The following is a 60948-nucleotide window of genomic DNA, read 5'->3' as shown; positions in this document are numbered from 1 at the left end:
ACAGAAAGGACAAAGACTAGTGCACAAAATTAAAGTGGATGCTGAACCAGAGACTAATTGGAAAAATAAACACTACACATTTACCGTTCTCAGCCAGATAAGTCACATTTGCATCATTTGATAAGTGCAACAGCCTATTTCCTTCCAGTTTCCTTAAACGTTAAAAACGCCTCTTGAAGAAACCTCCTCGAGGCCTGGCCCCACAATTATGCAACTGATTTGAAGGTACCTCTTCACATCCATGAGGTTACCCACTTAATTTCTAATGCCTCAAAAACTTTAGGGTGCATCTTTCATGGATCAAAGGCAACACCCTCCTCAAAAAAAAAAAAAAATTAATTCTGATTAACTTTTATGACAAGGATGAGAAAACACCTCTGGACAGGCCTTAGGTTTCAATGCCAAATTATTTCCAATTTTCCATAGTCCACAAAATGCACCCTCTCCCCTTGCCCAGTACTGTTGTTACGTGAGTGGCAGAGGCCCCCGCCGTCCGTGCTCTACGTGGGGAACGGGGGTCCGGTACCGCACCCCGCTGCTTTCCGCTGTCCTTGTTATCAGCAATTCCCGCCGGCAGCCGCGCCCCGCGCCGAGGTGACCCAAGGCCGCCCAAGCCGCGGTCCGCGTCTGCCCCAGAGCGGAGTTCCTGCACCCTAAAACCCCGCACCCTAAAAACCGCTCCCTGCCGCACAGACCCGAGTCCAAGCCCGCGGCGGGGGCGCGGAGCCTCCGGCCCGCACTCCGGGCCCGGGCCGGGCCGCGGGCCTCGCAGTGCGGGGAGGGGGGCTCGCCCGGCATGGAGGGGTCGGGCGGGGACGGGGTCCCGGGATACCGCTACGCTCTGCGGGCGCACACCGAGCCCCGGGCGGCGCGGCGCGGCCGAGCAGCGGCGGAGGCGGCGGCAGGAGGAGCCGCGGGACCGAGCGCCGCCGCGCCGCCCCCGCCACGCCGCCCCGACCGCCGCCTCGCCCGCCCCGCACAGGCCCCCGGCCCGCTCGGCCGCACCGGCCCCCGCGGGCGGGCGGGCGAGCGGCCCGAGGCAGCGGTGGCGGCGCGCTCCCTTCCGCCTGCTCCTGGGCTCTCTCGGGCAGTGACGTGACGTGCTGACGGCGGGCCCGGCCCGGGGAGCTTGGCCGCTTCCACTCAGCTCCGAGCTCGGCCCCTCCCTCCCCTCCCGCCCGCCCGCCCGCCCCGCCGCAGCCGCCGCCGCCGCCGCCGCGCTCGGCCCAGTCGCGCTGAGAGAGGCCGCGTCGAGCGAGCGCCGCCGCCCGCCACCCGCACGGTAAGAGCCGCGGGCCGGGCCCTGCCGCCCGCTCGGCCCGGGCCTCCCCCTGCCCGCACAGGCCGCGGCGCAGGCCGCGAGGAGGCCGCAGCTAGGCCGCGACAGGGCTCCGCCACAGGAGCGGGCCGCGGGCTCTTTGCCGGCGGGTCCCGCACGCCCGGCGCGGCCCGGGGCGGCGGGGAAGGTGGCGTGAGGAACGCGGAGCGGAGGTGGGTGGCTGCGGGCCCGGGGGGAGGCGAGTGGGGCCGGTGAGGGGCCGCGGGCCCGGCCGGGGGGGGCTCGGAGGTGTCTGGAGGAGGAGACAAAATGGCGGCGCGCGGGGGGGGCGGAGGGCGCCGGCGCCATCTTGAATTAATCGCTCGCACAGCCGGGGCCCCGCGCGGGCCGGGCCGGGCTGGGCCGGGCGGGGCGGGGGAGCCTCGGGGCTCCGGCAGGGACCGCCCGCAGCCTCCACACCCTCCCCGCCTCCCGCTGCCACACTACGAGGCGCAGCGGAGCGAGGCGCGTTCCGGCCCGCGGTGGCTCCCTGCGCGACCGCGCCGGGACTGCCGGCCGGGTCCTCTCCTGCCCCGCCATCTCCTTCCTCTCCTCCGGCCGGGGATTCGGGCGGCGCGGGCTCGGCAGCGCCGGGAGCTCTCCCGCAGCCGCCTTCGCCCACTCGCCCTGTAAGCAGCCCCCTAATCCACTTGGGGCCCCCTTGGTGCTGGTTCAAAGGTGCGCCTGGGGTCGGTCATTTTCCCAATTTAGATTTCTTTAAGAATTAGCTTATTTCCTTTGGAATTACTGTCGTCTGGCGCACAACATCCCAGTGGAATCTGGAGAAAACCCTTTTCTTTAACCGGTTTCTGCAAATACCCCGCCAGTGAACTACAACAAAGAGGGGAACGACTTGAGGGTTTGGTTTTTTTTGTAGAATTGGAATGAAAGCGGCAGCACTGATTCTCCTGCCAAAAGTGACAGAGATGCGTCAAGAAATTAGCAGCTGAATGATCACGTTGTTACATTTGTAACATCGTTTTTATTCTTCTGTTTCTGCACCTAGTAATAACGGGGGGTATTTTCAAGGCCGGAATTAAATCCTACAGGAGTGTAATTTTTTTTTTTTTTTTTTCCCTTTCGTGTGCGTGCGACTGAAAGCAGCGTGTGTGTATATGTGCCTTGCGTTCCCCACAAGTGGGTCACGTCAGGCGAGTTGTGACACTGCAGCAGTGGCGTGGACTGAGCCCAGAGCTGCCTCAGGAGCACCGCGAAGCCTCGGTGGCTCGGGGCTCTGACCCAATTGGGACACGCCAGGCGTGCCGCAATTTTTAATGGGATGTAGCAAGGCACGACGGGAACATGGTTGTGGCTGTACACTAAGTCATCCCAGCGTGGGTAGGGGCCAGACTTGCACATGGGGAATTTTGCTGTTTTACGCCTTGATTTGTAAGAGTTTCAATGCCTTAATACTTGGTTTATGGCCTTATTGCAAATTCCGAGTAGGCAAATGACTATGCCTATATATTTCTTTTTCACAGGGATGGATTTTCTGAGGTTTCCCCTTTTCTTTTCCTTTTGCCCCATTTTCCTTTTTTTTAATTTTTTTTTAATTTATTTTTTGGTGAGAGCAGAGAAACAGTTTCTGTGGAATATTAAACCTCTTTTAAGGAACTCTATTTTTAAAGTATTTCTTTTTATTTCATCTTGATTGCCTTGCTAGGTCTGTTGAGTCAAGGACCTGTAATGTGGCAGGACTAGTGTACTGTCTGCATTGTTTCTCTTGACTGATTGTTCGCATGATCATTTTCATTTTGGAAGATTATTGCTAATATAGTAATTCTATTTCTTCTGTTAATATGTAATTTTCCATCTGTCCTTCCACTTGAAAATGTTACCTTGAGTTCCATAAAGCCAAAACCAGCCAAGTCTCTTGAGTAAATAGGTAAAAATCAGTTTATAAAAACTAACTGTATGGACAGAATTAAGTGTATTGCAAAGTTGTATTAGTTCTTGATCCATGTGAAGCTGGCGTGGACCCAAGCCAAGTAAAAGGTTGTAGATGTTTAGTTCTATTCAGAGGTTATAAAACCTGATTTTGGGTGCCTCAGGTTTTTTTGTCACAGTGGTAGGAGTGTTACTAGAATTCCTGAGATTTGAACAAAGAGCCACATAGTTGAGAAGGACTAAGTGTAGGGACATGGCTGGGCACCTGCTTTTCTTTCAGACTTTGGGTTCCCAAGCTGGAACTGAATAATTGATCCTGTTTGCTTTAATGCCAGGTCCTGTGGTAAGAGTCATCTAGAATGTTTTGGAAGGATGAGAGGAGTTTCTGTCCTTCTTGAAATCTTGCAGGATAGTGAACAGCTGGAATTGCTTCCTAGCCTTTATGGTACCACAGAGCTTGGGGTGCTTGCCAAGGAATTGAAGATGTTCTCTGTGGTGCTTGCAAGAAGCAGCTCTGGTATTTCTTGTGTCATGGAGCAGCCGCTACAGGTAGAGAACCCTGTGGTGTTCCTTCCTTTGTGTGGCTGTGTCTTGTACCCCTGTGCTCACCCTCTGCTCAGAAGAGCAAGCAGGAAGAAACAGTGTTTTCTCATCTCCTTGTTAGAATGCTCAAACCCTGAAGTGATTTTTGGGAATATTTTTGTATTTTTTTACCTCAGCCATAGACAAATTACTTTATGCCTTTTTAGACTGTAGATTCTGATTTGGACACTTATTATTTCAGATAGTTCCATTAATTCCTGTTTAAAGTGCGTGCATCCTCTTTTGGCCTTTTTCTTGCTGCAGATTTCTGTGGATGTGGGGCCTGTGCCCTTGTGGAGCACTTTCAAACTCCTGCACAGGGGTACGAATTGGTGTGCACTGATGTGTTGCCTGGGTCTGTATGCTAAAGCACATTATAAGAAATGTTATTTAGTAAGAGATTCACTGACTGAAAGCACTGAGATTTCTTTATACCCTGGAACAAGCACCAAAGCAAATGTTGGATGCCTTTTTAAGACACAGACTTGAAAGCCCATGTGTGCAGGAAGTGTCTTTGGTTTGTTGGAGCCTGCACCTTTGTTTTGAGCACATTTTGACAGTGTAGGTGAGAAGATCTGACCAGAGGCCAGTTACATAGTGTGCAGGTGGAAGGTGTGCTGGGCTATCACTGCTGTGAAACTGCACCTTCTAAACACCACAGGGACATTTTGGGTTTAGCATCTGTTCCCTGGAATCCAGATAACAGCAAGAATAGCAGGGAGGAGATGGTGTCAGCAGGCACTTACAGGAAGCTGGAAAGTAGCGATAGAGACCTCTGCATCCCATGGGTGAAGAGGATTGACAGGACAGTGAAAGAGTGCCTCACTTAGTGAAATGAGGAATTTAGGGAGTGGATAGGATAGAGAAAGTACAGGCATGAATCATAAGAAGTGGGAATTTGTGGTGGAGTGATGGTCAGGTGGGTGGTGAAAGCAGGAAGCAGGGAAAAGCGAATGCCAGTTCTTCCAGTAGCTGGTGGTGAACTGATACTTCAGGCTGGTCAGGTCACAGCAGATCGCAGGCTGATGTGTATGATAATACAGCCCTCAAAAGCACAGGCACAGAGGGCATCTGAACTTTTCCCAGAGAGCTGGACAGAGAGTTCCATCTTCTTATGGGTGTGTTGTCTGAGGAGAGAAGCACTTTTATTTCTGCCAACCTTTAGTACCCCTTTGCCTACCAAAAACCCCACTCCTAATTGCTGATACAATCTTTGCTACAAATTGATGAGTAGCTGAGGTTTGTGTGAATGATGGGAGTGTACTGTAGTTAGAAGCTGGAGGGATGAAATGAGCAGGTGAGGTAATGAACATAATATTGGTGTAGGCACACAAAAAATTGGAAAAGAAGCAACAGAAGACAAGAAACGAAACAGTGAAGACAACACAGAAAATATGACAAGATGAATAGGAAGGACATTGGTAGTGGACTGGTTGAATATATGGAAGGAAAGCATTTTGGGTATGAATAATTCTTGCTAGAATTACTGTATGGTATTTTGTTACTCTGTTCTTGTTTCTGTGGCATGGTAGAAGTTGATTGCCATCAGTCAAGCTATTTCTTGCTTCTGAGGCTGAGGAACACTTTTCTTCTATTCTTGGTTCTGAAAAAAAACATTGGATGAAGGGCTGTTTCTCTTAATAGTGGGCTCTTCCGGTGTAAGTGCTTGACAGAATAACTGGGAGGTGATTTATGTCCAGTTGGATACCACAATGACTTGTTAGCACAGCTGTCTTCAAAATACAGATGCCTTCCAGCTGAGCATCACACAAATACAGAACACCTTGGGCAATTATTAGTGTTCCACTATTTTTCTTCCAGTTCAATGTCTGGCCGTATTTCTTCTTCAATTTCTATAAAAGACAAGGCCTGAGTGACTGCACTGGCGGCTGGACAACACCCCAAGGGAGAGTTCCAGAGGTGAAGAGTTGAGAAATTTTGAGCTAAAAAGTGAGGCAGGTTTAGAAAATGCTTGTTCTAGATTATGGGTTTAGATCTGTGTTTTGGACTAGTTAATTTTTACTTTTGTATAGCAGTTTCCCTGATAAAGACGTAATGAATGTAAATGTTAGTTGATGTAATTTGGAAAGGTTATGATTCTTATGGAAACCTTGGGTAGAATCTTGATGTTTTGTCTGTCTTTTGTGAAAGTATCATGGAAATGAGGAACTGTCTTCCTGTGACTGTGAGAAATGTTTGGAGGAAGAAAAATAACATCTTCCACTTCTGCAGTAATACAAGCAGAAACATGAAGCAACATTTTGTTGCCTCTTGCTCATTCTGCATGTAGGAAAGTAGTTGGATTTAAGTGCAAGGGAGTAGTACAAGTTTATGTTAGACTGCATTTTACCTAACTAGGTTTGCCTGATCCTAACTGTAATGCACATACATAAGCAGCAGAATTCAGATTGCAGTTTCACATTTTTGCAAGTATTTTAACTTGGTGGTCTTGTTTGGTTCTTTCATTAAGAAGATTGAAATCCTTAGTCATTATGCATTGAAACGTTGACGTGCTGTTCAAAAATTTTTGTAGAACATGACATTTGGTGATTTTTGAGAACTAACTTGTGATACTTATGGTACTTTGTCTTAGGGCAAGAGTTTTGAAAATATTTACATCTCTAGGTTTGAAAACATTTGATGTTATGCTCTGGAAGCAGTTTACGTTGATGATTAGAGTTCCTGAAGTGACATAAGAATGAACTCTTCCTGACTGTCCAAGAATGAACATGAGGACATCAGAACTGGTGTGCATTTCAGACAACAAGCTCTCTATGTTTAACTTATCATATTGAGCCTTAATAATTTGACAGTTCTATATTCCTCCCCGTCAAATATGGACTTGTGTTCCTCGAGTAGGAATATGCCTAGGCTTTGTCTTAATTTTTTTTTTTTTTTTTTAATTATAAGGAAGTCTTATTTTCAAATTCCTCTATGAGCTGCTTCTATGTTTGTGAAGCCTTAGCATTTTGATAAATGGACCCAGAGTGTTGGACCTCACACTCTAGTTCAGACAGTGGATGTTTGGTCATCCAGAGTAGTATTGCTGGAATCCCAGACTGAGGAACCCTGATTGAAAACTGATTAATCTTATAGTCATGAGGTGCTGTGTGTTAACTTCCATGCACCCAAAATTTCAACTTTTCTGTGCATAGACAGAGGCAACTTTCTTCACCTAATACGAGTGAAATAACCTTTCTTCTTTATCTTCTACAGACACTGTGACTGATGAGAGTTAAAGGCCATGGATGAAGATGGGCTTGAATTGCAGCCACATGAGCCAAATGCATTTTTTGATCCAACAGGTCTGTAAGGAGATAATATGTAGATAAGTGTTCACATTAGTTGCAATTGACTATTGTTTATTCTGCCTTTGCTTAGAAGTGCTCTGCTGCATCAATGCTTTTGTCTAGAGTAGTTGCTTTTGAGTTTGGGTTGTTTTTATTACTCAGAGCAATATGAATGAGCTACTGTTCTTTCAGTCAAGTAGTAGTTGTTTGGGTATTGGGGGAGAGTCTAAAAATTGCAAATCTTTTCTGAGAGAGAAAATATTTTCATCTTAGTTACGTTAGCATCTACTGAGGGCTTGCTATATCTACCTATCTTAATAGTTCACATGCTGTTATGTCAGTTCTACTGAAGTGCAGCATAGTGTAAAAGTTGAATTGAAACAGAAGTAATTTCAATTATTAACCACCTCATGTGAGACAGTTTTACAATTTAAGTGCTATTTTAATTGTGTTTTTCAGGAGCTGATGCAACACATATGGATGGAGATCAGATTGTTGTGGAAGTACAGGAAACAGTATTTGTTTCAGATGTAGTCGACTCAGATATAACTGTCCATAATTTTGTTCCTGATGATCCAGACTCAGTAGTAATCCAGGATGTCATTGAGGATGTTGTTATCGAGGATGTTCAGTGCCCAGATATCATGGACGAGCCAGATGTGTCTGAAACAGTCATTATTCCTGAACAAGTGCTGGACACAGACGTAGCCGAAGAGGTTTCTTTGGCTCATTGCACTGTCCCGGATGATGTTTTAGCTTCTGATATAACAGCAGAGACAATGTCCATACCAGAACATGTACTGACAACTGAGTCAATGCATGTACCTGAAGTTGGACACGTAGAACATGTAGTTCACGATAACATTGAAGAAGCAGATATTGTCACTGATACTCTGGGAACAGATGTTGTTTCTGAGGAAGTCTTGGTGGCAGACTGTGCATCAGAGGCAGTGATCGATGCCAATGGAATCCCTGTGGAACATCAAGATGAGAAGGGCAACTGTGATGATTACCTTATGATTTCCTGTAAGTGTTTGGGTAAAGCCATCAAACTTCTTATGATACGGGCTTGAAATATCTGAGGGAGGGCTTAAGACAATACCCAAAGCAGAGTTTCTGTATTTTTTATTGAAATGCAGATCTCACAAATGTACTCACAAAGAGGGATTTTTAGGAGCTTGTACCAGCTAAAAGTTGTGGTGAAGCTAATGGAGAGAAATACAGGCAAATGCACGTCTGATTATAAGTTATTTCTGTAGCAATTTATGGTGTATGAACAAAAGAGTAAGAATTCCAGTAAACCAAATGCCATATACTTAATAAGAACTGAAAGAAAATTAATGTGACAATGTTTAAAAATGCTTTTATGTGCAGGTTACTAAAATGACTACCAACACATTAAAGAAACAAAAATATTTCATGGAAAAGAAAGAGTAAAAAACCATGGTTTCTGAAAATCCAATCCTTGTCTTGTTTTTTTGCTAAGCCCCCACCTCTTGCACTCCATTTATTGTTGGATATAGACAGCAATATGGTTTTCTTTGCTGTTAGGATGTGTTTTCTTCTCAAGATTAAGCGAAGGACGGAGGTATGCAGCTAACAAAGAGTAGCGATTGCTGCTCATAACTGGGAAGTGAATATTTTAATCTCCCTTAGGAACAGTGGCACAATCCATTTGAATCATATTTCAAAAGGCTTAAATAAAGGGTGGAGAAAAATAGAGCATGTCATCAATCCTTTTTCTACTGAGGATATCAATTTGTGTGAACTAGAGTTTACTCTAAGTATGTTACATATTATAATGATTACTCAGTGCAGCACCTAGGAACATCACAGTGTCATGCTGAACATTTATTTATTGTAGAAATAGAAAAGCCTTCTTAGGGTGTTTTGTTTAATTGCTATTTCAGGCACTTCAGTTTTGTGTGGTGTTAAATAATTCCATTGATGAGGTGTACTTCGTGCTGTGCTTCAGTTATCTTTTTTCTTTTTTTTTTTTTTCTTTTTTTCCCCCCCTTTTTTTCCCCCTTCTTTACTTTTGGACACATTTTTGAAATGTATAATAACTTGTTTTAATTTTATATTCTGTACTTACAAATTTTAATGTTGCTTCTCCTTACCTAGGATCACTGCATTTCTTAATTTATCATCTCTTGAGTTCCTTGAGTAACCTTGTTGCAGCCATGTTTTGAGTTTATATGAGGTACAGTTAATTCTCTATTATCTGGGAAAACAATGAAATGGGATAATGCAAAATATGGATCACACAAAATATTGTAAATTAAACTGCAGGATTGTACTGAGGTGAAATAGGTCAGGGGAGCTGTTCTGAAATTGTATTGATCCAAATTGATAAATGCACTCTTGTCTGTCTAGTTTGGTACAGATAAAACTTTCTGATTCTGGACCCAAGTTAGATTAGATGAAAGCAGCTCAAATGCTTCTGAACCTGCTGCATAGTTAGACAGCAAACTGGATAATCTGTCCATGGATAATTGAGGCGTGATTCTGGTGGTGATCCTTCACTCTTCCATATCCCTGACTGTAGCTCTTCAAGGCGCTGTTGCTCCTGTCTCTGCTAACCCCTCCTGTGCAGGTTTTCCTCCTGCAGCAGAACAGGGCCTCTGGGGCTGCTGCCATGGAGCACCTTGCAAACCATGCCTTTTTAAGTGCACAGAGAGGGGTGGGTGGCACTGTTCATCGCTGGCAGTGACTGAACAAAGACAGAATGTCTTGGTAGAGGCCATTTTGGATGATCTCTGTCTAGCTGGGAGGGCTTCTTAGATTCATCAGTCAGTTGTCAACAGGTGGTGACTGGCAGGAAGCACAGAAATTTCGTTTTTCACTTGTGCTGGGATAGTCTCCATTTTCAGTCACATATTTCTGCAGTTTCTTACTTTATTTATTATTAAATGTCTCTTGCAATGTACTTTGTTTAGGTTCAAACCCTTAGGTAATCCAGCATTTAAAATAATCGTTACGCTACAAAATATGTGTTCTATTTGTGTTTAATGTTCTACAGTTCATTTTAAAGGGAAGTCCCTACTACCACCTACTGTGTTTAAAGCCTGCATAACAAGTTCTTCTGGTTGTGAAGGCAGAGCCTGGTGCTTTTCCATGAAATAGAGATTGTCTTGCCAAACAGTCTTTGTTGTATGAAAAATATTATTTGAATTAATTTTTCATTATTTTTTTTGTTTGCATCAGCATTGTATGTGTTCATTGATCTGATGCCTGTCTCAGTTTTTCAGTTAAACTTAGTTTTCAAAAGGTAGTAACATTGAGCCAATCCAGTTTTGGGTTTTTCATCCCAACTTGTAAATTTGTGTTTGATTCTGGCAAACCTCCCTGAACTGCAGGGGCAGATGTTGGAATGTAATCTTGTCTGCCATTACCGTAGCCAAATGTTGCTGCTTCCCAGATCTGGGAGCTAGACTGTGTTCTTCAGAATGCCTTTGCCTGTCTTCTTTTAGATAGGCACTTGAAAAACAGGGGATGATGCTTCGTGTTCTTTCTGTTGTAGGTTTCTCCATCTGTTTTCTCCACTGAAAGCTATTGGCAAAATCTTTTTGCTTTTACCTATGGCTCTCTAAGCATTTCCATCTTTGTTCCTAATAAGCTGAGTATACATATATTTTCTTAAGATGATTTTCTTGGCTTTATCCTGAAAATATGTGATTTGAAATGACTAATCTGTGTGTACATTTTTTTTATTGTTGTGTTTCAGCCTTCTTTCTTGGTCTCAGGCTGATTTGTCTTTTCAAAGAGTACAGTTCCTGTGGGTTTCATTCTGTGACTTTGCTTCAATGAACTCAGTATTTTTAATATTTCTTTTCCCAGTTAGATTTAATTTAGCTTTGGCATTAATATGCTTTTTCTATATTCATTTTCAAGGTAATGTTTCTTGGCACAGCTTTATATCACTAGTTACTTTTTGATGTACTCAATTTCTTTTCTCGGATACTTTGTCTTTGCCCTCAAGATTCATTTTTGTTCCATGGTAGATTAGAGGCACTTACAGCAGAGCAGAATCACATATTAATTCAACTAAGAATGCACACCTACCAGTTAGTAGCTTGAAAAAGATGAAAGGAGGTTTGATTTTTTTTTTTCCTTTTTTTTTTTCCCTTTCCCTTTTGCATGTTCCATAAACAAGCCAGTTCATGAGTTAGGTCTGAAATGTACAAATTGTTCTGTGACCCACACTGGTACTAATTATTTGGTAGCTTGGAAAACCATTTCTCCTTAAGTGAAACAGTGGAGGTGAGATTAGCTGGTGTTTGTCAAAACAAAAAAAACTATCATGCTTTTACTAACCAAGGAAAGCAGTGCCCTGTGCCTGGCAATAAGATGGAAATTGAAGGAGTTTTTGCCTGATTTCATTCTGTTTGGCAAGGATAGACACGTTCTCTGATGTGAACTGATTCTATAAGATGAAAAGTTGTATCCTGATACACTCTTACTGCAGTAAAAATAGGCAAAAAAGTTTGACAAGAGGAGTCTGGAAGGAGTGGAGGGCAGCCTCACAAGGCTTAAACTTCAGCTTTAAGAATTTAAATATTTGCAAATATGGGAGCTGTGTTATATCCATCCATTCCTCAATCCCCTTGCTTTTCTCCAAGTTAGACATGTCTCTGTTTTTTTTAATCTGAATTAACACTTTTTATTAAGGAGTCTGAACCCAGGGTAACTCACACAGAGAGAAAGGTTTCACCTAAGCCTATGAAAGTCAATCTTTTTTCATCCTTGTTGGATGTTTAAGTTGAAGGCAATGGATCTGATGAACCAAGCCGTAGGGTTCATGCTTTTCCTTAGGGCCTTCCAGTAGACTTCGAGTCAAGAAAGCAAAATGCTTTCAATTACTTTTTTAGCATAAATACCTCCCTCTTTTTCCCTGGAGGTTGCTAAAGATGCAGGAAATCACAATTTTCTTTCTCAGAGGTAGAATTTACCGTCATGCCTCTGTCTGACCACTGGAGTGGCATCAACAGTTGTTGCAGCTCTGGCTGTTCAGGAGGTGGCCCTGAGAGGTGATGGAAATAAGAGTTACCTTGGGCTGAGTGATGTCTCAGAGCTTAGTCTGGTTTGTGTGCTAGGGGCAGAGGACAAGGACAAGTGTTAGATCCCAGTTGGGAGCTCAGGAATTGCACCTCTACTAGATTACTGCCCTGGAGAGACCTTTAGATGCTTAGGATATACTCATGTGTAAAGGCAAAGGATTAAAATGCAAATAGAGCAGATTTCTCTTCTCTTACAGGTTAGGAAACCTGCTTTGCCATTCAAGAAATAAGTATGGTAAAAATAGTTTCTTCTGTGGACTAGGTCTCCTGTTGAGTGAAGTAGATGTTTCTGTCACAACTGAACAAAGCCAGAGGAAAACAGAATGCTTTTAATCTAATTTAGAGAGAATAGTTAGTAATGGCCTTTTTCATTAAGATTTCCTAAATAGGACTGTTTCTTTTGTAAGCAGACAAGTATCCCATGATACACAAGAGAACCATTTGGGAACGGGAAGGCTGACAAAAGAGATGATTCTTGACTAATTGCTCCATTGACACATTTTTAAGATCTGTTTAACTGGTGAAGATAGACTTTTCCTTACGGTGTTTTGGTGTGTTTTTTTAGCAATAAGCAGTGAGTACTTGAAAAAGATGGAAGTTGTCTCTGCGCTTAAGTGAATTTTATTTTTTTACAGTCCTTTAATTTTCTTTATTTATCCCACATAGAGGTGAAATGGTAGGAAAGAATAAGTTTTAAAAGGTACGGAATCCATTAAAAATAAAGGCAGTTATATTTGCATTTTTAAATTACGAATAAACCACTGTAAGGGTTTATCTGCCTATCCCTCAAATATTGATATAAAAAACTAAAAGCAGCTTCTTGGGGAAGGTGTATGTATCATGGTTGAACAAGAGATGTTCTATTGAGGCAAATCAGGATCTTGGCCTGACATTTATCCTTCTGTGTGGGGAAACTGGCCTCAACAAGATTTTAAATGTGGAGTTTATTATCTGCATAGGAGCTTGTTTCTGTCCCAGAAATGCCATTGGACATGCTTTAATAGAAAGGTAGAAATACTGGAGATAATTGTTCTTTGTCTATTACTAGTTTATTACATGATTTTTAAAATTAAGTTTAGTATTTTCTAGGAAACTAATGCTGTCATTGTGATAGATCACATAGAATCTTTTGTTGTCTGTATATTTTATTTCTTTACTTTATTCTTTATTTCTTATTCCTTTTTTTACCTGTTGGTCTCTTTTTGTTGATTTCCTTTTAAGTGCTAACTAGACAGGTTTTAAATATGCTGCGGCTTTCATACTGTGTGACACCTTTCTCATCTGTTTGTGCTTTTAATAACAATTCTAGCATTATCTTTATGTGGAAGCAATTATTGCAACATTGGAGAAGCACATACTTACCTGTTTCTTGCAGCTCATCGTATGCGAAGAGCAGGCTGCTCTAATCAGTGAAGTTTGTGAAGAATTTTGGCAAACTAACCATAGACCACATTCTTGCAATTCATGTAAAATACTGTGTCTAGTAATTTTTCTTGTTTCTGGTGGTTTGTTTTTTTTTTAACTCTTGAGATTTAGTTTGTATCCACTTATTTACTGAATGAAAGCTAGTATAGGGGGAAAAAATCAGACGTTTAAAGTTTTTACTTTACTTTGTCCAGTTCATATCTGATAAAATGGAGGCACAAGGTATGACACCACTGGAGTAATGCTAGCCTGAACTTTATTTTTAAGTACTTTCTTTTGTTTGCTTGAGTTTGTTGGTTTTTTTTTCTTTTGTTAATGTCCAAGAGGAACAATATGAAAGAATATCAGCCATGGATGGTTATTTGTGGGACCCCTCAATGAGCTATGGATTCAAATGAAAAATTAATATCATCAGAGTTCCAACTTGAAACTGATCAGTCAAGTATTTCTGAATACTGTTTTCTCTGATTGTAAGACACATACATGGAGAATGCAGAAACTTTGGGCAAATGTTAAATAGAAAGAAAATTTCATAAAATGCTACCAGTGAATCAGTGTAAATAAATGCTTGTGTAGCCATAGGACAAATTACCTTGGAAATGGTACTTTCTGTAATAGATACCCATTCTCTTTCACCTTGTTTGTCTCTTCCTTTGATTTTTATCTTTTTTCCTATCTTTTTCTTTCCATCCTATTTTTCATTTTTTATCCATTTGTTACTATACTGCAAATACTACTGCTTTTCAAGCCCATGAAGGACTTCAGTTTTGAAAGTACTACCACCTGTTAAGAGTGAATGTTTTTCCTTTTGGCTGAGAATAGTTGGCTTCATACCTCCTACTCATCAATTTCCTTACAATTTAATGAATCTGTTGAAAAGTATTTGAACCAGTTGTTATATTTTTAAAACATTGCTGAATATAAAGGGAATTCAGGGATAAGCAAACTCTAAATTGTATAACTATTTTTTTATTATGTTGGATAAAGTAATACTTAGAATCTTGGAGAACTTATTTCAAAGCATGAATAGAGCATGTTTTTAAGACCTAGAAGTCGTCTGCTGTGTGAAAGTTATCAATGGATACTTCCATGTGTAAATGGAAGTAAGAAACTCTTGTTTGGTTAAAAGAAGTGGGCCGGTTTCACATCATGCACACAGGTTTGTTTTCTCTCTGATTGATTCAACCATGATTTTCCTTCCTTGTGGGTATGTTCCAGACATCAGTTGATCTTGGTGGCAGACTTCCCTTTTGGCTTCAGAGGTGTAAAGTCAGTCTACACTGATTTGAGAGCCTTCCAAGTACATGTGCCTGACACTGGAAACAGCCAAGTTAAGGGAGAACTGCTACATAAATGCAGTGTAGGAACAAAAGCAAGTTTTCTTTTTTGTCAGAGTTCCAATGACATTTGGTATGTCATGGTTATGACAAAGTCACAAAAGTCTGTTGGTAACTGAATATACACACTCTGGAGCTACATTGTTAATATGCTTCAAAAGAACAGCTTAAGCTTTTTACATCTAAATACTCTGGGGTTCAGCTACATGATGTTATGTTGTCCCGTGACACAAAGTAATTTTTTAAACATCCTACTGCTTGAAACAGTCTGTACAGTGGCCACTGATCATGATCATGGCATTCAAGTATTTAATGTTTTTTCTGCTGTTCTTTTGGTAAGGAGAGAGACAGACAAACTTGTTAGTGCTTTATGATTTAATGTTATTCATATTTTTGGTGAGTAATGATGCTTGATTGAGAAATGGTACTTAAATACAGTTGTGTTTGATACGTGAGACAGAGCATGTGATAGTTTATCTAATTCAAAGGCTAATTTATTGACTTAATAGCAGGAAAATAATAGTAATAACATGTTGAGCTTTTTTTTAAAGTATGTATTAAAATAAATTTAAGAATGCAGTTACTGAGTAGTAAAGCTATGATTTATTTACAAGGGTAGTTCAATGAGTGCTAGTAAAGTAAGCATACTTGGTGAAGTATTTGGTATGTGCTAGGCGTGGTAGTTAAAAATTTTTCAACATTTATAGGACAGTTCTTAGACTTCTTAGTATAAATTCCATGTCTTTCTGTCATGAACTGAAGTCATGTGTGACTCTTAGGGAGTGACAGTAAAGTCACAAATTACAAAAGTATTCTGTCACGTTAAGAATTCTTAAATAATCTCAACACTGAAGAAACATCCAGGGCTTCTGAGAATTGGAAGATTCTCCAAAGGTCTTGAGACACTGGATTTGATTTTTGTGAATGCATGCTTACGTTTTTTTTTCTTGAAAACCTGTTCTTAGTAAAGATGTGGGGGAGGTGCCTGTGTACAGTATGCCTCAAAAATCCAAGTGTGTTCCTCGTAAAACTGGCTGTCAGCCATGTGTATGTGGGATTCTGGGCAAGTTTCGGCAGTTCAGGCTGGAGCGTGGTGTGGGTGCCCTTCTGGAGGCGGTAGAGGAAAGTTTGGGAGTGCAGTTTGGGGCTGCAGCAGGAATGCAGTGCAGGGCCCTGTCAGGAAGGGCACCAGGGACAGGTTCCCAGCACTGCAGTGGCAGGGGAGCATTGGGGTGCTGTGCTCCATCCCCCAGCTGTGGACGGCAGGAGGAAAGTGGAAGAGCTTCTTCCTGGAGTTGCTATTCAGGTTTCCTCTCCTGGCAGCTGGAAAAGCATCACTACCAGCACTTTGCAGGGAACCAGGTCTGACAGCCAGCAGTAGTACCACTTGCATCAGACAGGGTTGAGCAACAGATAATGCTTTTGAAAAGAACAATTACTAACTTATTAGTTGTGAAGGAGAAAGCAATTAAAACTGAGAATAAGTGAAATTATGCCACAGAGTGAAGTACTGATGTGTACTTTCTTCCTACCATCATCTTGCTGCAGATCACAGTTTCCTTACTAGGGTTGCCTGGTGAGGTGCTCATACTTCTAGTTCTGTCACTGCAGCATTCTTGCACTTCCACCTTTTAACTAGAAGATAACAGCTTGAATTTATTTTTGTGTTGTCATTGTTTTCAAGGATATGAAAAAAAATATTAAAGGGTAGGTTCTTTATCAAACTTTTTTAATTTTAAACTGCTTCCAAATTTGAGTCATAAATTAATGAAGTCTTTCATATATGTCTGTCTGCATATGACTGGGTAATTGTAATAACTTGTTTTTGTAGTGGATGATGCTGGTAAGATAGAACACGAAGGTTCTGCTGAAATTACCATGGAAGCAGAGTCAGAAAGTGGCTCTTGTAAAGTGGATGGCATTTGTCCAGAAGTCATCAAGGTCTATATATTCAAAGCAGATCCTGGAGAAGACGATTTAGGTAAAATACACTTGTTTGAGACTGCTCCAACCTGTCACTTGAAATTTTGCATGAGACTGTGGTTTCTCTCGAGTGGTCTGTAAAGACCTGTGAGTCTGATACTAAAGAATTGACAAACTTGCAGTTTTTTGTGGTTTAGTGTAGATTTTGGTCAAGTATATTTAAAATATTTTGCTCTGGTCTTCCTAATTAGGGGGAACAGTAGACATTGTGGAGAGCGAGCCAGAGAATGATCACGCAGTTGGATTGCTCGATCAAAATAGCAGTATTCGTATTCCAAGGGAGAAAATGGTTTACATGACTGTAAATGATTCTCAGCATGAAGACGAAGACTTAAGTAAGTAGGTGGCTTTCCTTTGGGAACAGGGATTTTCACTTTCAGCAGTGCAGCATTCCTATTTTTTTTTTTTTTTTTAAACTTCTTTTTCTCTTAGATGTTGCAGAAATAGCTGATGAGGTTTATATGGAAGTGATTGTAGGAGAGGAGGATGCCGCAGCCGCCCATGAACAGCAAATCGATGACACCGAGATTAAAACTTTCATGCCCATAGCTTGGGCAGCAGCTTATGGTAAGCAATCTTCAGAATAATTATTCTTGGTAACACTGCAGCAAAGTGCCAGGGATTGGTTTTTGGAGGGTTGTCTAGACTATTTGTGCTTTTGTGTTTGTTTATAGAGTTTTAGTTTAACAATGGTTTCTTAGCATAATGAGCCTTAAAAAGAAAGGAAGAGGGAAGTTGTAAGGCAGGCTTCTTCTTGCTCCTATTTAACAGGCATTTTCTTTCATACTTTCATGATGTGAAAGGGAAAATACATGAGCTTCCAGCTAAAAAATTGAATCTCAAGTACATCTCAAGAGTTATAGGATACAGTGAGAACTGGCTTGGCAGTAGAACTGAATATTTTTATTGGGGAGAGGGCCAAAAAAAGAAGGCAAATGGGTATAGGTAAGATTCAGTGTAGCGGTGAAAAGCAGCACTGAGCTCTAGCTCAATTTAAATGCTTTCTAGAAAGATCATATAAATACGTGATTTCATTATAATAATTATTGATTAATCAGTAATTAATTGATTAATGAAGTTGTAGGGAGATTTTAAATACATAGCAGAACCTTGAGAGTATTTCCAGCATGCAGAACCATTTTTCTTGATCATTGGTATGTGAACACCAACTGGTGCACAACTGATTTCCCAAACTTTGGTAAGCTTAAGACCAGAATTTCTTATGAACAAAATGTTTCTTTGTTGCCCCTTTCTCCTTCTAAACAAATCAAAGGAAATAGTGGAGTAGAGGACAAAACTTAGATGTTTGCATGATATGAATTGTGGTGATGGTGCCTGCAGACAATTGTGCTGGGAATACAGTGGGGGCTGGAATCTTGGACATAAGCCAGGAAGGGCAAGTTTTCACCAAGCAGTGTGTGTTTAAAAGTTACTTAAGGGATGGCTGGTAGTGCACCCAAAGCCTTATCTTAGGCCTTATACTGGTAAGCCCAGTTCGAGTGAGAAGGAAATGACATATGCCAGTCTGGGCAGGCCTTGAAAATGAAGTCAAGTGAACTTGAAATGAGTTGAATACTAAACATTCAGTGATTTTGGAGGAGGGGGAGAAAATGGAGCAGAATGTATTAAAAACAGTGGAATTGAAAGGAGAATTTAAGAACATGGAAAACTGGAGTGGTTTAATTGTCAGCAGTAAGCAACCTAGCATACAGAGTGAGAGATGGTGGGGACAGGGAGAAATTAAGCATGAAGGCCTGAAAATGGCAGAGGAACACTTGAGGTAGCATATAGATGAAAATCTTCAGGCTCTGCATGTGTGCCTGGCTCTGAGTCTCCTTACATTAATCATGAATATTAATTCTCAGCACTCTATGAAAGGAACAGCTATTGAGCATCTTGCACTTTCTTCCACTTGAGTCTTCCTGTCTTGTGTGCTTTGTTTCCACTAGGAAATGTTGGCTTTTATTGATTCAAGTAAATACTTGACCACAAAATTATTACTAGAAGTTCACTTATGGCCTTAAAGCACCAATGTTAAATTGATTGCCAATAAATACCTTCTTGAATGTATTTGTAATTTTCATATTTGCTTTACATACAGTGATACCATTTGCATATTAAACACAAAGCTCTGTGGGGCAAAGACTCTTTCCTTCTTTCTGTTACACAACACTGAATATGCTCTTTGTTCCCAGTATAAAGAATTTGTAATATAGTAAGAATATGTAAAATAGTAAGTAGTGTACTTTGTTAGCCACCTTATGGGCTGTTCAGAAGGATTCTTTGATTGCAGCTCCAGTTCAGAAACTTGGTGTGTGACAAACTTGAGTCAGATGAATTCAGACATACAGAAGTGAATGAGAGCTCACACACAAATGTATTTCAGGATTGAGACAAAAATCAGGCACAGTAAATACTGTTATGTGGTATTATTTACTAATGTTAAACATTTTGGGTATACTTAGCAACCAAAGAGATTCAAAAAATGCTGCATTTGAAGGAGAATTCTCTGTGTAATGAAAAGCAATTCATTCCTGTACATTATGTACTCCTGTAAAATTAGGTTAACAAAGCTAATGCTCATAATACCAAAGATAATTCCTAAGTTAATGGTGAGACATTTTGCAGCTTATGCTGTACATGGTTACATTTTGATTAAATGTCCAGATAATTGTTTATCATTTCTGTTGCTACCATTGTAGAATTGGTGCTCAAATTACCTGCAGTGTTGGAAGGTAACTTTTTAACTTACCTTGGTAGGTAATAATAACGATGGCATCGAAAGTCGGAATGGGACTGCAAGTGCTCTTTTGCACATAGATGAGTCATCTGGACTTGGGAGACTGGCCAAGCAAAAACCAAAGAAGAAGAGGAGACCTGAGTCCAGACAATATCAGACAGGTGAGTATGTAGCGCCAGGCTCTCATTCATACAGGCACTTGCCCATAAACAGATGCATTTGGAGTGTCTTGTAAAAAGAGGGATTTGGGGAATTATTTGTTTGACAACACTCCTTCTTTATAAATAAGTGCATATTTTATTTTAAAAATTTTAAGTACATGGGTGATTTGGATTGTGGCAGATGTTTTAAAGGAAGCTATCTCTGACATAGGTAAAAGTATCATAGCAAAAGGTTAAAAAGTTATATACTTAACTTGCCACACCTGTTCTAATGTTTAACTTTCTAAAAGGTGATGTTAGATAAATGGTGTTCTGTAGTATTACCTTTAAAAAACCCTTTTTGTCTTTATTGGAAATATATAAAACAAAGCATTTCATTATATCAGCTCAGTAGCTACTGGAAAGTCTGAACATTCTGTATTAATGTTCAGTATTGTAATTTCTATACCCTTTCCTGTTTTAATCGTGAAATAAAATTGGCTTGATGTTTGTGCCTTTTTCCTTTCATCTGTAAGAACAGAAGTGTTCTATGGCATAATTTGGTTTCTGCTGTTACTGTGTTACGGTCAGAATATTTATTTGGTTTGATAAAGTTGAAAAAATACAACTTTTTTCTTCAGTAGCCTTGCCTTAAATAATACTAAAAGTTCCTTTCCAAATTGTGACTTAACTGTAGGAGTTCTGTTTTGTTTAGCTTGAGTTAGTAAACTGTGCAAATTGAAGTTGGCCTTTTCTATTTCCAGCTAGTCAGTTCTCATAAAACATTTTTGGACTAGACAGCTTTTTTAATGTGCCTAGGCAAATACAGGGTAAACAAATCAGGGTGATAGATGAGTGCAAATAATTTCCAAAGCTTTGAGGTTTCTGTTTGTGAAACATGTTCTTATTTATTCCTGCTTGGTAGCTCTTCAGGTTGTAGCTGTGACAGATGGCGTAAGAAGGAGGTGTTAGTTTGGGGGCATCTGAATTGTAGTCAGTGGTAGGTGATTAAATTGCCAGATTAAGCTTTATCTACAGATTTGTAGAGTCAAGAGAAGGTTGTGTGCTTTGCTTACTAGATGATACTCAGTTTAACGAGTTGGCTGAGTTGGTTCTTTGTATCAGCCATTGGCTTCTGCATGTATTTAATGTGTCAACTCAGAATTCTTCAAAATAAAATTATTTGAAGTGAAGAACATCTTTGGTTGTCTCCATCAAAAAACAGTGTTTCCTTTCTCTTAGTAATAAAAATGAGTGAAAGTAGTAATGCCCTCAGTTACTTCTGCCTAACTAACTAACAAGCTTGTTTATTGTATGGTAAAATGTGTGTATCCCATCTTTCTCAACAATCCATCTTCTTGTTAACATCTGACATTTATTGAACTCTAGTATTGTTGTATAATATTGGTAAAGGGTTTTTTGGTTGTTTTTCAGCAATAATCATTGGCCCCGATGGTCATCCGTTGACAGTCTACCCCTGCATGATTTGTGGAAAGAAATTTAAGTCCAGAGGTTTCTTGAAAAGGCACATGAAAAACCACCCGGAGCACCTTCTTACTAAGAAGAAATACAGATGCACAGACTGTGATTACACTACAAATAAAAAAATAAGTTTACATAACCACTTGGAGAGTCATAAGCTGACCAACAAAACAGAAAAGCTTATTGAATGCGATGAGTGTGGGAAAACCTTCTCTCATGCAGGAACTTTATTTACTCACAAGATGGTGCACAGGGACAAAGGAGTTAATAAAATGCACAAGTGCAAATTCTGCGATTATGAGACAGCAGAACAAGGGTTACTGAGTCACCACCTTTTGGCTGTCCACAGCAAGAACTTTCCTCACATTTGCGTGGAGTGTGGCAAAGGGTTTCGCCATCCGTCGGAGCTCAAGAAGCACATGCGGATCCACACTGGTGAGAAGCCCTACCAGTGCCAATATTGTGAATACCGATCTGCCGACTCTTCCAACTTGAAAACCCACGTAAAGACTAAACACAGTAAGGAAACGCCGTTGAAGTGTGATATTTGTTTCCAGACTTTTTCAGATACCAAAGAGCTACAGCAGCATACACTTATGCATCAAGAAAGTAAAACACATCAGTGTTTGCATTGTGACCATAAGAGCTCAAACTCGAGTGATCTGAAACGACACATTATTTCAGTCCACACAAAAGACTATCCTCATAAGTGTGATATGTGTGATAAAGGCTTTCACAGGCCTTCAGAACTGAAAAAACACGTGGCGGCTCACAAAGGTAAAAAATTGCACCAATGCAGACATTGTGACTTTAAAATTGCAGATCCGTTCATTCTGAGCCGCCACATACTCTCAGTTCACACAAAGGATCTTCCATTCAGGTGCAAGAGATGTAGAAAGGGCTTTAGGCAACAAAACGAGCTGAAAAAACACATGAAAACACACAGTGGCAGGAAAGTTTATCAGTGCGAGTACTGTGAGTATAGCACTACAGACGCCTCAGGCTTCAAACGGCACGTGATTTCCATTCACACAAAAGACTACCCTCACCGGTGTGAGTATTGCAAGAAAGGTTTCCGAAGGCCTTCAGAGAAGAACCAGCACATTATGCGACATCATAAAGATGTTGGGCTGCCTTAAAGTCTCTTTCACAGACTTATGGCTGGAATTATAAAGGAAATTTGCCTTTCAGGCAGTTAGCTTATTTTAAAGCCAATCACCTGCGATCACACACACACACAAAAAAAAAAAATACAAAAAAAATACTGTGCATTTGATTTGTTGCTGTATAAAAATAGGATTATTGCTTGTAGTTGACTTTTATACCTTTTGTTCAATAGCGTGTTCGGAATTCTATTCAGTTTGTTTAATAAATGAAGAAAAGATGGCAACAATAAAGTTGCATTTAATAAAGTAAACCCTGTCTCTTACTGAATTTTTCAACCGTAATAGTTTATTTAAGTATATTTATCTTACTGACCTCGTTGATACTCACAGTGTCCATGTTAATGCAGTTTTGTCGTGAATTTTAAAAATAAGAAATTTCTCTTGATAAAATTGTCAGAGGTGTGTATAAAATGGGGAATTGTCATGTTGTTGACCCTAAAGTCACTAGGGCCCACCTGATTGTCCTGTTTTAACTATACAGTCTTCGTGGCAGGTTAACTATTTTCTGGTTGAGGAGTTACAAGTCTCACTTTGTGTTTTCATTCTGGTTTCAGAGATAAAAATACTTTAAAAAATGGTTTGGAGCGGTTTTTATCTTTCCTGGGCAAATTTAAAAGTATGCGCAAATATTACATTTATTGTTCTGTGCTTCTTTGTCTTTGAAGGGTTTTGTGTGTTACAAGAGTTGGGTTTTTTCCGCTTTACTCCTGTCTTAAATGTTGGAAACGTAAAATACTCTTGTTCCATTTGCAGAATTAACAATAGATCACAACTGTCTGTATGTGCTGGTAAACGTACCTCAAACTTTATGCTTTTATGTATGTTGGTATTTCTTTGAAAGAGCAGTTTGTGGTTCAAGTCACATTTTTATTGTTAGTTGTTTTAGAATAAAATTTAAGACCAAGAGGTGCCTCAAATTTGGAAACCAGATATTTACAGTGAGAACTTACGGGAATGGAGCAGAGCAGATGAGTTCATAAGGAGTAGAGACGTTGTAACATAGATATCCTTAATAAGAGAAGTAACTTATGATAGATGCAATTCTGTTACTAAATGTTTTTCCTGAGCCATTAGTAGCAGTGTTCAGCTGCTGTTTATTAATTAGTACAGTATCCAGAATTAACCCAGTTCTTTTAATCTGTTTATAAGCAGCTGGGAGAATATTACAATTATTAGATGCAATTTTGCCACCTGAAGACTATTATAAAGTAGCTCCATATCATTTGCTAATTGCAGTGTAAATGTACCAAGCACAAAGTCACATACTTTAACAACAACCTTGGAGCAAAAAACCCAAACCACTTTAATTACAAGCCAGATTTTAGGACCTTTCCCTGCTTCCTTTGCTCAAATTCCCATCCCAGCCACTGTTTGATGGTGGATTGCAGAATTTAGTCCCTTCTGCCTGCCAGATTAGGATAGATTTATAACCAACAATTCACTAATGGAAAGGCTTCAGAGATTGGGCCAGTGTTAATTCCTGTTTCTAGGCAGGTGAACTTCCAATTGAAATCAAACAGGAATTTTAGTGTTGGTTTTAAGTCTGGGGTGATGGAAGGACAAAGGTTTCCTTTGTGGATGTGCATCTTCTAGGCCTTTTGTATTTTGTCTTGTTACCGAGCCCTGCCCCTGCTGCTTATCCCTCCTGTCTCACTGTAAGCTGGAATTCTTGTCTGTAGTGTGCAGTTCAGGAGAGTCCAATGCCATTGCCTGTGTTGTAGGATGGTTTTTTCTTTCTTTGCCTGCTTGCAGTGCCCCCAGACTTGCGGGGTGTGCTCTTGTGTAATATTGCTACTAGCGGGCCATGACCCTTTAGCGTGTAATTCCTGGCTGTGCTGCATTGTGCCTTCCTTGAAATCCCCGCTGAAGCCAGTGGATTTCCTACATGGCCGTAGTGTCTGTTGCCTGCTGATGCCAAACCAGATGCAGTAAAACCCAGCAGAGATTCCCACTTGCTTCTTGCAAAATACCTGCCTGTGACTACTTTTGTTTCCTCTCTTATGTTCAAGCATTTTCTAACTGGAAACCTGGAAAGTGTACAAAATCTGCATAAATTCCCATAGTAGTGCTGAGGATTTTAGCCATTTTGAACTTTATTTTTTTAAATAAGCTGAAAGACAAAGAACACAATTTTACGCATTTTCTTTCTCTTACGTAGCCTGGAATCATACACCTTTTTTTTTTCTTTTCTTTTTTTTTTTTTTTTTTTAAAGCACAATGTTGAAACTTTTTTTTTTTTAATAATTAAGGGTTTGGTCAAGTGGATTTTGTAAAATGTATTTGTCTGTATAAAGAGAAAAGGAAATTATAGTTATTGTTAATGTACTGACATTAGTTACAGGTTAGTTTTAATTCTTAAATAATTTGCTTAGCAAATGCTATGAGATGGATGTTTCAGTTTAATGTTTAAAAAGGTACAGATTTTTACAAGGACATAATATAAATTATTGTTCTGTAGAAAATACCCTGTTAAATATTGTATATGTCCTTCCCTCTGTACACTTTGTAAAAAAGACAAAAGAAAAAAACAAAATACATAGAACCATATAGGGATGTGTGACATTATTGTAATTGTGTACTTGATAATAACGTGAAAAATAAAATTCAAAATATTTTCCTTTTAATGAACGTTTAGTCTATTTGATGCCAGTTCTGAGATGAGTCTTGTTCTGAGGGACACAGTCATCTGCAGCTCTACTGCACTTTTAACTTCCCTTCTGCTCCCTGCTCTTTGGCTCATGGTGTGTAGTACTGGGGCGGGGGCGATTCGGTCCCTGCTGTGGCTGAAACAGTCCTTTACCTGGAAGTCTGCAAAAGTGAAAGGGATGGCAGGTCTTCAAAATCCATTTTCATGCCTGGTTTTATATTAAAGAATTCACATCTGATAAACTTTTGATGATGCCTTTGTGTTTTTCAGCAAGGTAACCGGTTACCTACAAAGTGCTACTTCACTGTCCCAAAATGCCCCACCAGACCTTGAAACAGATGAGGGACACTGCTGTTGTTGGGACTGGATGAATGTTTCCTGGTGCCTCTTTTGCTGTGTGTGCCTCAGCAGGAGCCCAGCTGCCCCCATTCCCGCTGGGGTGGGTGAGCACGATGCAGCTCTGCAGGGAGGATGTCTGAGCTGGGCCTCTGCCTGTCCTCCTGCCCTGCCCAGCTTCTCCACCTGCTGCTCCCAGTGCAAGGACAGCTGGGGGTGCAGAGGGCTTGTGTCTGTTTTCCCCACTGCTCTCCAAATGCTTCAGCCCAGTTAAATCCAGCTGGGCAGTGGGAGCTCCTTTGGCAATGCTGTCTGGCACAGGCCATCCTGCGTTGACACCTGCTGGTCCCACGAGTGGCAGAGGTGCTGCTGGGTGTTGCTCCCCTCTATCCGCACCTGCCTTCCAAGGGAGGAGGCCCAGGTACCTTCAGGACATTTATACCAGTTAGTTCACTCTCACTGGTACCTTTAGGAAATGCTGACTTATTCCTCATCTCAGTGATTCAGCCTCACTGGCATTGGGCACCTCCTCACAGTAAGAATATCCCACTGCAGAGCCAGCAATCTCCCTTTGATTTAGTTTGGTTTTTTGTTTTTTCCATCAACCTGATGTTCCTCAACCACTCATCAGAGAATTGCACATTGAGTACCAGAGACACTCAGGGTGCTGGAGAAGAAATGTGCCCAGTTCTGGCTGCATCATTCATCTGGAAGAAGGGCCAGGAGCAGTTACCAGCTCTGGGCTCCTGCACAGTAGCAAGTTCCCCCCTCCTCTAGGATGTCCCCTTCTTCCTCTTGGATTTCTGTAGCTGTGGAAGCCTGACTGCTCTGCTGAAGGATCCTGCCCAGGTACCTGCAGCCCACATGGGTGATTTCTCCCTCACTGGGACACAGTAGCCAAGGCACCCAGAGCCTGCATACCTGAGTGTTCTTTGACAGCCTTACTTGAAAGCCAAAGGATGTGTCACTAATTAGGAAAATAAGCAGCTAGATAGCTGCTCATTGCTGTTCCCTGGCTTGTTATAGTAGTAATTAAAATTAAATAGTATATCATTAATAGGAAATACAATTAATACCTAAACAATTAGAACAGGTAGAAAACTGACCAAGGAGGGGCTGGCTGGAGCCAATAAGGAAGTGAGTAGAGGAGCCAGGGACAAAAAGTGGTTGTTGATACACACAAACAAAAACCTTTTATTTGGTTTTTGAGATGTTTGAAGAGGGGACTGGTTGATTTGGTTTTCTGTAAGTGCTGATGCAGAAAAAGCAAGTGTTTTGATAGTTTATTCTTTTATAAAAGTAGCATAAGTATCAAATAAGGCTGGGGATGTTTTTTTTCCAGATCTGTGACAATCAAGGATGCTATAGGCCAAGAGCATTTAAAAACAACAAGCACAAGTGGTTCAGAGGCCATGTACCACACAGACTTTTGTAATATTTACTGAAAATCCACAAATCTGGAAAAAATACTGCTATTCCATTGAAGACAAAAATTTCAGAATCATCTCAGCACAAGCACAGAATAAAGAATTACAGCTGCTGGGACCAAGTAAAGAAGGGAACATAAAAAGAGTGAAACACAAGAAGCACATCTTATAGCTAGAGCACATAGGCCCTAGCTTTGAACAAGCTCCTCCAGTGCTGTGGTAGTACAGGGTCATGTGCTGGGCTGTCCCTGGTGTGACAGCTCAACTCTCCAGAGCTAAGTATCATGCACCAGCACTTCTCACCCCTGCTCTGCCTCTCACATTGTTTTCTGCTGTGATTTAACCAGTATTGGAGGTTCACTTTAGCCAGCTCCACCGTGGAGCCAAGGGTGGGGTGTACACAGCTTCAGACGGGTGACTCCCATTGTGGTGTTTGTTGTCCTTGCCTCCTGGCTGGGGGATGTCTGTCAGGCCCACTGCCCTGAGAGGCCACTGCTCCTGTGCTGGTCAGGGGCTTAGGAGCCTGAGTGAGTCTATTTTGAGGAGCCAAGTGCTTGAAATCAGGTTTTTGATGGAAAAACTTGTGCTCTGTAATCAAAGCCCAACACAAAGCACCAATCCTGACGAGAATGTTTCCAACAGGGACCACAGAAGTCCCACAGGGGCCACATTTTGAGATTTTTAAACTAAAGTCTAGCAGGTTGGCTAGAAGCTCAAAGAACAACCTATGAGCACAGTGTTAGGCAGGATCCAAAAGCCCTGCTTTGTCCTATTTAGATTTCTTGGTCTTAGTTCAGTTGCTCATATCCAGGCACAAAAGCCACCTGTGATTGATTGTTTTGGGACTCCCAAGACTTGGGTGCTACACAGGTCCTGAGGAGAATCTATGCATGATGGTATGCCCAGAAAAAAGTACAGATGAAAAGACACTTCATGACAGACCAAAGGACTTAACACAGACCTGATTTTTCTCTTGCACTGACATTAAGAAATTTTTTTTATTTTTTAAGTTTTTAATTTAAGTCTGATACTGTAAAGTTAGCTCTAAGAAAACTAGGACATATTTTGTTTGACACAGCCCAGTATAACAAAGAATGCCAGGATTATATCCATTTGAAAGCATGAATCATAATTAACAAGCATTCACAGGTATAGAAGCTGGGATATTAGAGCCAGTTAAATTACTGGCAGAGGCAGAGAATGCTAAGAATAAAGAAGTGCTTGAAACCAGGAAAATTAATATATACTTTATATATTTACTCTATTTTTAAATGTCATTATGGTATCATTAATACCATTTTGCCTATCATGGTCCTACTAAGAGAGCACTTCAATTTCCTCCCTTCTTAGGCTTTTAATGCAGCAGTTTTGCTGAAAAGTTTCTGGCACGGAGCAATGTGAATTCTCTGTGGGTAGTCAGAAAAACGCCAGTGTTTGTCCAGACTCACTGAGCTCCTTTGCAGCAGTACCCAAAGCTGCCACTGCACTAGACAGTTGACCAGTATCACAATATATTTAACATGGATGCAGGAGAAAATACCCCACAGCCCTATATTGCAATGCAAAAGATCTTCCTGTAGTACAACAAACACCTTGCAAAAATACCCCATCAAGCCAGGATAGTGATTCCATATCATGGCCACTGCAGAGCAAGAGGAGCCCCTGACCCTCCTCTTGTTAGAGCAGCTCGGGGCTCAGGGCTGCCACCACAAATTCAGATACTTCACATGTGCAGGCACAGAGCCTGGGAAGGATCAGAAGCTGACTGCTGCAGAAAGACAAGCAGCCTGTGCTGCAAGTGTCTGTGCCAGGAAGCCTGAAGAGAATCCCAGCAAGAGTGCAGGATTGGCTCCTGCATGAGGCTGGGGGATGATGGATCCATGCCACTGAGGTCAGGTAGCTTTACCTGCAAATGCACACTAAAACCTTCCCCACAACTTGGACATTAAGTGCCTGCTCTGGCAAGGCTGACAAGCAGGATCCCAGTTTGGACTCTTTCCCGGGAGTTCCAGCTTGTGCTGGGTCATGGGGCCTCCTGACAACTGCACACAGAGATGGAACCAGCCCCCTCTCCTCCTCTGGCTCTGGCTGGAAGGAGGAATGGTTTCTGGGCTGGCAAGAGTGGTGGAGCAGTAACTCCTTTTCTTAGTAGATATTCCTTTTCTTCATTGGGAGCTTTTGAAGTGAGCTGAAGACAATGAAATGAAACCCAAGTACCAGCCTGGCCACTTGCAGGAGGTCAGGTACAGAAAGGACTGGATAAAAAGAGATTTCCGTCTTGCATCAGGGAGACAAGGAGGCTGGGAAGGATGCGCCAGCAGCTAAGCACCAGCTGCCCTGCATTTCCTGATGAAACCATTAAAGCAAAGAGATGTATATGCAGGACCACCCCTGGCTTCTCAGGGAGGGGAAGGACTTGATTTACCATCTGCATTCAAATAAATACAAGTAGGACAAGTGATGTACCCTAGAGTACATATCAATCTGTGAAATACACCAGTGCTTGAAAGACAAAAAGATTTGGCAAGTGGTGTCTCTTCAGTATGGCACAGCTTTTACTTAAAACTAAATTAATCTGATCTGGACTTTGAAAGTGATTCCAGATTACAGAGCAGCCTCTTAGAGGTGAGCTCCAAGTGTCTAAAAATAACATTTGTTCCCCTTCTTTTTTATTTATTTCTAATTTTTGGAAGAGCTGTAATGCAAATGGCGGGCAACACGCAACTAGTCCTGATGGCTCTGCCTACAGTAATCAGGAGGCTGGATGCTAGAAGAGCACATCTGAAGGAGAGAATAAATTCTGAGGGCACCATGTCCATCCTTTAGTCACCCTGGTAGCTCTTGCATGTTTGGATGTCCTGGGTCCCTCGTGGGGTACAAGATCACCCCAGCAGTGATGGGGATACCATCTCAACCACTGAGCCCTGCTTCCCTGCAGGTGAGCTTTTCCTCCCCATTGCACGAGGGACCAAATTCTTTTATCCAAAGCCTTATCAGATCTGCCGGTGCTTAGCTTATTAATACTAAGAGGCTTGTGAGTCTTAAATCAGCGATCCTATTAGAGGGACCAATATTAGGAACCAACACGAGAAGTCCTGCTCCCTCTTGGCGCTGCCAGGTTAAAGGAGCAGAAATCAGAGGGTTTCCTTTCGGTTTTTGGTTGGTCTGGCCAAGAACAAGTTAAGATCTGCTGACCGGCCAAACGATGGCCGGTTCAGGGGTGCACCACAGAGGAGGCTCCATGAGCGTGCGGTGCTCCCGGCTGCAGAGAGCGGGTTCGAGCACCAACCCGACACCTGAAGAGCTTTGGGGAGAGGCGGTGAGGGATGTCTCCAAACGAGAGGAAGGCTGGGCAGCTTTCCCAGCGGACGTGCGCTTAGAAAGCTTGAGGTGCTCCGGACCTGCGGCGCTCCTCTTTGAGGCCAGCAAGAGTCAGAAGGGGCGAGAGGAGGGAAGGGCTCCGGTGGAGCTGGCAGTCCCGCCTGCTGCACCTCTCCCAGAGTCACCGTCCCAGCTGCTGCACGGCAAGAGCCGCGCTCCCTCCGCACCGGGGGCCCTGGGCTCTGCCGGCGCTGGCTGGCCGGGCCGCGGTCGGCAGGTGGCGGTGCCGCCTCGGGCCGGGCCCGCGGGCCGGGAGCGGCTCCGCCGATGGCCCTTCCCGGTCCTTCCCGATACTTCCCGGTCCTTCCCGATCCTTCCCGGCCCCGCCCGGTCCCTCCCGGCCCCGCCCGGCCCCTCCCGGCCCCGCCCGGCCCCTCTCGGGCATCTCGGAGGGGCCCCCAGAGGGAGCCCCGCGGGCAGAGGGAGCGCCGGCCCCTCCCGGCATCAGCCGCCTCAGCCCGGGACGAAGTTAAACAGGAGCATCTGCCCTGCCCCAGACTCCTTGCTCAGACTCAGCGTGGCTGAGTGGGACCGGTGTCCTGCCAACCCCCCGAACAGGACAAAACCCAAAAATGCCCACCCTGTGTGCCACGGCAGTGGGCGAGGAGAGCAGGACACCATCCCGCGGGAAAGCAAGCTCAAACCCGGGCAGCCGATCCCTCCGAGAGGGATGGTGCTTAAGGCAAAGCGAGGGCTCGATTTTACATTGTCTCCCTCACACAGGCAAATTCGTTCGCCACAGCTACTGTTGTTACAGAGAATACCAAAGGAATTAATGATTCATCGCTTAATTTCCTCTTCCCCTCCTCCCTCCACCTTGATTTCGCTTTAATAAACTGGTCTGGAGCCAACTGCAGCATCAGGTTAATAATGACTTTAAGCACCATTTATGCTGCTATCGTGACAATTTAAATTGTCACTTTCTATTAAAAGGTCTAACTCCAAATGGGTTTAGCTGAAAGCATTGGCACTGACAGTGCAATTAAATAACGAAACTCTTTTCTTGGGATGTCAGTGCAAACATATTTTAAATAGGGGGTCAGAAGCACTGAACTAATTTAAACTACAGTATAGCTTTCTTGTGAAGAATAATACCTGATGCAGGGAAATTTTTCCATGCTTTGTGACAGTTTTCACTGTGATTGTAAGAGACTTAAAGAAGTGATGTGCCAAAGGGGTCTTTGAAAACCTCTTGTCTTCACGATAAACTTGGGCAGTGCTGCATAAGCCAAAGCCATAATTTCTTAGCAGCTACACATGAAAAGATATTGATCCTAAAGGACTCTGATTTACAATCTTGATTTCTTCCAGACAGTTTGTAATCTTTACTGGTCATCCATCTGATCCTTAGTCTCTAGCTTTACTGCTTATCTTTCAGAAACATGCTATGTATGGTGCACCTTGCCTGTCTCACATTCTTTTTATCTGTGGCTCTGGAGTAATTTATAAACTGTATTGTTCTGTGGGAAAATACACTCCTGTGTATAGGATTTTTACAGCTCACCTGTAAAAATCGTATCCAGCTCCTCAAATGGCTGCAAAACAAAAGCTCTTTATTTGCAAGCTCTGTGTAGCAGCTGCAGTGCCAGTGCCAGGCTGCCCAGGCAACTCCTCCTTTGCTCCTGCTCTGCCTCCTCTCTGGGTCTGGTCCTTTCCTCCTGCTCAGGGCACAGCCTGGTCCTCCTTTACCAAACACCTCCTGATCTTCAACTCTACCCCATTAAGCTGTTTATTTTTTTGGTATGAAATAAAAAATCCTTTTGCTGCAAAAGGGAGACTGTGAGACTATTTCATGTGCAGAAGGTGTTTAACATCCTAATCAAATTACCTGCCATAATATTATAAATCACAGCATCACAAAAAGATGCCTGCCCAGCTTGTGTTGATTTTCCTTATTCCTACAGAAGAGGCAGCCTGAAAGCATAACACAGACAGAATAACACAACTGTAATCCTCAGTTCCGGGCCTTAAACAGGAAGTTAAAAAATACCTGAACAGCTTTAATGGTTTGTATTTTAATTTTAATGGCTTTAAAGGTTCTCCAGTACATGACAGTGTCCCTTATGTTATGACCACTGTGGTTTTTCTGAAGTGCATTGCATGTGCTGGGAATAAATGATAATAATAAAATGCTCATCACATTTAAGCTCCCCCATCCCATTCTCAGATGCTACAGTTATTGTTCTGAAGGACACAGAGACACATCTCGAGATAAGTATTCCTAGGATTGCTAAGGATACAATATTTATGTCTACACAACTGCATTTCTAGCTACAGAGAACTTCACTTTTTACCACTTCACTGAAAAGAAAAAATGCAGTGGCAGGTTGATTTATGGCTGGCCCTTACATAAAACAATATGCAAGAGAATAGGGTCAAAAGGAAATTTCTTTACAAAATTATGGATGTTATTCTGTTGTTTTGTTTGGTTCTATTTTTTAAGAAAAGGAGAGCAAGAAATCAAATATACTGGTATTCTGAGGAATGAAAGAAAGGAACGAAGAATTGTAGAAGTAAATCGAGAGTACATGCTATTAGAACTTTTTACTTAATAATTTTGTCATCATAAATGTCACATATTTGTTTAAATGAAAACTTTTCATGAAAACAACCCCGTCTTCCAGTTTCAGCAGAGCTTACGTTCTGTGCAATGCCTGAACCCTGCCTTTCTCTAACATTTGTCTTCTGGTTTTCTGTCTTCAACCTTGCTGGACACACCTGGAGCAACCTGCTCTCAGTGCCCCTGCCCTGAGCAGGGGAGCAGAACAGATTCTCGCTGAGGGTGCTGTCTGTCTTCAAAAGCCCTCAGCCAGTCTATAATCCCGTGAAATCCAGCATGAGAAGGAGGTGCTTCTTCAAGACAGCATCACTTGCTGTTCCCTGGGTGTCCTGCACATGGGTGAGAGGGCTGGGTAGAGAAAAGGCACTAGCACATGAAAGCAGTGAGTTTCCTGGGCAGACTTGGTTTTCATCTCCTGAAGTGGTTACTGACTCTGTTTTCTCAGGAGAACACTCAGCTCCACACAGTTTTATACAGGGCAATAGAATTCCAGTAGGATAGAAACAGCTTCCACAAAGGCCACCAGTGGCAGTGGGGACTGCAGGAAAAAGTGAGTGAAGGCAAGGGAGACACCCCTTCTTCCAGAGCTGCAGGGACCAGGAGTACATGTGTGTGTTTGGGAACCATGCTGAGGATATAACCATGCTGTGCTCTCTGTCTGTTTTTAAACATAAGACATTATACCTGACTTTTAAAGAGGAAACAGGTTTGTCAAGTGTTGCAAAAGTAACCAAGAATTATTAAAAATATGCTTTTGGTTTGAATACATTTTCTCCAGTGTTTTAGTCTATTGGACTAAACTGATAAAAGCCTACTTCAGACAACTGTAAGATTTAAATACATACACATATATGCATCTATACCCCTTTTACATTATTCTGTTAGCTTTTTGGTTGTTTGTGTTTACTTGTTATTTCTTTAAAGTATAGATTGCATTTTAAAAATCTTTTGGACAAAAACATCTTTTAAAATTGGACTTTTATTTTGAGTGAAAGCTGAGGTTTTTGCAGAAAATGAGACTTCAAGAAAAATCTGAATTATAAAAATAATTTAATACTTAAATACCAAGTATTTTGAGGCTTCTGGTTTTTCTACAGAGATAACAGTGTGACTTTTTGCAAGCATTTCACTGAATTAGCTTTACTGTGCTGAATATTTTCAGTCATAGTAAACTCCAAGGAATTGTTGACAAACGTTTATACAAATTACTTTCTGGACATGCAAATGTTTGCACTGCAGAAATTGGCCCCTAAGTACTACCTGTCAGTCAGACAAGGCAATAATTTTCTGTCGCGAGACTTGAACACCTCCCCCTACTCCCCACATACACAGCTCAACATTCACATGGAACTTATTCAAATTCTTACTTTCACTTACAAAGTCAGAATGAATTGGTGGGGAGTAAATATCAGAGAAACTGTAAACTGACTAGGTAGAATTCCAGGGAGAGAGAGAGGGGGGGGGGGGGGGGGGGAAAGAAACAAAGGGCATCAGAGAAATTTTTCTCTGAAAATTATTGTGCAGGAATGACAGTTCTGAACCAGGACAGGTACCGTATTATTCAGCTGTCAGCAAGGGCTGAAGGATGCTGGGGGAGATGTGATAGTTGCTATATGAAGGTGCTAGTCAACTTGTCAGATGCTAGAAAAGAGGAAATTGGTGGCAAGAGGAGATAATAGAAGAGGCAAGTAGAGATAAATCAGAGAGATGTTAGACTAAGGGGGAGATAACAGATGCTGCCATGGGAACTGCCAAGCAAGAGTAGAAAAGCTGGCTTGGGTCTCAGATAGACCACACACCCTGCAACTTACACATTAACATGAACAATGTATCTTGTGAAACAGAAATATATTCTAAGAAAATAACAAAGTGATGGGGGCAAGAGAGAAACAGGAGGATACATAAGGAATGCAAGAAGTTTCTGGAAATATTTAATGAATTTGTCAAGACAAGAGAAAGATGTGCTGAAAAGGTCTCTCTATAGTCTAGCTCATAGAATGTTAAAATTGCTTCTGCCTTTTGAGCTGAGTTGCTGCCTAAGGTTACAGTGTGAGCCATGTCATTGACACACCACTGCCTCTGATGGTTGTAACATCTGAAAGCTTTCCTGTTTTTTCCCAGTTTTCTCAAGTCAGGCTAATAAAATTATCACTTCCTACAACTTTGCCTCACTAGCATACAAAACATCTGTTTTTCTTTCTATTTCCTATTTTTTTAACAATATCTGTATAATTATTTTTGTCCCCTCAGGAACTCTGGAATATATCTGTTCCATGTCCTGAGATGATGAAATGTAAGAGGAATAAGTAACAGCTGTTTTGAAAACTGTTCAAGAAATAAGGAGAAAGTGCCCAGCAGTGAGGTTCCTAGTGGCTCTAAATCATCTCCTTCCCTCCTGAAAGAGATGCTGATGAAATTCACCTTGATCCATTATGTGCATTTGCATTGGCAGAGTAGTGTCCTGAGAGAGGCGTGAAAAGAGGCTTTGCTAGTACACAGACGGGGGGGTATCTGGGATACGCCACTGCAGAAATGGCAGAAATTCCATGGAAATCAGCTTGAGGAGATGGGCTGGTCTCCTACTAAATGTCAGCTCTGGCTGTGGGTGAGAGCCCAAAGCAAGTCCTGCATGCTAGAGGTGCCAGTCCTCACTAGAAACATCCCACAGATCTCTCCTTCTTCAGCCCCAGCCTTCCTTACAGAGGGAGCAGAAGTGGGATGTACAAGGTGGACCCAAGCCAAAGGTGAGTCACCTCAGTGTATCTTTGTTGCCCCAGTCTTCCACCATGTCAGTGTGGACATTCAGGAATGCCAAAAATCAGACATCTGGAGCTGGAATCTCTGTTTCAGCTTGAAAGACAGAATTAGGACCTTCCAAGCTGTCTACTGAAAGATATTGCTTTTGTTTCCTTATGGGAAGACAGGCTCTGAGTTTCACCTGATGAAATGGGCATTGAGCCTTTGCCAAAGGAACCCCTCCTGAGTTATGCCAGTTATGATGTCCTGAAAGTCCTGCTCCACAGACTTCTACAAACTGGAGCCCGAATCCACAGTCACTCAGGAGCCTGTGTCTCCATTCAGGGTGGCTGTGGTGTATGCCTACGTGTTTACTCCAGATGGAAGAGGATGACAAATGAACAGCTTGAAGTAAGCAAGATGAATGTGTGCCAGGAGTAGAAGAAAACTGCACTCAGATAAAATCAAGATAGGTACATAGTAGATGACAATACTCATTAGAACCCTATTCCACTTCAAATTGCTTTTCATCTCTGGCAGGTCTTTGCAAATTAGCTTAATTTGTGATCTACCATATCAATGGATCATGAGAAGTAACGTTGTCAGGAGCATGTCAGTGCTGCTTAGGCAGAGCTGCATTAGAAGGTGGCATTTTTGCAGCATATTTTCTTGAAGCACAAGAAATGAAGCATGGCTATCAGATTCCATTCAAAGGTTTGAGGGGGCAGAAGTGCAGAGAAAATGAAACTTCCAAGTATAAATATATGTTCACTATATAATGCTCTTTGTTTATTTTTTAAGGCTGATGTGTACTTATTCTTACAATTATTTGGTGATGGCTTTTTATATTACTCCAGACTTCATTTTGCTCTTTGGACAGTCACAAATTTCTAGCTGTACCCCCTGACAGCTGCTAAGATGATGTGACAGCTGCTGATAGGATGTGATTCTTTTTAGTAATTTATGGCTTATTGTGCTCAAGGAGTAAGCTGATCTGAACCAGTTTTTTGGCTAATACAAATGCCAGATAATAGAGCAATCCAGACTCCCTCTGCGAAAAAGGCCTTTAACCTTATACTTTGGAATAAATCATAACAGTTCTGCCCAGCAAAGATAAACATTTTAATTTGGTTGCCACTTTTTAAACTGTTTTTGAAAAATGATACAATTCCAAATAGGACAAACATCAGAAGAATTCACTTGTCTATTTGTGTGATGATCAAGAAATGTTAATGTTTCTTGTCCTCCTGCATCCATCTCTGGAGGGACCCTCTCCTCCACACAAGTGCACTTCTGCCATTGCACAGATGAAAAAGCTCAAACTCAGGCTGCTTGGCTTCCAAAATAGTTCTTGCCAAAACTAAATAGCTACTACAGCTACTGTGAATCTCCTTCACTGTTGTATTCACAAGCCCCCTATTTCTGTCCAAATGAAGATAAAATGGAAACAAAACATTTTAAGAGAACAGTATTATAAACCCCCAGAGTGAGAGAGGTTATTCATTATCAAGGCAACATCAGCACAATGTGAGTATTTAGCTGTTTTATACTGGAAATCACAAAAATGGCCATTCCCTTGGGAAGGACCCAATTCCTTTCTTCAATGCCTTGTTTCCCTCTGGCAGCCTGACTTGTCCCTGCCTGTCTCTGTGAGCTGGGGGGGAGTCAGTGGAACCCCCGGGGGTGAGAGTGCAGGTACAGCAGACACACCAATTCCAGAAGGGAAAGCCCCTCAGGGGTCACCACAGGTCGTCAGAGGTTGCAAAAACATCCAGGGGTGTGCAGAAGAAGGCTTCAGGGTCTTTGGCAAGTTAGTGTTTCAGGGTGTTTTTTCCCTTTTCCACAGAACCACAAACAATTTTGCAAGGTTTGTAAGTCCTCCAGCAGGGCCACCCCCAGGTTCAGGACAAGAGCTGCCCCTGGATTTGCAGTTTTATGTCTGGGGGACATTTCCTAAACACATGGATCGGAGGCACAGACACCATTTACACAAGACAGGGAGTTGTACTAGAGACAGCCATGCAGCCTTTCTCTTGCCAAAAAGTTTCATGATTTTCTGGTTTACTGTGACCTGTGTTTTACTTCATAACACCCCAGACCATGCAGCTACCTCTGCACACTTTAGGCGTTTGTCTGAAGCCCAGCTTCCAGTTTTCACCTGCAGACAGAGCATCTTTGAGCTATTACAAATGTGTGCTTAATGTTTATTTGAAGCTTAATTTTGTGTTTTCTTTCCAGCCAAACTCTACTCCAGATGCTCTTGCTTCTCTACCAAACCTACTCACCTCTCCATTTGGCTCCGTTTGTGCATGGACAACGAGACCAAAATTCAAAACTTAATGTGGATGTTTGTGCTCTTCTTTCACCTTCACAGTTCACTACCAACTCAGATACTACCTTTGGCTTTTCAGTGTTTTCTAAACCATGAATTCCCCATGCATGTAGCAAGAGCTATAGCATTGAGGTGGTTTTAAAACAGCAACAAACTGAAAACATCCTTTTCTTCTGACTGTAACTTTCAACATAAAATTTCTATGAATTACTTAGAGGGAAAGAAAAGTAGTAGCTTCAGTTTTTTCACCGGCTGTCTTTATATAAAGGTAAAAAACATATTTTCAGTCTGTAGCACTGATTTTGTAGGTAGACAGTGCAGGATTTCCCGTGCCCAGGCTGCTGGCACAGGCAGTCTCACTGCCATGGTGACTAAAGCCCACGCTGACAATATTTTGCATTCATATATGTGTGCTCTTTTCCCCTTGCTTGCTGGTGGGTGCTCTGCTTGCTCCACAAAACAGTATATCCCTAATTTTGGAGCATGTTGTGTTTTGAGTTTTAAATTATATTACTATATTTTAATTATAATATTATGTTACAGTTTTGCAGCTGTGCGTGCGTGTTCCGGATTTGGGTTTGGATTTTTTTTCTTTCCCAGTAATAGCAGTACAGAGAGAGCAGAAAATATTTCTGTCATGTTATGACCTGTTGGAAGAAATGCATGATGTGTCCTGCCCAGCACCTGACTGCTGTGAAAAAAGGAGTCTGAGTCATTAAGGGCAGAGTGCCTGAGATGCCCCAGCCAGATTAACATCAATAATTTTTGAAGAGACTCCTGATCTCCCCTCCAGGAAACTGCTCTAAACCATGATCTCCAGCAGGGTTTTGGCTCTGCAAACCCTATTCCATAGGGAGGTCCTCGGCTTTTCCTAAATTCTGGTGTCCTGAATCAAGATGAAAAGCACAAACTTCCATTAAAAAAAGAAAAAAAAAATCAATTAATTTGTGTGTCGTTTCCTCACTTTGATGCATGGTGTTTTTATTTAAATTACTTTTTTTATTTTAATGATTTTCAAAATGTTTCATATTTCAAAATTTGCCTTGAGCAGCAGATGCAGGACAATTCCTATAGGAAATGTCAAAGTGAAATGTTTTTACATAAACCAAAGTTACAAAATAGCTTCCTGACAATAAATCTTTTAAAAATCACCCCTCTTATCAGAAGCCTCCCTTCAGATGAGCTGGCATTTTTGACACAAAACCTCAGAATTCTTGACAGCCCTGCTCTAGAAGTTGGGGGTTATAAATCAGGACTGGAAAGGAAAAATCTACAGAAATTCACCCTAGAGACAGAACTTCTTAATCCTTATCTATTCCTTTTGATACTCAAGATCTGTGAGGTTTGTCTTTGCCCATCAGTGCCCTTGGACACATATGAGATGCTCTCAGAGTGGCATTTACTTGGTCCTTAAGGCATATTTGTCTTACTGCTCATCAACACTCCTTTGAGGAAAAACTTCTTCCATTGCTGAAAAGCTCTGCAATCAAATATGTGTACTTTATCAGAGCAATGGCAGGGAAAATGCACTCCCTGCCTCTACTCTCCCTCAGGATGCTGATTGTTGGCTACCCCCCCTTACCTCCAGTTTGGGGTCCTAATTTTATAAGGTTCTTTCAGCTCTTTGTTCTACTATGAAGCACTGTGAATTTCCTTGCTGTTATTCTACTGACAGGCAATCACTCTAAGTTACTTTAAAAAGATAAGACAGGGCAAATAATTACTTGTAACTGGAGGAAAGTATAACAATACATTAAAAAATTAATAGTCTGATTCTGTCTCTGTATTTCTGCCCTTTATTGACTGCCAGAGACTGATCTGCTGCTTCGGAAGTAAGATAAAATCAAACCTGTTAGTTTCAGACTTAATGAAATCCTCTCTCTTTTCTCTTTTATTGCTTCTGTACTGATAAGAGTCTGTCTAAACTTTCCTCTTAAGAGCATGAAAGCTTCTGTCACACCTGATAGTCTTTTTAATGCCAAAATTTGTCCACCTGAATAAGCACTAAAATTACAATTCAGTTTTGTTATTTTTATTTCATTGTTGTTACTGCATTTATTTATTTTTATAGTTGCTGTCGTGATCCAGGTAGCAGGGAAATCCCCTTATTAAGTTCTTTTACAGTGACATAGATGTTCCTTTTCTTACATTAATGACCCACCTTTCCTGAAATGGGTAGTTTATTACTGGTGGCTGGTCAAAACCCAACAGATTTATAGTGGAAAAGGCTGACTTGCGTGTAGGTCCAACTGTATATTATGCTATAGGTGAAAAACAGGATTTGATTTAATTTAATTTGAAACATGTAGATTCCTTTGAAATCTGAACAATTTTAGCTGACTCTTCTGGTTCTTATCTGTGTTTTCAAACTTGTGAGAAATGTGACGTACAGTCCTCTATAGCAGTGAAAATTGATAACTTATTTTTCTAACACAAATTTTTCCTGTTAGATTGAACTCTGCTGAACAGGACAAAAACTCAAAAAGTTTGTTTTCTTCCCTGTAATTTCACCAAGCTCCTCTGAATTTTCATCTAGTGCTTTATGCTTGACTAAAGCATAGTTTTGTTTTGGCAGAGCACACAGAGGGAATCTAAATTTCTTCTAAAGGAAATTGAAGATACCTCTGCTCCTGAGTGAATGAATGAAATCTAGGTTTTGCCATTATTTTAAATCATCACTTAGCATTATTTTTCCACTCATCTTTCGTTTTTTCCTTCCTTTCTGTGAATGTTCCTTTTATTTATATTTATTTCTTTTTGTTTTCCGTCCATTCACAATGAATGAGGAACCAGTTGCTTTCATTTGTATTGAAATATTAACCCAAGTTTAAAGACTCTTTTACACAAGTTTTTACTCACATTATGAGTAATTGTGAGATGAGTTTCTCACATCAGTATAGATCACATCCTTTCATACAAGCATAGTTGCAAGTACTTTTATAGTGTTCCCTGTGTCCACACACAAGCAGAGGTACTGTTGAAGCTCTACCTCCTTTTTCATTAAATTAGTGTACAAATGCAGTAATTCAAATCCAGCAACAGCACCTAAAAGGGTAATTACCTCTCCCATTAATGAGCGTTAGGCTCTTTCTGGGATGATTCAGCTTAACACTCTGTATCAGTTAGCCTTCAAATTGTCTTAAGCAAATGCAGTGGGAGGAGGTTAAACAGTTCAAATCATTTGTCTCTGTCAAACTAGTTGATTTATCTATATGATTGGAGGCCCATGACCAGAACTGTCAGCAGAAGAGAATCAGGTAGGCGTAGTAACCTTTCCTTCTGGCACCTCTGGAGTACGTTCATCTACAACTCAAATCCTTTACTTTCTGCAACTGAACCTCAAGTGCCTACCTTGTTTTATAACCTCACTTAGCAAATGCAGCTGCTCCACATATTGGTACCTGTCCCTGGAGTTCACAGCTGTTGGGGCCCTTTCAGAATCAGGTGGAACTTTCTCCAGGTAATGTACATTTTCACTGATTAAAGTAGTGTAAGGGTCTTGAAGTTTGTGTACCCTGCCAGGAGGTGAGTTAGCCTTGCCTCAGAACTGTTTGCAGTGTTAGGTTTGTGGTTGGATTTGATCATATTAAATGTCTTTCCCAGACTGAATGATTCTATGAATGGGGCTACAAATCCCATCTTTGCTGTCTGCACTGATGATGCTGATGTCTGCTACACTTCCTACAACCAAAATGTAATCGCCTATCCTATGTATCCTGTGCAATGGACCTTTGAAGTTGTCCTGTGAGATAATCTGCAGGACCTCCTGCCTGTTCAGTTTCTGAGCCAGGGCTGACATCAGGTTTTTGTCTATAGGCTTGGCCCACCAACATGGGGTAGAGGGGCTGTGTCACTTTCTGAAGGCCAGTATTCCTCCTTCAGGGATGTTGTAATTATTCTGCAAACCCCTTCATTTCTGCCCCCTGTGGGGATGTGCTCTTCACAGAACACGGGCAGGAAGGAGTCTCAAAATATATACAACATGGACCTAGGTATTTTAGACACAGGAGGCTCAGACTTCTTGCGAGACGTGGTCCTGGGTTTATTGTATGTGATTCGCAAGAAAGAGGCCGAGATGCCTCGGGTGCTATCTCTTAAACTTGGTGGAGGGGTGGTCACAGGATACAGAGGAGTTACAGCCAATGGGATAGGGAAAAATAAAGGGAAGTTAGGTAGGGACTAACCTTATGCAAAACCAAGGGTGAGTTCTTCCCTTGGGACATACCATAATTTTTTAAATGCACTACAACACAGAGAGACACCAGAGATGGCATCAGCTCCTCTGCACCACACACTGTGGAGCCATGATCACAACAGGTATCCTGTTCTACAGAGCTAAGAGGACCCAGTGAGGCAGGTAAAAATTAAAGCCATCATAAAAATGGCAGAAAGATAAACATCTGCAGTGTTCTTCAAAAGATGAACACAAGTAGAAGCAAAGGGGCAAAGCAGAAGCGAAAGTTTCTTGAGAAGAAACAAGTCTGAGCTGTGTGGTGTCTGGAAGGGGGATGAACCACAAAGCATTTGAAAGCCCGTGGTCAGCAGAGGCAGGGAACTGTGTTCAAAGATGGTTTTTATTCTGAGGACCTGTGACAATCTCTTGATGCATCTAAATGGATAGGTGATCCATTTATAAATACTCTTCTAGTGCTGATTGTGGCTTTGGGGTTTGTTTGCTTGGTTGGTTGGTTTATCATAGAAAATATTGAACTAAAAGGTTGAATCAAAAACTGGAACAGTGAAGCTGGGAGGAACACATCCTCAGGTTTATGAGAATTTGAAGGATTCATTGCTGATGTAGAGACACAGCATTTTGCTTAGAGGGCAGAGCAGAGAGGGCATCACTGAAGAGTCTGGTCTAAGAAAGTGGGCACAGAGCAGCAGACCTCCAGCTGTGGTAACTGAGGGATCAGGGCACATTCTTCAGTTTGTTTTATTACACTTAAACACTGTCAGGAAAATATTATTGCCAAGACACAGTCCATAATGTGAGGAAGAGGTGATGCACACTCCCTGCAGGACATATAACAGCGTTTAAGGAAGTGGGTCCAATGTTCGACCCAAAAAAGGCAAATAGTGTTTCTAACAAAAAAGAATCACAGTAGGTCTGTGGCTTTCTTTTTAGGCTCTATTTTGCATGAGACACTCCAGTAGAAGAAGAGAGTTGGATGGACCCCTTCAGCAGCAGGTGGGAATTAATCCTTAACCTCTAAACTTCAGCCTGTAAATTTTCTATAGGTTTGAGACAGGAAACTCTCTAATGCCATGTTCTGCTGCAGTGTATGTTCCAAACTGGTATTTCTGAATGGCTTTAATATGACTGTCAACTCCAAAACTGCTACTGAGTTCAAGGAATTCTTGAGTCTCTTACACTTAGTGTATGAATGTCTTTAACACAAGCACTGCCGAACATGCCTCATTCAGAAAAAGGAATTCACAGGTAAGAGGTTTTTACTTTTTATCTTTCAGGGAATACAAGGAGCTGGCAACCAAAATAGCAACAGATGCGAATCCTGTTGTGTCTGCTCAGGAAGAACACTCAAAGGCCTTGGGCCATCTTTAAATCTCAGCAGTCCTAATGAGCTTTTGGTCACATTTTGGAATATATATATATATATATATATATATATATATATATATATATATAAAAAACCACCTGAAAATAGTTGGTTCAAAAAATCAAGCAAACTGCGTAGAAAATGAATGGTCTTTTAAGGTCATTTTCCTCTCTACTAGCAACTGTTTCTTCAGGATGAGAAAACAGACTTTCAAATAGAAAATAAGCTGGAACAGTGTTGCACGGATTTTGCCAGTATGTTTCTGCAGCTGGGCAGCAGCAGATGTGCTGGATGGAGAATGCTCTGGGCAGACTGTGAAAACTGGGCAGATACCACATTCCAACAGCCACTTACTGTGGTATCCCTGCTGGTGAAACCAGAAGGCTTTCATCCTCACCTCTCAATGCAGTGAAAACAATGTCAGCAATGCCAAGGAGGACTCGAAATAAATTACTTTGATCTGTAACCAAGCTCTCCTGACAGTAACAGAACAGGCTGGCAGTAGCCTCTCCTGTATTGCTCCCAAATCCTGCCACTCTGGAAGGAGCCTGCCTTCTCTCAGTTGGGCACCTGCTGGTGTTAGACAGTAAGTAGCCCAGTTCTCCTCTGCATCCCTGTGTTCTTGCTGGCAGTGATTCAGTGTCTGATTTGTCCTTCCTGTAAAACCTTTGGAAATCCCGTGAAAACTGCAACCACAAGGGCCCTTGATGCTTAAGAATGTTCCAAATTCCTCACCCCTCCACTTCAATTTGTTCAACTTTCTAGAACACCACCATGGTGAAAGGGAGGCCTCCATATGTATTTTAGTTGGTTTTTGTCTTCCTTTATTTAGCCACAAATTTTTCACAGTCCTTTGCATTTTGTCCCATCCTGATTCTTGTTGTCATTTTTGAGGACTGTCCATTGTGCCCCCAGGATCTTTTTCGTGAGGCAATCGCTTATCACAGCATAGGTAATCAGGACTGTCCTGCTCCCCCCGGACACCACTCTGTGCTCATTGTTGTGTCCTGTTGTTTTGTCACTCAGCTCTGTAACCACTAGGGTTAGCCAGCTTCCAGCCCGAGTATCCTGAGCAACTTGGTGGCTCACCAAATTCCATCGTTTCACTACTCTTTCCCTTTTCTTGGAAACGGCCTGAAAATGCTCAGGCTGCAGAAACAATCCTTCCAGCGGAGGAAACTGTGGCAAAGTGGTATTCCTACCCTGACTGTGCTTTCCTCCAGCGTCTCACCTCGTTGCAGCCAAGATGATCGGGAAGCCTTTGGGGAAGGGCTCCATGAAAAGTCCCGCAAACACCTGTCCCATTGACCGAGCAGCTTTCCGCCCCTGCCCCGGGGCTGGAGGGCAGGCGGACACGGCCCTGGGGATCCCGCCGGCCCCTCGGCAGGTTCCAGTCCCCGCCTCGGCTGCCGGGGCCCGGCTCCAGGTGCCCCGACACCCTGGGGCTGTCAATATGGGCCCGGGGACGGCCGACTGGGTTCTGCAAGCAGCTCCGGGCCGGTCAGAGACACGGGGAACAGCCGGGAACAGCTGGGAACAGCCGGGAACAGCCGTGGCCCGTGGCAAGCGGAGTGGGCGCGGGGTGGGCGCTGTCCCGGGCTCGGTGCTGTCCCGGTTCGGCGCTGTCTCGGTTCGGCGCTGTCCCGGTTCGGCGCTGTCCCGGGCTCAGCGCTGTCCCGGGCTCGGCGCTGTCCCGGGCTCAGCGCTGTCCCGGTTCGGCGCTGTCCCGGGCTCAGCGCTGTCCCGGATTCGGCGCTGTCCCGGTTCGGCGCTGTCCCGGGCTCAGCGCTGTCCCGGGCTTGGTGCTGTCCCGGTTCGGCGCTGTCCCGGGCTCGGTGCTGCCCGTGCCGCCGTGCCGGGGCGCCAGGAGGCAGCGCGGGGTCGGTCCCCGCCCGCCCCGGCTCGGGGTAATCATTAACCGGGCCCGGCCCCGGCCCCGCGCCGCGCATCGCCGGCCGCACTCGCCAGGGACCGGCGCCCGGGCACGCAGCGACCCCGCGGCCCGTCCCCAGCCCCCGGCACCGCCAGGGCACCGCGCCGGGGGCCGGCGGCCGCGCAGCCATGGAGGGCGAGGCCAATGGGACCCTGAACCCGTCCTGCGGCGCCAGCGAGCCGCCCTACTCGGAGGAGCTTCTCCGGAGTAAGTGCGGAGCGGGAGGAGAGGGGGCTGCCCGCTGCCGGGAGGCGCCTGCACCCGCAGGACACCCGGGAGCGGCCCCTGCCCGGCATCGCCCTCGGCACCTGCCCGTGCTGCTGCTTCTACCTGTGCCCCTGTCCCTGCCCGTGCCCCTGTCCCTGTCCCTGTCCCTGCGTGCCCCTTTGCCGTTCTTCCCGGCGAGGAAATCCCCGAGCGGAGGCCGGCACCCGCCTGTCCCGGCAGATCCTCCTCCTCCTGTCTGGGAGCCGAGCAGGCTTCGGGGCAGGGCGAGAGCACAGCGTGGCCCCAGCCCGGAGCCGCGGGTTGGGGATGTCACAGAACAGGGCGGGGGAGCGCCGGGGCCGCCCGGGACCTGCGGAACCGAGCGCTGAACCGGCCCCTGGAGCTGCGCCGGGTCTCGGGCGCCGTCCGGTGAGATTTGAGGAGTGGAGATGTCGACTGAGACGTGCTCTGCCCCTCCTGCAGCCAAGTCTGGAAGTGCCGGGGTTTTTAAAAGCAGGTTAGGTTAAAGAGGCTGAGGTGGAGGCTCTGCTTTGCTTTCAGGTCGGCTGCGGGTCCGGCAGGAGTTAGTACTGATGGTGAGCATGAATTTCTCCTAAATTAAGCATGACTCCACTGCAGTGCCTTTTTCTGTCTCTGGAAACACATCCCTTGGGACAAAATGCACTTCAACTGTCAGTTGTGGGTCAAAGTTGATATCCATATCCAGTGTCAATGGAGATATAAAACCTATCACCTATGGGGATAGGGAAATGTTGATACCCATATGCAGCTTTAAGGGAGAAGCAAAACAAATTTTGGTGAAGACACCAAGTTTTATCTCAGGCTAGGTATATCAGGGGCTTTCCCTTACATTGTTTGTGTGCCCTACAAAATTCCATGGAGCTTCTAGTAAGTTTGCCTGCCTAAGAAAGTTGCATGTAACATGCCTATGAACATATCATGGAAGCAGAGAAGTAATACTGAGTGAATACATGTTTGCTTGTAACCTGCCTGGAAAAGTTCCCAGGTTATGAATTTATTTCTGCTACATAGTTACATTCATGGAAGGATATTTGTCCCAGAATTCCCCCTTTCTGAAAGGGATTATTGTATAATGCTTTGAGAAGATGAAGGTGTATTCTTCCCATCTGCTGTCTTGGATCCTGGAAAGATTTAGTCATGAACTTCAGTATTGGAATGGTTCTGTGGAGTCAATCACTGGTCTGCCTGTGTAACTAGGGATTAGCGTAAGTATTTGCAGGAATTGACCAAAGAAGCTCCTCAGAGATGGTGTTGTTACATTACTATTTGGAAAGCTTATGAAATAAATCAGAACTTTCTGTTTTCTTTTCTCTCTCTGCAGGCCTTGACCTACCAGGGAGATTCCTCTTTGCAACCTTGACTCTGATGACGCTCATTGCCATTCTGGTGTTTATAGAGGAAGCACTCTACATCTACAGGAAAATCCCCTCCTCCAAAAGATCAATCATAATATGGATTAATGCTGCAGCTCCAGTAAGTTAACACAGAAATGAGATAAAATTCAGTGTTGAAAATAGGGCTTCTCTGAAAATCCACAGGGGCCACATGAGATTTATCTCTGCCCTTCATACAACCTTCCTCCCTTTTCTCTGTAGGTCATCTCTACTACTTCATGCATTGGCATGTGGATTCCTCGCTCAACAATGTTTACAGATTTCACAGCAGGAATGTGAGTATTCTGTTTGTTTCTAGGTGTTGCTCCAAACCCTGAATTTCTTCCCTTTTAACATCTGCTGCTCTTGGTAACACTGTCAGTCAGTAAATTTAACAATTCAGTAATTTTTTTGTTTGAGTTGAAATCTCTTGGCAGCTCTTTCCTTGGAGGTGGAAAATGCTGAAACAGTTCCCAGTGCTGCAGTCCCCTAGTGTGGGAACATCAGTATGAAGGATCTGTGACTTGCACGTAATTGATTCCTTAGATTGACAGTCTCTTTGGAGCAGTAGTCTGTCTTTCCTCTCTCTGCATGCCATGTGGAATGAGAGTCTGGCCTGTGACTTCTTCCCTGCACTTTTACTAATGATGAGCCCTGGAGGTCTATTATTAATGGTGCCAAGTGAGCCCCCAATGAGTATATCAGTGTAAAAATATTCCACAGTTGTCCTGATGAAAGCACTTTATGTGTGAGCATGACAGCTCTGGCATGCACAGAGAAGGGAGAAATGTGGTTCCTGCTTTCTGGGGGTGATGGTACAGCCCTGGTGGGCAGGACCGAGGAGGGCTATGCCATGGCCCTGAGCACTCCAAACCTGGGGATGACTAAAAGAGGAGGGATCTCACAGTAGCAGCGAACACTGCTGGAGTGTAGCAGCGTGTGCAGGTAATGCAGATTGCCAGAAAATTCCAACAGTACAGTCTTGTGGCACTTCAAGCATTTAAATTTATTTAAATTAAAGGGAATTCAAATTCCCTTTTCTCCCTCGCCCAAGCTGCAGGCAGTGCAGCAGAGGACCTCTTTTATTGATTGAATTCCCATGTTTGGTGGCATAATCTGCAGTTCCTGGGTAGGGTTGTGAATGTGCAGCTGGGAAAGGAGGGAGAGGTGGGGTTGCAGCAGTCGGTGCTTTGTCTGCAGAGGAACCACACCCTACCTGGGCCAGCACATTTGGTGATAGCTATTTATGTGAACCTAGCCATGTTTGCTGGTTGAAAGCCATGTTTGAGGAGGAAGAGGACTTGTTCTAAAAAGCTCAGACTAGTCAGAACTGGATAAGTTATGGAAAAATACAGCCAGAATGACTGGGGCCAGGAAAGCCTGTGCTTTAATACCGACTCTGCAACCAGCCACCAAATCAGCTTTGTGAAATTCCACATGTACTCTGTGTCTCAGTTTATTCCTCTTTCAGTGAGGTTAGGGCTGTTCTGGTCCTCCAAGGTGATGGAAAGCAGAAGGTGTCTCAAAGATAGAGCTAGAATTTTCACTGATAGTCAAGCACAAGCTGTAAAAACCCTGTACGGAGGTGGCACTGGCCTGCACAGGCATATGAGACACACAGGCAAGTTTAAGCTGGAATACTCTTCCTCTCCTAGATTTTTTTCCATAGTTATCCACAAGTTCCTGATGATGATGATTAAAGAGTGTGGAGGCCAGAAGATGCTCCTCAGAAGGTTTGAAAATGGTCGCTTCACCATCAGCACCGGGCCCTGCTGCTGCTGCTGCCCCTGCCTGCCTCGTGTGCCCATCACCAGGTGAGTCGTCCCTTTACGATTTCCCAGCTTGAAAATGGCTGCTGGAATTCAGCCTGCTTGGCAGGGCCAGGCTAACAGCAAAGCTTCCCAAAAGTCAGTCTCAGGCCATGGCAAGATGTCTCTTTTAAACAGCATCATCACTTTGGGGCTGTACACCACCACTAATTCATTTCCTTTCTATAATGGAGAGGTGTGTGGGAGGAGAAATTTCTAGTCTAGAAAACCTAATAATTGACATTTCAGTTTCTTTTCATTCCAGAAGGGAAAAATACCCAATCTTGAGACTGGGTATTTTTCACAAACAGAATTGTCAAATGGAGGCTCTCTTGATAGAAAATTTCTCTCACTTTGATAAAATTGAAATGTTTCATTCTGACATTAACTTTAAAACTACTTGAGATTAAAATAATTTTTAGAACAAAAAGTAGATGTAATTCTTGCAAAGCTTTGTTCTCAATGAAATGGCATTGTCTGGTGAGGCAAAAGAAGATGTTTTCTTCTTCTAAACTTAGCATTAAAGCATCTTTGAGAAGTGGGGTAAGGATGGAGAGCTACAGGAGCCAATATACTGTAACATAAACCTGTCCTTCTTTGAGCTGCCTGGTGGTGCTCCTGCTCTGGTTAGTGTCATCCCATCACTTACACACCACTCCACAGCCTGGACCCCTGGTGTATTTCCCTGAGCTTTCCTACTGGCATGGAGCATGAAACTGTTTCTCTCATTATAAACAAAATCTGAGAGATTGAGCTTACAAAAGAGACTTTTCTATGAGGGTGTGGGCTTTAGTGTCAGAGGGTCCTAGAGGACTGTATGATCTGTTTGAAGAAAAGCATCAAACAGAACACGGCACAATGGTTTCTGGTGCATTTTTAAAAATTCCGATTTTTATTACAATCATTTTTCCTTAAGCTGCCTCATTTGGTATTAGAATTAAACTTTAGTTTCCATAATTTTATTTTAATAGAGTAACATTAAATATTTACAAGGGGGTGGTATGAAGAAGAAGAGGTAGTAAACCAACCCAAAGAGACATGTTTGTTTTTCTTCCCATGTCTGTCACCCTCTGTATAGGTTGTGGTAGCTGGGAGATTGGGAGAAGATCCCCCATTCTGCCTTCTTGTTGTTCAGCCCAGTGGCAGCTTATGCAGGATGATGTCAGCTACTATGGACTCATTTCAGGAGCCAGACAGTGCCTACTACTACTGGCAGGAAGGACAAATTAAAAAAGGCTTTTTGCTCTGTAGGGGGCTTAGGCCTCCTTCTCCAGTGTCTGCACCACAGGGAAGCCCATCTGCTCTCTGCTTCTAATCTCTAGCTTTTCCCATTGCAGGATACCTTTTTAAAAAAAATGTATTGGCAAGCTATAGATGAGAAAAGAATTGTTTCTCATGTTCCTTCCATAGGTATCTTATGGGGAAACAGGGAGCTACCCCAAGGGAGGGATTAATTCTTTAAAAAAAAATACATATCTGCAGTGCTGGGGAGAATAACGAAGTACAGATGAGGCAATGTTAACAAACCATGCAATAGGGAGAGATGTGGCAGAAGAGATCTGGTGATCAGTAAAGATGGGCCCATGTTAACAAGGGAAACTTGTGGCATTGCAGTGACTGCACTGTTTGTCATATCTATTATTATTTAAATCCTCTGGGACTAATAAATCTTTGAAAAGGCACACACTAAGAGGCTGGCCCATTGCAGGTCTTTCCACATGTGTTTGTACTGTTGATAATCCCATGGTTATTAGCTATATTCATTGAGCAATTCCTATAATTCCTGGTTCGTGGCTATATCCTTTAGCACACTAAATGGCAGCCTGTCTGTGAGACATCTCTGATGGCAGTGTCAAGAGCCCAAGGAACTCCAGTGAAAACCATACTGAAAATATGGGAAATAATGCACAGTAACAGACTAAAACATAAGACAGCTGTAGTAGCTGCAGCTTCTCCTGTGAAAGCCGAAGGAGGGTTCAGTCAGTCTGCTTTAATGCCCTCTGTCAGAAAGTTCATCTGCCCCTTTCCTGGTGGACTTCAGTGCTGGCTGGCCAGGTTACATGTGTGTTCTGGACCCACACCATACTGAGAGAAGTGAAGGAATTCTGAGCTGTCCTGCTGTCCTTGTGCAATTTACCAAGTGAGAAGCTGTTCCTTTCTTCTGTTAGACTACAGAGGAGCAAACCCAGATGCTTACATGGTATTCTTCATGATGCACTGAAAAACTACCAGTCCTTTCAACTAGGTCTGTGTGATTCCCTTTCTGGATCTACCACAGGACTAGGAAATGGCTGAACAGGCTGATTTGTCCAATTTCATGGGAGAACTGAAATAATAAGGCAACAAGGCAAGAGCAAATAGCATCATTGTTCAGAAACCGGTTATTCAGCTACTGTCTCCCTGGTTGGCTTCAGGGCAGAGAAAGACATCATGTTTTACCCAGCTTTGGTTAGTACGTACTTGCTGCAGAGCAAGAAAAGTACTATTTTTGTAGAAGCTTTATAAAATAAACATTGGGAAGTTCTTGGAAATATTTTCTAATCCTGAAGCTGTTCCTCGCCAAATTTTGGTAACATGCTACAGGACTGGAAACGTTTTGCAGTTGACAGTATCCAGAAAATGTTATTAAGGTTGCTAATAAGATCAAGGCCTATCTAATTTATTTAATTTTATTTTATGTTTTATTTTGGCCAGGCAAACCCTCTTTTGGCTGAAGCTGGGAACCTTTCAGTTTGCTGTCTTTCGGCCTGTGCTCGTATTTTTATCAATAGTGCTTTGGACTAATGGCAATTATGTCCTTTACAATGTAAGTAACTATTTTAAACAGAGATGGTCCTCAAAATCCATAGGTTTTAGGGCTGATGTAACTATCTTAGCCTACAACTAATCTGAGACCACTTCTATGGGAGTCCTTACTGTATTCTTTTGAGACCCTGATATAATTTCTGCCTTCCTCCACTCTCTTGGAAAGGAGTTTGGCATCAGGGGGTGGGGGGGAGGGGTTGGGCATCGGATTATGTTCCAATGCATTTCTCAGCTTGTATGGTTAGAATAGCAGGACTGCAAATTGCCCTGTGTATCTGTTGGATCTGCTGTATCTGGATGTATCTGCCCTGTGTTTTGTAAGGTACAGCCTTAAGAAACAGGTGTATGTACTGTCATGATAACAGGAAGCCTAATTCTATGTTTTTCAGCAAGTCATGGTGATTTTTATCTGTGCAAAATAAAAAGATAGTACTGTGCTTCTGCTTTGTACCATGTAACCTGCAAAATTATGGAGGAATCTGTATCTGATAATGATTTGGCACCTTATGGATAACTCAGACTTAAAGTAATATTTTTGTCGTTTCATGTTATAAAATGAACAGCCCACCTGAGATGTCAGGCTGAACACACTCTCATGATCTGTTGAGCATTGCCAGCTGCTGCTGGGGTCTCTGAAAAGGCACACACTCCATGGCTGGCAATTGCAACATTGAGGGCTTGTGTCGCCTGGCACCTCCCCAGGCTGAACACATCTCCGTGTTGGTGCCTGCAGGAGGAGAGCCTGTGCCAACACTTCAGTTTGGTACTGGGCACTTTCCCCATGTAAAACCCAGCAACTGCTGCTGCCACCAGCTTTCATGGAGATAGAAAAAAGCATTTTAACATCATCCAGTTCACAGCTTCTTCCTGGAAACACTGAAGTAAGGTTGTATAAGGTTGTTTGATTTGCCTCTCAGTTGTCTCCCAAAGGACCTGCACTATGGATCAGCTGCTTCATTGGTGCCCTCACCCTTTTTGCTCTGTGGGCAGTGGGAATCATGTTTCGAAAAGTTAGGATTCTCCTTAAGTGTAAGAACATTATCCCAAAGTTTGCTCTTTATCAGGTGAGAACTTTAATATTTCTGGTAAGAATTTCTCTTAACTACTGATACTACTCTGCCTCTCTAGTTCTTGCTCCTTTGTTGAAAATTTATGGTATTTTTTCCCATTAAATACACTGTGCAAAGCCATCATTTTACCTGATTAAAGCTGCATCCCTTTGAAGCACTCTCCTTGGCTGCTGTTCAGTTTCACTTTGAGCCACCTTACCTCTAGTCTCTCAGGAGTGCTGGAGATGTGAAAGCCATGTAAATCTATTTATCTTTAGACTGCTAAAATCACAACAGCACTTTCTGTGGGACTTGAAGGAAGCTTTGTAGATGCTGTGTCCTGAAATGCAATGTAAAAATGCTGGTGTGTACCTCAGAGAGGATATGTTGCATTGTGTGGGCGGCTGTTGTTTGAACTGTTTCAGCATTCCACAATATGTTGTTTTAACAGTGTTTTTCTTGGCCATTCTGCACTTCAGAATTAGGTAATAGTGAAAATACTGTCTGCAAGTCATTAAATAGTAAGGAAGAGAACCACACAGGTTAGATTGAAAAAGCACAGGGACAAGGCCACCCTCTTCCACATCACTCTGAATAGAGTCCAGCAGAATCCTTGGATATGGGTCCTTGAACAGGACATACATGAAGGCTGGTGGACTGAGGTGAGGTGAGCACTTGTAAAGGCAGTAACAGGATGATCACACCTGCAAAGCTCTGTTAGGCTGAACTCAGGTTTGGGATGGCAAGCTCTGTTGATGTGAGGGTTTAGACTCAGGTAGTTCCAGCAGCAGCTACAGAGGCATTTGGATGACTCCATGGCAGCCAAGGTTTGGCTCAGTGCAATGTGATGGGCAAGTGGTGGTTGCTGAACTCAAGCTCCCTCATACCTTCTGGCAAAGAAGCCAGTCTCATATCATTTGGGGACCATGACATCAACCTGCTGTGGCAAAAAGAGGAGACAACAGGAAAAATGTTCTTCGAGTCTTTCTTCCATTAAAGAAGAACATAAGCTCATGGGTCAAATTAACTGGCATTTTTTAAACACTATTACCTATTATTCAGAACTCAGTATTATTTGAAATCCCTGCTGGGAGGTCTGTGTATAATGTACCTCCCAGCTGAGGTTGAATGGGCTGAGAAGAAATACTTTTCAAGTCCAGGATTAATTTAACTCTCCTATTCAGAGCAATATCCTCCTGACCTTAAGATGAATTCTGCAGAATGGCAGGCACCCTGCTGGTAGAGAGGGGAAAGGGAGGGCAAGCAAGGAGGAATGAGGGAAAAGAGGTTCTGTTATCAAAGCAGAATTGTTATGTGAACTATAAACCCCTTTCTGGTAGCTAAGACATTTGTTTTCCCTTTCTGGTGCAGTTTATTGTCATTCTGAACCACCTGCAGACCACTATTATCAACATACTCGCTACACAAAAAATCATTCCCTGTGCTCCACCACTCTCCTCTACAGCAAGAGGATCATGTAAGTTTTTTGGGGAAAGAATGTTCTTCATTTACTTATAAAAGTACCAGTTCAGTGTGGCTAATGCAATCTCTGGTGTTTTCCCAAAATACAAATTTCATGGTATCACAAGCTTTTGGAGAATCTATAATTTTTTAATTTAAAAACAAGAACAAAAGTTTTATAGCTGTCATGGTTGTAGAGAACAACTTGATAATGAGAAGAGCTGGAATCAGAAATGAGAGGAAAAGAAATCAACCTGCATAATTGCTGTTGAATCTCTTGTGTTTTTGGATGCATAATTTATTGCACACTTATTGATGGGCAATGCTGGAATTCTGTAACTGATGTCATTGCTGACTGTGAGAGACATGGGGACAGGAGGATAGAGTGTGTTAGACAGGTGAAAATTAGTAAGCCAATTACTCATCTTTTGTATGATAGTAATTTCCCCTTTTGGGGCTTTTCTTTGTCTCCCTTTTTCTTTTTTTTTTTGGCAGATATAGCCCAGCAGCTGCTCATCATGGAAATGTTTCTGATAACTGTAATCTCCAGAGTGGTCTATCGGAGAAAATACCATGACCTAGAGCCTCCAGAATGTGCGGCTGAAGAACCCGGGGACAAGAAGCAGACTCCTAAGATTATCCTGAATGGTGCAGTTGTTGAAGATGTATTGCCAAAGGTTTAGAAGCCTCCTGTGCTCCTGTTGTGCAGGAGCTGTAAGATCAGCTTCAGGAACTTGTATATTCTTGCGCCAAAAATAGCACTGTCCATGTCGAAACAACTGGCAGAAATGCCTGTGAGCTGCAGTACTGAAGGAGCAGTAAAGACAACTCTTGATTCTCCAGCCATGTATGCATGGTGTGAGTGTTTTCACACCATGTGATTTACTAAGATTTTATACCATTTTATACTGTTACTGAGCACTTGATGGTGCCAAACTGTCTTACAATATGATTTTATTTTTATTTTTTAGCTATTAGAATGACCATGATTTAGAGTTAATTCAGAGTAATTATTTTTCATCTTTTTTGACTTTTAAAAATCTTATTTCACCCTGGACTGCTGCCATATGTCCAACACAGCATTTTTCCATGCTTCCTCCGTTACCATAGATCATCTCTCACTCCATGCCATGAGCTCACCATCGCTAATTCTGATCAGTAAATATAGTCTCATATGCCTGTTCTGAAATCCCCAAACCCATGTGGGCTGTCCACCTAGAGAAACAATGATCTCTCTAGGGCAGGATTTTTACATTCCTTGGCAATTCACCTCCTAAATTGGTAAATACACGGTTACTGTTTGTAAGTATGTCAGGTGTTCTTCCTGTGGACAGCAGGTTCTCTGTCACTGGCCTAGAAAAGGAAGGTAGGATTTGGAGTCTGGGATGCCTTCTGCCACTGGTCTGTGGTGTTACATGGTGCTGTGGTTCTCTGCTTGATAAATGGGGATAATGATGCTCAGGATCCTTGCACTAACAGGGTCCATGAGGATGGGAGTGACTGGAAGGACTATTGGGGTTCTGGTCATCAGCCAGCTGACCATGTGCCCAGGTGGTCAGAAAGGCCAATGACACCTGGCCTGTATCAGTAATAGTGTGGCCAGCAGGACCAGGGTAGGATTGTCCCAGTGGGGAGGGCACACCTTGAATCTTTTGTTCAGGTTTGGACCCCTCATGACAAAAAGAGCATTGAGGTGCTGCAGTGTATCCAGAGAAGGGCAAGAGAACAAAGCTAGGCAGAAGGAGTCACAGTATATTTTAGGTTGGAAGAGACCTTTAAAGGTCATCTAGTCCAAGCCCCTGCAGTGAGCAGGACATTTTCACCTAGATCAGGTTGCTCAGAGCCCCATCCAATCTGACCTTGAATGCTTCCAGGGATGGACCGCCTGCCACCTGTCTGGGCCACCCATTCCATTATCTTACACCTCTCACTTAAAAAATTTTTTCCCTATATCTAGTCTAAATATTCCGTCTTTTAGTTTAAAACCTTTATCCCTTGTCCTGTTGCAACAGGCCCTGCTGAAAAGGTTGTCTCCATCTTTCTTGTAGTCCCCTTTAGGTACTGGAAGGCCACAATGAGGTGGCCTCTTCCCAGCGCCTTCTCTTCTCCAGGCTGAGCTGTCCCATCTCCCTCAGCCTGTCTTCAGAGGCTGAAGTGCTCCAGCCCTCTCAGCATTTCTGTGGCCCTTCCCTGGACCCACTCCAACACACACTGGGGCTTTATTTATAGCTTACACTGAATTAAAATACTGCATTCAGTTTGGGAATTGGTGGGAAATTAAATATTCTGAAAAAAAACTAGTGAACCACCTGAAGCAGAAATTGGGTCTGACTTAAAATGTTTTCTTCTTTCTGATTGAGGTCAGAAACAATATTTTCTTTAACAACTGAAGGATTCCATTATAGTAGGAAACTTGAATTGTTTTTGTTTTGAAATGTTTGACACAATTTTTATATTTAATCTCTTTTTCTAAGTAGACATTCTGGAAAATTAATACAGACTCTTGAACTGCATTAATTTGAGAGACATCTGCACTTTAGCTTTGAAAAATAATTTATGTGAAATTTTTTACTCTGCAAAGTGAGTGCATTAGAATTAACTGGGATCAGCTAACTTTTCTTAACATGAGAAATCTTCTTAATATATTTTAATATTTATGACTATTAGCATATTCCTAAAGTTGCTTTATATCAGTGTAATTTAGGCCACAGGTACATACACAGGCGTGAAGAATAATACTGAATTTCATAAAAGCATTTGGGATGGTTTGCTGTGAGTTCAATCAGCTTCAAAATTGGAAAATAAAATATTTTGAGTTGGTAAGGCATCTTTGTGTTTTCTGCAATGGTTCTGCAAGGGAATGCTTTGATGGGTGGGATCTGTGGCATGGAAAAGCAGATCCATGTGCTGTAGCATGGAAAGTGCATTTGAAAACTGATGGAGTGTGTAGGAAGTGGTGTCTGCGGGTCCAGAGGAGGCTGCTGGGGCACAGCACAAGTCTTCACTCATCACTGTTGGGCTGGTATCGGGCATGTCTCTGCAGTGCCTGTTAAATACATCTTGTAAATATCAGTGTGGGCCTGATTTATCCACAGGTATCACTAGCTGCTATGTTTTTGGATAGTTATTTAATACTTGTTGTGACCTTCATCTGTCATACTTCAGCAATAAGGTGTGCTATGGTGATTGTCAAGCAGACTTTGGGTTTGGCAGCAAATCTGTTTACTATGTACAGTCACGGAGATCTTATTCCAAACATCACTTACTTACACAGAAGCCTTTTCAGGGCAAGATTAGACATACATTTTCTTACATACATGACTAAGAGCTTTCCTGAGTTACATCTTATGTGACTGCAGCAGAATGTGTGGGCCTTATTGTTACAAATTTTGTTTTCTTTTTTTTATTTTAATTAAGACTTTCTTGCCCTCCTCTGGCTCAGACTAATAGCTGTGTCCTGCCTAACGGAGGTGCCTGGAAACAGGTGGCCTCATTGCAGGGCCTACATTCAGGTAATGAATAAGGTAATTTTATTCTTAAAATGAAAACATTGCAAGTCACTGCCTCCAAGCTGGATCTTAATCAGTCTGGGGATGGAAAAACAAAACAGAGAGCCGGAAATTCCTCCAGTCTCAGTTCTGATAACCATCCCTTTCAGGTCACTTTCAACCATGTGTTTGTGATTGAAGTATTTGAAAACAGTTGTCAAGAGCTAGAAAATAAATTTCACAACTTGTTTTATACAGCTGTAGTAAAGTAATAAATGTTAGGGTGAGTGCATAACCTTTATGCCATGTTTGCCTGGGATTATCGTGTGAGGAAGGGTAAAGGTAATATTATCAGTGTTTTCTGTGATTAACAACATTAAACAGAGATAAGTGTAGTGTGTGATTGAGGGCTAAGAGGCTTCAGGCACGTGGAAGTAATTTATTAGAACATGGGAAAAGATGAGTCATATGCTTTGGGTGTCCATGCACTGAAGATGCAGGCAGGAGGGTGAACACTGGCCATGAAATCTCCTGGTGTCATGTAGAGGAATACAGCCCACACACAAATGGGAGGAAATCTCTAACACCTTGTAATACTGCAGGAGTGGGTTGGAAAACAGAAGCTGCTCCCTGCTCTTCCTTTCCACCTGTCCTTCAAGCTCTTAATTTTAAAGCAACACTAGCTGAATCCCTCCTTTTTCAGAAGACTGTGGTCTGGGCTCCTGCTGGCTGCAGCATGGGCAGTGCTGGAACCTTGAATAGGTTCCCTCAGCAGAGCTCCTTGAAAGGCAAACTTTGCCATGCCTTTGTGTTTCTCATGTCTCAGGCCTCATGACTCAACACCCAAAGGATGTGTTTCAGGAGTTAAGAGGGTGCTCTGCTGGCTATAGATCTTCTTATCCCTACATTCCACCTTCCAATTGTCCTGTCTGCTCCTTCAGCCTCACACTTGGCTCTGCCTTGTTCTTCCTTGCTTGAGAAAAAAATCATGTGTGTACCCATCAGGGAGGATGTGGGGAGGGTGTGCAAGGGTGTAGGCTCATGCCTGCAGACTCAGGACAGCTAGAGCCTACTTTCTGTGCAATATCTGTTTCCAAAGAAAAGCCAAGAAAAAATACCCACAGCAACAGTTGTTGAGCTGGAGTAGGGGAAAGAATTTGGGTTATGCTATTAATCTGTTAGAGAGTGTCCAAAGGAGGCTACGAGGGTGGTGAAGGGCCTTGAGGAGAAGCCGTGTGAGGGGAGGCTGCGGTCACTTGGTCTGTTCACCCTGAAGGAGACTGAGGGGAAACCTCACTGCACTTACAACTCCCTGTGAGGAGAAGAAGGGCAGGCACTGATGTCTTCTTTGTTGTGAGCAGTGACAGGACACAAGGGAATGGCCTGAAGATGTGTCAGGGGAGGTTTAGGTTGGATATCAGGAAAAGGTTGTTCACCCAGAGGGTGGCTGGGCACTGGAACAGGCCCCCCAGGCTCTTACAGCACCAAGCCTTACAGAAGTGATTAGGACAGTGCTTTGTGATTTGTGCACATTTAAAGAAGTGTTTGGACAATGCTCTCAGGTACAGGGTGTGACTCATGGGGATGTCCTGTCCAGGGCCAGGAGCTGGACTTGATGATCCTGATGGGTCCCTTCCACCTCAGCATATTTTGTGATTCTGTTGGAATACAATCAGTGGTAACTTGGACAAGTTAGGGCATAGGTAGATTTAGCGTAGACAGTAGAGAAGCCCTGAAGACTAATGGATAACGGAGAAGACAGCAATCATTTGCTGCACACCTAATGCAAATGTTAGAATAGGTCTGGTGCAACAACCCCACCTATTCAATCATTTGAATAATTTGAGGCATTTGGCTTCCTTACCCTTGCAAAAAAACTCTGACTGCTGCTTTTGCTGACAGCCATTCATGTGTTCCTTCAGGACAGCTCATGAATGTACTTGCACCTCCTTAGCTCCCAGGTAAAATGGATGACTATTTTTAGGACACAGTTTCTGGGGGAAGAGGGTTAGATAGCATGCTGATCTTTAACTGCTATAGATCCCACGAAGTGTTAGCTAGGTGATTCTAACAGTTGTCTGAATCAGCATGATCATCTTTGTTTTAGCAAAAGGGAGACAAAGCAGGGAAATCTAGAGGATGATGTCTCTACATTGTACTGGTTGACAATATAAAAACAATCAAAGCAACATATTGAAAAAGCTCAAAGACCTATTCTTGCAGAATATTCTTTCCCCCCCCCCCCCCATTTCAATATTTGCTGCCATTTCTTTGCATACAAAAGAAGTTTGTTACATTTATACTGATGCCACTTACTGAGAAAAAATTGAGCAGTGGGTGTGCTGCTTAAGGCTCAGAATAGCCTTTATTGTTCTTCATGCAAGGAAAAGAAATCCCTACTGTAGAAAGTGCACCGAAAACCAGGAAGAAGATTTTATTTAATAGCCTTTACATTTTTGTATGAGAAATCAGACAAGTTTTGAAAATATTTGGGACCATTTTTGTCAGCTCTAAGGAGAGAGGATTGTCCAAAGGCAATTTCCTTTTAATTTGCAGGTGTCTTTTCCCTTCACAACTACACCTAGGCCCCATTCTCTAAGACCTAACTGCCCAACATTCCTTATGCAGGTAGGATCACAGCATATGTAGAGAACTAATGGTAGGATAAAATTACTCCTGTTTCCTTTGTGCAATTTAGCAGCTGAAGAGTGTCAGTCTCCCCTGTAGACATTCAGGCATTAGATCACAGATGTCGTCTGGGAACTAAGGAACAGTTTCCACACAAGCTGAAATTGGTGCAGACATCTTGCAGAAATGCTAGGCTGTGAGAAAGTCCTGCCAGACATTCTGCAGAGCAGAGCCATAGGGAGAAAGGGAAGATTGCTGCCAAGGGGCAGAGTATTGATACAGAGACAATTAGCAGCTCTGGGGTTCTCAATGAGGAAAAAAACAACAAAAAAAGTATTTAAAACTCTGTAAAAGTACAACCAAGGAGCCCAATAATAGCAGCTGAGCAATGTCAAAGATCAGCCCTCTCCAAGCAGCCACAGAAACCAACCCTTCTGCTCTTGGCTGAAGCAGGCCAGCCAGCCCTGGCTACTCCGGTGCCTTATCAAGGGTGGCAAGCACCTTAGCTTGTTAGCTCTACCCACGTGTTGTGCATATTGACTGATAAATCAGAAGTTTAACACTTTTAAGCTGTGAAATCCATTTTGCTGAGGCTTGATACCTAGGAAAAGGGAGAGCTGTTTAGTACAGGAAATACCTCTTCATCTATCACCCTTGGCAAATCCCTGCCTTAAAAGCCAAAGCAGGAACTAGAAGCAGCATGGCAACAATTTTTAAATTTATATTAATCCTTTATTGCCCATTACTGAAAAAGGGGAGTTTTGGCA

The 60948-nt window shown here is 42.8% G+C and overlaps 2 protein-coding genes across 6 annotated transcripts; both read left to right on the top strand.

The window, feature by feature from the left end:
* The first annotated feature begins 1179 nt into the window (after nt 1–1179).
* On the top strand, nt 1180–25034 carry ZFX (zinc finger protein X-linked). 5 transcript variants are annotated; one of them, XM_058833542.1, is made up of 9 exons: nt 1190–1282; nt 3990–4109; nt 7004–7092; nt 7537–8103; nt 16731–16880; nt 17074–17217; nt 17315–17449; nt 19643–19783; nt 21197–25034. In XM_058833542.1, the coding sequence occupies exons 3-9, from the start codon at nt 7032–7034 to the stop codon at nt 22381–22383; spliced, it is 2385 nt and encodes a 794-aa protein (XP_058689525.1). In that variant the 5' UTR covers nt 1190–1282; nt 3990–4109; nt 7004–7031; the 3' UTR covers nt 22384–25034. The 5 variants fall into 5 exon arrangements, with proteins under 5 accessions (XP_058689510.1, XP_058689525.1, XP_058689503.1 ...); XM_058833520.1 differs by having other exon boundaries at nt 1192–1491; XM_058833527.1 differs by lacking the exon at nt 3990–4109 and having other exon boundaries at nt 1180–1282.
* Nucleotides 25035–45365: 20331 nt separating this feature from the next.
* On the top strand, nt 45366–56885 carry LOC131587297 (organic solute transporter subunit alpha-like). The gene is made up of 8 exons (XM_058854994.1): nt 45366–45527; nt 46891–47042; nt 47165–47238; nt 48598–48756; nt 51445–51556; nt 52473–52619; nt 53976–54081; nt 54561–56885. The coding sequence occupies exons 1-8, from the start codon at nt 45449–45451 to the stop codon at nt 54746–54748; spliced, it is 1017 nt and encodes a 338-aa protein (XP_058710977.1). The 5' UTR covers nt 45366–45448; the 3' UTR covers nt 54749–56885.
* Nucleotides 56886–60948: the final 4063 nt, after the last annotated feature.

This window comes from Poecile atricapillus, chromosome 1 (genome assembly GCF_030490865.1).
Source record: "Poecile atricapillus isolate bPoeAtr1 chromosome 1, bPoeAtr1.hap1, whole genome shotgun sequence".
NCBI classification, from domain to species: domain Eukaryota; kingdom Metazoa; phylum Chordata; class Aves; order Passeriformes; family Paridae; genus Poecile; species Poecile atricapillus.
Note: the sequence above shows the minus strand (reverse complement) of the source record. Positions and strands in the feature narration are given on the sequence as shown.

Excerpts from the sequence above, each read along its gene's own strand:
- ZFX (XM_058833527.1), top strand. The coding sequence starts at position 7,032 with ATGGATGAAGATGGGCTTGAATTGCAGCCACATGAGCCAAATGCATTT. Across the intron at positions 16,881-17,073 it reads TCCTGGAGAAGACGATTTAG|GGGGAACAGTAGACATTGTG; the intron begins GTAAAATACACT and ends CTTCCTAATTAG. Across the intron at positions 19,784-21,196 it reads GTCCAGACAATATCAGACAG|CAATAATCATTGGCCCCGAT; the intron begins GTGAGTATGTAG and ends GTTGTTTTTCAG.
- LOC131587297 (XM_058854994.1), top strand. The coding sequence starts at position 45,449 with ATGGAGGGCGAGGCCAATGGGACCCTGAACCCGTCCTGCGGCGCCAGC. Across the intron at positions 47,239-48,597 it reads ACAGATTTCACAGCAGGAAT|ATTTTTTTCCATAGTTATCC; the intron begins GTGAGTATTCTG and ends TTCCTCTCCTAG. Across the intron at positions 48,757-51,444 it reads CCTCGTGTGCCCATCACCAG|GCAAACCCTCTTTTGGCTGA; the intron begins GTGAGTCGTCCC and ends TATTTTGGCCAG.